Raw genomic sequence first — 60,948 nt, forward strand, 5'->3', positions numbered from 1 at the left:
CCCTCTTCATCACAACTTGGCCAAGCGTGTAGTTTAAAAAGTGATTTTAAAAAGAAAATTATTTTTTTTTTACGTTCACATATGTGTATTTTTATTAAAATTCCAACTGCCACAACTCCCTGTTATGTAAAGCATTTCTGAAACTGAGGGACGGGTGGGTGAATGAATGGATGACTTAACCACTTACCTTGATGGTCCTTGATGAATGGAAGTTCAGCTCTAGTGTTTCGTGCTTTGATGGAAACGGCAAAAATCTTTGTTCAGTGATGAGCTACGAGTCAATGAGAACTGTAACCGTGAAGCATGCGACAGGCTGCGTTTTCAGGGGATGAAAAGGTGAGCTTAAGCAAGCCTGCAAAGCTAGTCATAGATAATCAAGCCAGTCTAACGCTATCGACTTATTGATGCGTTAATTAAGACTGTGTCACCAGCAGGGTTGGACTGGTCTTCTGGCGTGCTGGACATTTTCCCGGTAGGCCGATGGGTTTGTGGGTTGGCAAAATTTGCCGAAATTGGCCAAGTACATGTCGCTGTATCATCGAATGCATCTGACGTGCAGTTTGATGCGAAGCCTGGTGCTGCCTTTGATAGGTAATGCGCATTATGTCTACGCGTCTCTCTGTTATCCGCCGTGCAGGTGAGAGGTCTCGAGAGACGCTCATTTAATACGCTCACTAAAGCGCTGAAGACCTACTCGGAAAGCATTAAAACATTTATCAAAGCGAGAGAGGGAAAACCTATTTAAATCCCAGATCATGGCAGCGTAGAGGCCGTGATGCCATCACCCCCTCTGCGGTAAAATCCCAGGGTCAGCTCCAGCTTCCAAACATGCATGACAATCGGGGTAGTTTTTTTTTCTCCTCATCTGCGTTCATCAGGTGCTTTCGTATCCCACGGCCTTAGCTAGCAGGAAGGGTGACCTTCTCACTAGAGCAGACCGCTGCCTTGGCTCCGCTGTGTCGGAGCCATTAACCACAAAAGCATCTGCTTCAGTTCTGTTCCTCCCCATGGCATGCTGGGAAAATTATGCACCAGCTCCAGGGCAAAAAAAAAAAATAAAATAAAGAAAACTAGCCGACAGCTGGCAGACTTTGTTCGCTTGTGAAGTGGCTTGCATCAAACCGGCAAACGGTCTTAATGCACCCATTGCCACTCCTTCATCTGTCCTTTTGTCTGTTTCAGAATATACTGTAAATAACTATGTCCATTATCCTTTTTCCAGTGTTGTGTATAAACTCATAAGAAGATGCTCACATACACCTGGTTGACCTTTATTTTTTCCCCCCCTCGTATATTACAGATAGCCCCACAACCCTGATAAGGAGAAGCGGTTAGAAAATGGATAGATTATAGACAGCTTGTGGTGTGTTAGCAAAGCGATGGTGAAGGACTGGGTTAGCACTAGCCTAGTGCTAACATGAAGGTCAGGCAATTACTCCCAGCTGCCCCTTATTAGACAGCTACAGCTACGCTATGTTGCAAATAGGGTCAGCAGGCCGCGTGATGTGTGCCATCCCATTTAGGGTTTGTTTTCAATCAGCAAATTATGTTGTTACGAAATGGATCCTCATCCCTATTTTTTTTCAGTTTTTCTACAAAAAACAAAACCAAAACACAATCCTTTCCTCCCATCCAGCCTTGCATTTGCTTGCCACAATGTACTTGGCTGTTTGTGTCCGAGTCACGGTGTCATTCAGAGCCTGCTATTTTTATTTTTAATGTATTCATTCTCTCATGTGTAAACTGAATTGGTGGTAATGTCCTTGCACCACAACAGAGAAGGTATTTCTACATGTATAATTAAAAGTGTTGCTCCCCCCCCCCATTAAAATGATCCCAGAAAGTACCCCCAAGTGCAGCCATGCATGTGCGTCTTAACACAAGGTGACATTTATACCAAAGCCTACTTGGGACTGAAGTTATTCGTTTAGCAACGCTATGATATTTGAATGATTCATCTTTTGAGCCTCTAAGTCTGGGAAAGTGGTGCCAAACTGGGGGTGTTTTGCCTCCAGTTTTTTGGCTGTGTCATAAAGGACAGCAGTAGTTGGACGACGTTCTCTGTCCTGTTTTTCAGACTGACGAGTGAAAGTCTCCTCCGCTCCAGTTGCGAAGAGCAGCGGCTGTGCGGCTGGACCCGGCCTTGCCGTCCGCTGAGGAGACGAGCCGTACCTAGTAGGTCTTTCTGAAGATGAGATCCATTAGGCCATGTCATGACCTGCTTTGCTATGTGCATTACTGTGCATAATTACTAACTTTTAGTTGTGTGTCAGGTTTCGTGAGGCATTCATATATACTTCACAGTTCTCATTTACCCCCCACTTCCAGCCTTAAGGATGAGAATTAAAATCCAATTTCTTAAGTATCAACACTGAAAACCCCCCAGGCTAAATTCTGCCCTTCCAGGTCGTCACCAGTGGTACCAATCATTTCGTCCAGCACCCCTTTGGCCTTCTGATTTTGCTTTTTTTTCTCCCCGTCAACCCTTTCCCTTCCGTTTATGAACCAGCTGAACACCTTGACCTACTGCCACACTCGGAAAATTAATTTCACCACTGCCAAACGTGTGTCACGTGCAGTGCCATAACGACAGAGCGGAGGTTCAGGCGTTCGGGGCCGTTATCAAACCTCTCAGAGTTGAGCCTCACCGACACACTAATATATCAAATATTTGAAGGACATGCTATTGTCTGAAGGCGCAATGTTCCGTCACGCGACAAGCGTTTAAATCACCGTACGTGTCTGAGGCCTCATTGCCCATGTGAACTAATAACAAAGTCAAACAGGCAGATCGGCATCTATTCTGACAGACGGGGAACTGTCGTCAGACATTACCAGTAGCACACAGAGACACAAAGTGCCCTTACTGTGACGTCCAAGACCCGAGTGATCAAGGAAGATCTGAGCAGGGGTGTTTAAATCACTGTCACAGGCGGATAAGTCACAGGCGGATCAGTTATAGGCAGATAAGTTAATGAAGCTGCTATAAACAAAATGGTAGCTCAAATATATTGGTTACAAATGTGAGCTTGCAAATGAATGTTCACACAGTCACATAGCTCAGGAAAACTAGTGAAATGCACATTTACCAGCTACATGTGATGCTTCTCAGCCATGTATCTGCTAAGCTCTTCTTTGGATTCGTAGACATAGAGCGTAAACTAGGACAAGCCATGAACAGAATGTCAATACGCTGCATGGAGCTGAACAGCAATTGCTGTCTCACACTGAGACTCCAGCTTACCCCTAACGGCATGGAAACCCTTCAGACCAACACCATTTATACCTCCCCCCCCCGCACACTACGCGGGGGGTAAAACAGACCCCCACCTCAACTCCTGTACAAAGAACGATGCCTCAGAAAAACAGACGGATGCACTGTTTATTATGTCCATCGATCAGGCAGCCATACTGTGAAATTAATAATCGGTCCTTCACTGCTCCCTGCATGGGACACGGCTTCCTTATTCATGCATGTGTGTTGATTTGTGAGACTGCATTGATTTCCTCCACCAGCTTCCGCTAATTAGCCTTATCAAAAACCGCAAGCTGGTAAGTGATCGCGGCGGCTAATCAGCCGCGCGACTCACCGCCAGCAGTTGCCATTTAGTCAAATTAATTGATCCGAGCGCCGAGAAGGTGGCCGCTGACTCTGCAGGGCTGCTCCGGGGCTGGGAGGTGGAGAAAAGCGGCTTTGCTGAGGTTTAGTGCCGCAGACGGCGGGTGTGCCAGCGGACACGTACCGAAATCGCTACAGTGGGTGACCGAAGCAGCAGGCGGTAAAGTGGCTGAGAATAGGGAGTGATCTTGCCGGTTTAGTTCCTGAAGGAAGCTACTCTTATTCACTTGATGGAGGCAATTCAACATGGACCGGTCCAGACTGGTGATAATCGATGGATGGTAATAAAGGGGCGCCTTAAAATGGGGGACAGTTGGGATGATTTCAAGGGCCACTGAGTGACAGGGGCCCTAAAAAAAATGTGGATTGATCTGCATTGGGGGGCCCAATATGATATGCTTTTATGGGGCCCGAAATCTCCAGCAGTACCTCTGTGTAATGCAAAAATGTCCCTGTAAACTGCACCCCCCCCCCCCCCCGCCTACATAGTTGTAGAAGGAATCTGAACTCTGCAATAGTTATACCCCCCGCCAAGGGGATCACTTTGCATTGGGGGGGGGGGGGGGGTTGAGGTCTTCACGCATTTAGGGGGGCCCAGGGGGTTGTATTGGCTGTTTTTGATTATTGGGGGGCTTACAACCCCCCATTCCCCCATGACTTATGCCTCTGCTCCACACTGGCTCAAATTACCCAAATGATGACCATAAATGCAGGAGAAACACATGCTGTTCAAGTTGTAGTTTCTTTTGCCATAAGAAAGATTCCTTGTCCTGGGCCTGTGTGATGCGTTACGATATGGGTGCAGGCAGCCCATGCGTTTGGACCGCGGCTGTCATTTGCACCCCTGATTACGCTGCCATTTCTGCTCAGAGCAATAAGTAAACAAAGGTGGGAAAAGAAAGTCCCAGCTGCTCCGTTATTGCCGTCTTATTGCATCCAAAACCCTTTACAAAAGAAAGAAAATAAGCCGACACATTTCTCTGGTAATTCGACAATCACGCTTTGTTTACTGCACACGATAATTATTTCCAGATTGGTTTTTGTAGTCCGAGTTGTGCTCCGAATCTGTTGATTTCCTTTATTTCTGAAGAGAGGAACCTTCTAAAATAATTCAGGTGAAACTCTTGGTCGTCAGCACGAATTATTCCTGCGAACCAAATTATATACACACACACGTGTCTTGATTAGCAAATGCATCTCGGCGAGCATGTCAGAGGGACACGGGGAGGAGGCTTAACACTTAGCTTTAGCGTCTCTCCAGATTCTCCCGCCCTCAGTGGCCGCCGCCGTTTAGTCATTACCATCGCCCCTGTTGTCTTTAGTGGATCATTAGCACTGCAGCCAGCACACGGACTCGCGTACCCTCGAGGGTCGGGGGGGTGCGTTTCCACATGCAGGATGCAGCGGGGGCCAAGGAGGAGGCTTTTCATGTCGTTGGTTCCAGTTTTAGCAAACTCGTAAGTGGAGGGAAAATATATGTTTACGTCAAATTAAAGCTACATATTCTGATTGGCCATCCCACCCACTGGTAAAACGGTGGAGAGCGGACATAGCGATTTCTATATTTAATTTTTTTTTAAAGGGAAAAATGAAAAGTCGAAGAGTGTGGGAAGGTGGCAGGAATTCTGATGTCAGCTTTGGAGTACGTTAGAGCTGCAAGGAGCAGCCCCCGGGAATCCCGAGGCACTGTACGGGAAGGGTGTCACTCTCTAGCGAGACTCGGTGCCATATGACAGGCGTCGGTCACTCGCTCAAGTTGCTGGGGAAGGAGGGGGGGGTAGTATAGAGGAACTGAAGTGAGACTGACAGGATGATGTCACCCCCACAGTTCACTCACGTTCCTTATGGGAGTTTATCTCAGGGAGCTGATCTGATCTCTGGCCAGGAGCTGGGAAGAGCCCACGACCGCTTCGGATGCCGGCCCGCTCATTTGTTTGTTATTCGTGAGTAGATTCCCAGGGAAACAGTCGTTGATGGTTACTTCAATAACGTCACTGCCCAAAGGTTTCCTGTTTGCACGAGGGGTTTATAGAGAAGTGCGGCCTTCTTCGGCGATGCCAAAAACACGCCTGTCCACGAACCTGATGGAGGGCGAGCTGGTGTGTGGGACCTCCTGCAGACTCCCAAAGGGTCACTCAAAGCTGGTCCATGAACACCAAGATCTGGAGATGTTCCTGCTGAACCAGCCCTCATCCCACTTTCCAAAGGTGGCAGGATGTTGGTTTTCATCCCCAGGGAGAGTGAGGGTATCCATTGCTATCCCACTTTCCTGCTTCGCTGCTGCCATTATGACTACAAGAATTTTCTTGAGGTGATGAACATCTATTAAAAACCGACCATTTTGAACTTGGCATTAAAAGTTTTAAAAGTTAGTTTTGAAGTATTGCCACTCCTCTTCGTTTTTGGACCTCCATTTCCTTAGATTTCGACGAGGCCAAAGAAAAAGTATTTCTTTCTAAATTGCAAGCAAAAAAAGTACTTTTAATGTGATTGACCCACAAAAATAAAACTAGTCAGCTTAAGAGTGAGAGAACATGCTGAATGATTCAGTCTGCATATATTTTTTTTAATGAAAAGAAGCCAATGATACAGAGCCGTAATGCCTCATGAATCCAGCCTTGCCTATCAACCCTCAGAGACCAAACGGAAAATGGCGTAACACGCGTTTGCCCTGATGATTCTTGTGGTGTCTGAGTAATCATTACAGAGCTTTTGGCACCGGAACAGCGAGGCTTTCAGCGTTTTTAGACCCCAACACCAGGCTTTGTGTCGGCCATCAACATTTTCTATCTTCGTGAATCTGAAACTTCTGGGCGACGTGGTGGCGGAACGCGCTTAGAGGATGGATGGATGTTACAGATGGTTATTGAATAATATTGAATAATAATTTCAGTATTCATTCAAGTATTCATTCATCTAAATGTCAGGGTCCTATCTCTGGGGGTCTGGGTCTCTGGCAGCATGGGATACACCTTTGATGGGATGCCAGTCTATTAAAAGGAGCACATTCTCACAAGCTATGGGCAGTTCGAGGCCCCTGTTAGCCTAGCTGCATGACTGCGGCCTGCAGGAGATCCGCACGACACGACGAGAACATGCTAACTCCACACACTCACGCAGACCTGGTTTGTTTAGGGTTTTTTTTTTATTATTGCAACAACATCTTATTTAGGTCTGATATGTGTCACGTAACATGAGCACTAGCAGTATTCTGAATTCCAGTCAGTTCTTTTTGTTCAACTGCGGGTCCGTCTAGTTCTTATTTTTAATTTTTTTTTTTTTTTTGAAAAATCACAGAGAAGCCTAGTTGAGTGCTCAGCAGTGAGTCCGTGCGGCCATTTCGCACACGCTTTCCAGAAAGTTTTCATAAGGGAACGCATCCAGATATGGGAAATGGTTTCCCCCGACAGTGCCGGCTTCCTAAGACGGGATTTCAGGAACCAAGCTTCTCCGGGAATCTCACTTGGTTGTAATGCTGGAAAGACACGATGCAATTCTGAGCGTGTAGGAAACCTGAGTTGAAAGTGCATGAAATTGTTGTGTAGGGCTGTGTGTATAATCACCAAAAATATTTAAAAAAAGGGGAAACTGGGTGCCCCCCAGTCCTGATCAAATGAATCAGGGCTGATTGGCAGGCTGCTGTGTGCTTTGTTTAGAGACCCAACAATGACTCTGGTGTCCGTCCATGGAGACCGTTACACATTCCCACTGGGGGGGGGGAGGGAGGAGCAGGATCGTGAGAAACAACGCGGATGTGGTAGTGGGTCATTTTTTTTTTTTCTTTCTGTAAACGCCCACGTACAAGCCTCTCCCCCCCCCCCCCCGCAATACAACAGAGACAGAAAAGTAGAGAAACAGTAGCTGTGAACTAATGGCTGACACAACAGCATTAGCCACGTTGCACTGGCCCTGCAGGCCAGCCTGCTGGAGATGCCATTAAATCCATTCCCAGCAGGTGCCTGGGTGAGTGATTTACTTAAAGCAAACACTGCGAGATTAATGGAGCGAAACGGCGCCGAGACCAAGCCTGCGTATAAACCGGATTAATGGCCGATTCGCCCGCGGCCATATTATTAATGCATATCAAATACCGCGTTTACGTCCACCCAAGCGGCGTTTCATCAAGGCAAAAATTAAAAAGCCATCGAGGTATTTTCCAGGTGGTGTCAAACAAATGTGCCGTGGAAGCGTCTTTGAAAATCAAAGTGCCACTTTACTGAGTTTCGTAGCTTTCTGAGGCGGCACGCCAGATGCGCTTGTGATTAATAAAACTTTTAGCATGATTTATCGTGGTTCGAATCCGTGCGAGTGAACTTTGAGACTGTGTGAGGGGCTCTGCACGTACTCTGTACTGCGTGTCCCAATTCTGAGTGCCTATTCAGCCTTGACCTTCAGTATTATTCGTGTATTTACAGTTGTTCATTTAGATTTGTACAAACAAACTATTAATAGTCCTGTATTCATATTGCTGATTGTTTGTTTTATGGCAGGAGGGTCAAGTACATTTACTTAAATGTCCTGTGAGGAAAGTCCGCCCTCAATCAAAGCCTCAAAGCATTCTACTAAAATCCTGGTTATTGCAGAAAATTTAGTAAGGGTGTTACAGGACTGGTCTGGCTGGCTGTTACTCGATATGGTTTGCAGATGCGGACATGGTGTGATTGCTCGCTTTGCCCGAGAGCCACCGTCAACACAGATGAAGTACATCTCGCTCTAGACCAGCGGCTGCGCAAACGTTACATTGTTTGTTTGTTTTTTCTGCATGCGATGCGCCGCGGAACGTCGGAAAACGCGTCAGCTGGAGGCCGGACTGGCTGTGCTTCCTGGTCGTACTTTTTCGCGGTGACGGGTTTGACCCTCATAGGCACGCAATCGCGTCATAAAGTGCTTCCGAAACCAGCCCTTCAAAGGAAAGCTAACTCCCAAGCAAGCGCGTTCACCCAGCTCGTTATAATCTCCTCGCGTCGCTGTATTTTTGTGTACAGAACATCCCATACCCACTCTGGCACACAGACGACGTATGTTTGCTCTCACGTTGTTTATCAAATGGGGAAGAGGGCGCATATTATCGCTACTAAACGAGGCATAATTAGTCTAAATCAATCTGATTTATGGCAGGCCGATGTTAATTCCGTGTGCTGCTTGTACAGTGTGCGGTCGATAGAAGAGTGAGACATGTACTCTCTTCATGGAAATTAGCAATACAACCAGGGCCACATTCCTGGGGTTCAGATAAGTCCAGAAGATCCGGAACATCCAGAACCAATGGTCTCTGGGCCTCCTCTTTCCCGAGTGGTAATATTTCAAAGTTAAAAAGCTCTGATTGGGATGTAACTCAGTAACTCATCACTGAGATGGAGATGTCAGTTACAATGGGCTCCAGGTGCTAATGACACAATATAGATAAAACACAATGTTTCACCACACTTCTCATCTCACATGGTCATTGTCCATGAGAAGCATCTGGTGTGGTCCCAGGCGAACCAGAGGCACAACGACAGTGACAATATCCCCTCAGCATAATTTATGTTTAACTAAAAGTGACCATTCATTGTAGATCATTACAGTACATTAAATTTCATGTGGGGCATTGCAGCCCTAATGGGTACATTTTTAAAAAGCCATAAAACTTTGTGGGATTAGATTTCTGTGTATTTCTTTACGAGGGAGAAAGTCTCCGGATGGACTGGAAATGGGAGAGTTTGCATTGCATGTCTGCTCTCTCACACACATTCACCCAGTAGGGAGAACGCAAATTGTGGGGAATTCCATGTGTACGTGGGAGAATACGGCAGTTCCACACTGGCCATATTTAATGTCTCATTTCCCAAAGGCTGTGCAGGTAAACAGGCATTAACCGCGGAAATTAATCACACACGATGGTTCGCATTTTTTCCAGTCTGCTAAATGCTTGCAAAATATACAGCAGTGCTATATATAATCTTGCTTTTTTTTTCCTGAAGCAAAACAAAGTAGGTAAACAAAACGCCAGTGTGATTTAGTTCTTCAATTAGAAGCCTTATAGTAAAAAACTAAATTAAAATAATTTACAAATAGCGTCCCAATGTACTGGGTCTCTAGCTACCTCTCTTATCGACAAGTCGTCCTCCCTGAAGTCAACCCCACCAACGACATTTACATACTTCAACCTTTTCGACACACATCTGTCCTCCTCGCCGCATGGATGCCGCCGGAATCGATAGGATAACATCGTTCCAAGGCAGTCGAGGGAAGGAGCCGGTCGGAATAACGCGAGGCCGGCCTCTCAGCTGACATAGAATTCCTGCAAATCCACATGTTAATGGCGTCTTGTAAGACAAACCTGTTCGCTGATGTAAATCCACCTCGGATGCTGTTTGAATCCTAATGACAAGGAAAGATGCCTGACACTCACACGAGTCTCTGTCAGGCTGCAGACCTGTTTTAACCACAGCCATGTCGCACATGAAGGCTTCCAAAAACTACCTCAGTAACAGAAAGCACATACTGTACCATTTGTCCTCTGAGTCAGAAGTTGGCAAACAAAAAAAATCTATATATATATACATATATTCTATAATATATAAAGATCTGTATATCATCATCTCTATATTTTAAGTTTAGTATTATGTTGATAAAAATATTTCCCCTCCTGTTTTAGAGTGAAGAATATTAGTGGTAAGCCTTTTGGGAGGAAAAAACATGTAAAATCGAGTCTTTAAAGTGCTTCCCAAGAAGGACAGCCGAACAGCCAATGTGAAGATTAAAATTTAGAGGATTTCTGTGAGGGAGAAAGATTCTTAATGCTGAAAAGGATTTTTCTTTGCCGAAATGGATGTTTTCTTATTAGTGTACAGTTGTTAGTGTACATTTACTGCCGCTCTGACACCTCCCAGTAAAACCAATACTGGCAGCCCAGTAGCTATTTGCTAACAGAATTAGACGGTGCTGTAAGTCACCATCTGCGGACTGACCTGCTCTTTCTTCACATATGCTGTTTCCTAGTTTTGTAAACAAAAGAAAATCTCTACATGAACTTAGTTCAGGTTCCCAGGAGGCAGTAAATTCTGCTCTTTCAACGTGAGGAAATGCAGCAGAAATGTTCATGTCTGGCCACAAGGTGACAGCACCCCTTGGAGCCAATGCAGTCTCTCTGGTTTCCCCAAAACTAGTGATCAGGGTCCTTAAATTGTGGCAGTGCAGATTCTGGCCATGCAAGGACCCGCACTTGCTGGATGTGGGGGGGGTGGGGGGGGGGATCAGGATGAGTTCATTTTATGTTCACCCATCTGAAGGATCCCCCTTGACATTGCAGACTGCACAAACTAACCGTACAGTCAGAGCAGAGACTGATTGCTGATTCCAGGGGTGTGAGGCAACAGTGCGAACCACTGCGGCGCTACGCCATGCACACTGCACACTGTAGCTAAATACAAACTTACGAATAGCTAATTTTTGCAGTGAACGTAAAATGCGTCACACCTCTGCTCCTCTTTGCATGTTTGGCGGTTTCTGTTGTTTTCAGACGGCTGTTCCGGACTGTTTGTTCTCGGGCCCGAGGCCCAGCGGGAAAGTCGACCTTCGCTGCCGCATTGGATGTCCTTAGAGCTGGTGCAGAGCCAGCATCCCTTCAAAGAGCAACTCGCGCCACTCTGAGATGCAGCAGAACGCCATGCTCGGAACACGTTAGCCGCATTAATAACACCAGTCACATGCATTAAAACCTGCGCCAGTATTTATGGCTGATAAAATGTTGCTCCAAATAAAATAGTGATTTTATATGATACATTTTTATTGTCATAATAATCATAATCTTGCCCCATTTCTTTATTTTCTTGGGCATATTAGCCACCGTCGGCTGGGCTTCCTACCCAATGTGGTAGCAGGTTGCTAACTTACATCAGAGACATTTCGCTGTCTTGTACTGTCGCAGTGGTGCTCAGAAAGTCCTGTTCCTCTCCTGAGTGCCGTACATTGTTAGAGGACCTTGTGGCCACGACTCAGTACACAGAATGAACTCGCTCCGCTGTTTAAGCTTCCCTCCCCCGATTATCTGATAATCCAGTCTGAAAGCCGTCGTGGTTTATTAGTGTCTTAAGGCTGCTGTCGACGAAGCAAGAATATTAGGATGGCTTGATAAGCGTAGGTGTAGCCTGGAAATCTCATTTATGGAATCTCATTTTCAAGAGACTGTGCCCTTACTCTGAGCTGATTCACACTGTGAATCTCCTTTTATTCAATAGTGCCCGTTTTTGTGGCTGCACCGGCTTTATTGGTGGGAATCGGGCATTACTGGCAGACTGTGAGGTAGGCAGAGCCGCCCAAAGCCCTGCTTTCCCAGCATGCACCCCGGTAAATTGGCGTCATCTTGGGGCTCGACGTTCCAGTTGTCCAATAGACGCCGTTTAGCAATCCCTAGGGCTTGTTTTTAGCAGTATTAGATTTCACTGTGATTCACTATAGTTACAGTAGACTCCCTGCGTTCCCATTACAGAATCCCTGCTCGTTAAAGTGCAATTTCGATGTAGCTGCGGGTGAATGACTATTACAGTGTTAGGGATATGAGATTGTAGCTATAATGACCTGTGAACCAGGACAGTCCCTGGGATGTCTTCTAAGCAAATCCTCACTGTAGTTCCCTCTTCATAACCAACACCCAACTTTATTTAAATTGTCTTCATTTTGGGGGGGAAGGGGGTGTTGTGCCCCCCCTCTTCATTTACCCCCGAAGTCTTCTACAGCTGATGATGTTTACGGCACATCAATGTTTGATCAAAGCCCCTTTAAAGCACGGTGGAAATGAAAAGCCTTTTTTTTTTGAGAGTAAAGATTCCAAAGGTTAGTATTTGGCTACTTCGGTCAAGAGGTGAGGAGAATGGGGGAAAAACATGAAATTTAAGTGGGTCTTTGGGTCTATATAACTAATCTCAAACAGAGAAAGTCATGATGGTGCTATTATAATATCAACCGTCAACACTCTCCTCGTCCACTGGCTGTAGAGTTCCTGTTTCCATGTAATCATGTGACCTGACTCTAGCCTTTGGCATTATGGGAAATAAGGATGCATAAGCAACTGTGGCCCCAGCTTCCTGTCTGCCTACAACAGTCGTGGTTCATGGCGGAGCCCCCCAGCTCTCATTGGACCCACTTATGTTGGCAGAAATCACATTATTTCAAAGTTACTGTCCCTGAAGTTTTCATATTTTTTGTTTACTGCTTGTTATCACTCAAAATATTTATTATGGGCAGTGTTTTAAAGGGTCTGGATTCCTTGAGAGCCCTGAAATTCCCACATCAATAGAAAAGGTTCAGCAGAAGCGCTGGTTGAGCGTCATTTACTAAGAGCTGAAGCACCATCTGCGTGGGGATTTTGGTCCAGGTGCCTGTCTTCACCCCGTTGTCTCTCGTTCCGTCAGATCGGCTTTGGCTCCGATGCCCTGACTGCATTCTCCCAGTGTGCAACTCAGTGTGAGTTCACACTCTCTGCACTAATGAACATTGGGTGAGGAGGGTAATGAATCATTTTCTGGGCTAGAAACGATAATATAATGTCCTAATGGGGTCCGAATGGGATGTGGTTCGCTAGGGCCAGTCCATTTACCCAGGGAGGGTGCTGGCGTGGGGTTCTGGGAATCTCAATGCTGCTCTGTGCTGCTTCGGCCCTATTTTAGACCGGCGGGTCCGACTGTTTCGGAACCGGTTCTGCACTTAGTGTGCATGATCAGCAATGCGGGAGCCCTGTTACCGAGACCCGGCTGCTCCACGTTCTGAGAACCACATCGCACAAAGGTCTAAAAAAGCACAAATGAAATGTTCCCAGGAGTTTCCACACCAGTGTCACACGGCTGCCTGTGTTCAAATTGGACCATAATCGGTGTTCCGGTTCAGTTCCAGATTACTGACTAAATGTGTGACCAAACATATGGGTATCTAACACTACAAATGTTGATGTACGTGTGAGCAGAATGGCCATTACAGAGATTACTCCAGAAAGTCCATTCAATAAGCCCAAATCTATTGATAAAATGTATCAAGGCACTCAGCTCGGCAATTTCTGGGTGCAGTCTGAAAGCATAATCAAGGCAAAGAACTGTTTTCATAGCAAAAGCATTCCAGTGTTAGCCAGATTCGTCACAGAGGTTTTTGGTTTCCATGGTTATTTTCAGTAATGACTGGAATGATTGGTTCTCTTATTCCTGAGCCATGGGATGCTATGCACAAGGAAAAAAATGCCATAAATATAGAGAAAATTATTATTATTATTATTCATAGGATTTCCCTTAGTGTATGGAACCTTACTGGTTACTCACACCACATTTTTGTGTATCATCATTTTGACTTCAAACTCTTACTCACAGAGGGTTAAATGGCCCATAAAGTAGTTATGCAAATCTTTAGCATGTATTTATTATAATTACGTAGCATTTTAGCATGCAAGAATTTAGCCTTTGCTCTTTTGAGTCATGGTTTGGTTTACATGCGATTCAAGATGCGAGAGTCGAGACTTATTTCTCAGTCTACAGTAAGTAACTAGTGTGATGGAGTCGGTTCTACTTTCAAAATTCAGCCAGCTCAGTCCTCTTGGTACTAAACATCGCTGGAGGCCACGTTACATCACTCACACTGATGGAGGGTCACCGACTACTGTGAACCATCGCTGTGTTTTTTGTCTTTTCATAACACACTTGCTGCAAAGATTAATGAAACTTCTCCTGCTCGCTATAGCTCATCCGTCTGCCGGGTGTCAGGGAAAAAACCCGAAGCTGCTCCTTCTTCTGCTCTTTATGTTCCAGAATGATTTAATGATTCATGTTAAGATGTTATGTAACTTGTTTTTTCATATTAATATCTCATAGATTTCCCCCCCCCCCCCCTATGCTGTAGTGTGTCTGAAGTCAGTGGGCCGGAGAACTCGATAACCCAAATAAACAAAACAAGGCCACTCCAAACAGGTGACTAATGACAAACGATTACTGCTAAACGGATGCAAAGGCATTGAAATATAAAAATGTTCTCGCCTCCACTAGAATGAAAAGGCCTGGTCATTGGTTTGCGGACATTGACGATCTCTTTAGTTAGTTGACACTCCTTGGGCTTTGAGGCTCTTTCTAACTGATTTACTTTCAGACATATTGTAACCTCTCGAGGTAAACTGTTGTTACCGTGTTGCCAAACAGGACCAGTCTTGCCTTATAATTCAAATATGTTGTTTGGGGGGGGGGGGGGTGTTTTCGATCGTTTGTCATCACCATAGAGGATGCCCATCAGCCCACAAGTGGATAAATTGTTTTGAAATTGCTAATGGTTGAAACACAGGAAACCAACAAAGCATTCATTCATTTTATGCGTTTGTTCATTTCACTTCTAGTCCTTGTACAAGATTATGTGAGCTTATAAATGAAAATGGGCAAAGCAGGCAGAGACCCCTGCATACGCACTGAATATATTTCTAAAGCATGTAGTACTTTTTGTAACATATCTCCCGGAATTCTTTTTTTTTTTTTTTTTTTTTTTTTTAAATCAATAAACTGAATTTTGAGACACATTTTGACCCGGGGGGGATGTGAGGAATGCTAAGACGAAACTATCACATTTCCTTTTGAATGATAGAATTTTCTGTTTTTCTCCCCAAAATAAATGTGGTTTTTACAGATTTGCTTCTGGCTGTCTGTTTTCCACCAGACAAAAGCATGACATGTCTTTGAGGTTTCCAGTCCTACATACACCCAGATAATAATCATGTCACCCTGCTAATGCGATAATTAGACTGTTACACAACTGAAAGTCGCTTTATTGCTCATCGTGTGTAGCTGTTGGCAAGAGTCACAACTGGAAATGTTTGAAAATGTCGTCAGTTTCTTCACCAAAGCCAAGCTCCACCCTTTCCTCTTCCACCCGCTGTCTTGGACGGGGTTACTGAAGGAGCCTCTGCCTGTTCTACACCAAAAACACAAACATTAACCCTAACCCAATACCCATTACTATCGACTACTTCAGTTTATGAGAGTAGTTCTTCACAGAATGTTCCGGTATATTTAATGTGTATTCAGTGGTTATATCTGAGACGAGGGAAGGGATATGAAAACAAATCCTTTGGCATTAATCAGCATGGTGAGGCTGAGCATAAGAGTGATGGTGGACAGGCTGTGATGAGAGAGGACTGCTAAGAGCATCTTGTGCCAGAACATAATCAGAACATAATTTCACACAGCTGGATAAAAAAGAGCTTTCCAGTTGCAACAGAGCAATTGCAGACCTGCCTGGAGAGACAATCATGATAGCCATAAAACCCAGTGCTCCCAGACAGAATGAGACTCTGGTGCCAGCAGCCTGATCAATATTTTGTTCGTATTCAAGTATCTACAGAGTGAGAGTGAGAGTGAGAGTGAGAGTGAGAGTGAGTGAGGGAGGGAGGCCATTTGGACTTTTGGGCAAAGTTAGAATTTCTGCTCATTTGTGATAAGCTTTGGAGAACAGCTATATAATCAGTCTGAACATTTATCCTCAAGGTGGCTTTTTCTGGTTGGTATTCTTTCGGTCTCTTTCAACTTTCTGATCTTCAGCATGGATTTGTTTTAAAATGCAAACTGCTTCTCTTAAGCCCCATGCGATGGGACTCAATAAATGAAAAACATACGGTTTATTTTCCCTTTGTGCTCCTCGGCTGCTTCACTTAGGATGCCGGGTGGACCAATGGGAACAGGCGGGCTGATGTTATGAATGTTTTAAGAAGATCGCTTCCTTTGGGCTGTAATTTAAATTCCCACATTTTCACCTTAAGCTGCGTGAAACCTGTCTGGTGTATCGCAAAGCCGCACAACAACACCGATCAGAATGTAGCACTAAACGACGGCAGGTGCGTCGTTTTCCACATGGAACCGCAGAAATTGGTTCACTGCTTTTGCGCTGGTCGTGTGTCCCGGTTGCCTTGGATACCACCTATCCAATATACTTCTAAGTCAACTATAGCTGACCATGTCCTTCACAGTCTCAACAAGCAACCCAGGAATATAGATCAGATGTTATTCCATGAGAATAGCTCACTGATGGAGAGTTATCTTGGATTTTGTTATTGTGTTGTTAGACTGAGTTCTGCTAAAGCCCTCTGTGACCCAAAATCTGCTTTGTGACCGTCTGGAGCTGACATTTGATGTCTGGCGTGTTCCAGGGCAGCCGAAAATAACCTTTGACCCACAAGTGCTTCCATTTGGCTGGTGTCCCATTACAGCCTGCCTGATGCAATTTTTTTTGTGTCTTTGCCACAATCGCGTTCGTTCCTGGTGACACGCCCCTTTGTGTGTAAGCGCAGTATCAACAGCAGGGAGCTTCTGTCCTCCTCCAGTGCTGCCCCTACTGGCCGTGAGGAGGGGGTGTCACTATGGCCGTGCCTTGTGCTGTTTTGCATTTCCCATGAACTGGGACATGCGAAAGACCTCTGTTTGTTTTGGCACCAGAACGCCAGACTGCCTGTTTGGTCACCTACTATCAGGGCCACGGTCACGCTCCGTGTTTTCCATAACGCAACTTTTCCCCGTGACTGTCGTATTGTCTTCTGTTTATATTTTAACCAGTTTACATTTGGCACTTTATTCGCGCATGGATTTTAAGGACAGTATAAGTATTAGGTAATGCCTTACATTAACCGCACCTTCATAATGCATGCATATAACATTCATAAGCAGCTTGTAAGTATACTTTAACACCCTAACATACATTAACAGCTTTAATATACATTAATAACAAACATTATGTGCTAATAATAGATATCATAATTGTATAATCACTGTCATGGTATGTCATGGTATGTTAGGTATACTTACATCCTGCTTTTGAATGTTCTATGAATGCATCATGAACACATTACGAAGGTGCTGTGAATGTAAAGCATTACCAGATATGATCTATCTATCCATCCATCCTCAAACCACTTCACCAGGTGAGAAGCACAGTGGCAATTTGCCTGGCAGGTCAGACCAGACCTCTCTATCCAAGGCCACAGACCCGAGTGTCCCCAAGTGTCCCCAAATGAGTGGGATGGTTTAACAATGATGAGGTTTTTTTTTTCACGTCCCTGACCCTCGAGTCAGAGGTCATGTTGCAGTGCACCACCAAACCGTAATTTGCTTGACCCCTAAATGATATGACAGTAGCAGTTTTAGCCCCTTGTACCTGATTTAAGGTGGTTCGTAGGCGTTGTGCAGATCTGGCCAATGCCGACGCCAGAATTTGTACTTGTGCACTGGTGTGTCTGTGTCGCTCTGCAATTACACCAGCCGGAAACACATAGGAGGAAGTGTGATACCGCCAAGCGGACTAATCAGTTGTTGCGGTCTGTGTCACTGTGACATGTAGTCACATTTCTGGGAAGATGCAAGTCAGACTATGGCATCGGGTTCGCAGCTACACTGTACCTACATTGTACTGCTGGCATCAATTCTATCTACAACCATAAATTACGTTTTAGTGTGCTAGCAAATTCAGCCTATAGCAGTGCTAGTCCTAGACCAGCTCAGCTTACATTGGTCTCAGTCCAAAAGGCACGTTAATACCAGACTAAGTTACAGTGTCATGATTAGTGTGGCGTCTCAGTGCTGTAAGAGCAATGAAATAGGTGCATCTGTATGAATAAAAATTTTGTTTTATTAGTTTTGTGGATGTTAAAAATATATTTAGGTTATTTTGTTGATCGTTTAAAACTTGATTAAACAATTGACAGAGCTTTTATTTTGCCTGGTTTAACTTGTGTCGAGGCAGCATTTTATTTTTTTCAGCACTTAACCTGGTCGCTAAGGCGGCATTTGGAAACGCTGGGATGGCTGGAGTCACGGTCAGAGTTTATCCCGTCACTCAGTCACGTCCGAAAAAGCGTTCAACTGTAAGAGAAACTGGAACGACAGCCTACTGCCATATGTCGTCTCTGGGAGTCCGTACGTGATGCCGTGCACCGGCGGCCTCATGCAGGATAAACGGTTTATAGCGGTGATACACAGAAATGCAGGCCTGCCAATTTCCCCGAGCGTCTCAGCCTGTTCTGTTTGGCCGGATGTCGTCACTGCAGCCAGGCAGGAGAGCCGCTGGCCAGCGCAACACGTGTCCAAAACTTTTGCCCTTTTTAAAAAATAATAATAAATCAGAGGCTACAGTTTTTCTGTGGAAAACAATTTATTTCTCCCAGTGGTTTTGTAGGCCTCGGTCCTGGCTTAGAGATCGTACAGTAATGACACTCAGGAGAATCCTGTTAGCTTTGTCTTTGCGCAACTCAAAGGGTTTCCTACAGACACAAGAAAAAAATTCAAACCCGTGCTAGTGGAGATTCAGCTGGTTTCTCTCATGTGCCCAAGCCATTAGCGAGCTGGGAACCAAAGGCAGCACTCGTGCCGGGGAAACGCTGTGTGTTTGTTCCCTCATCACTGTGGAGGCCTGCATCAAAAATCGCAGAAGTTACCTTTCAGTTCAGCTTCCACTTTTATTTTTTGTTGTTTCTCAAAAACTCCCAAAAAAACAAACAGAAATTAAAGGACAAGCAGCTTGTCGGGTGGGAACATTAGAATTTATTTTAGGTCCCCGCTATGACTGTTGGACCCACCTGGGGATGTAATGTCCCTCCCCGCCATTCTCTCCCAGCCAGTTTCGGAGATTTTTGTAATTGCAGGATTCTGCTCAGGAATTTTGAAATGACTAAGCTGTTATTCTAAAGAATTCTTCAAGCATGTCCTTTTGAATTTCGGTCGATTGTACTCTGCCTTTCATCCAAAGACCATAATTTCCTGATTTTTAAACAGCGGCCGTGCATTAAACCAAGCTGCTGTATTACAGACCCTGACTGTTAGCGCTGCTTCTTCTAGCAAATTATCAGCAAAGTCACAAATATTAACAGTAAAATAGGACCTTCCTTGAATATCTGTGTGGACCGTTGTATGCTGTCATACAAGCTAGTTTAATACAGTCATCCTCTGTTTTATTTCGCCCAAAACCAGGAGTATGTGATGATAAATTTATTCGGGTAAATGGCATTAGTACATGATGAGGACGTAACGTCCCAACAATGATTCCCATAAAATGAAGTTTGTATGCATAACACTTATATCACAATGCATGACTTTAAAGCTGTTTGTTCTAAAAGGTTAAATCTCAGTGCAGGAGCCACAGGAGAGAAGTGATACGATTTCCGTTCACAGACTGTTTTACTGCACACAGGAGAAGCCTTGCTTTTAATATGCGCTTTTTGCACCAGCGTCGATTGTTTTGGTTTTTCTTATTTTTATTTGGAGGACAAGCGGGAGTCAGTCCATAAACGTATAATCCATGAGAACTGCTTACAGAGCAGTAAATAATCTCCATTATCGGTTCATGCTACAGAGACACGAAAAGGGACACAAAAGCATTTCAAAGGGGAAATACAGACTGAAGCCTTGAAGCTCCGCATGGGTGACAGCCTGTTTCCTCCATCCATCCATCTATCCATTTTCTGTAACTGCTTGTCCTATTCAGAGTCATTATATGATATAACAGGTACAATTGCATAATCACTGTCAGAACAAACAACATGTAACAATAGAACAATAGGTAATAAATCAGTTAATCAAGTAGTGGGTGAAATGACCATGATACACACACAATTAGCAAGGGCATACAGTAGTTCACGAGAGTGCTGGACGCGCTATATGGGAACCAATAATGTTAAAGAGGACCTCGGAAGAGAGTGTTGAAAGAAAATACATAACAGTGCAGTTTTCCTTTGTTCAGGGTGCTAGCGGAGCATGCAGACGCGCTAATCATTCAGAGCTAAGGTATGCGGTGGTCGCTCAGTGAATTATTTCCTTCCATCGCGGGATTGCAGAGCCTATCCCCGCAACTTTTGTGTTGTATTTTATTAGTGTTCTCTGTTTTATTGTTTTGGTTTTAAGTTGTCGTGTGCTGTATGTTTCCGGAATACGTTTCTTTTAAGATTTGTCGTAAAGCACTTTTGTAGCTTCTGCTCAGAAAAGCGCTATTTAAATAAACTTTTACTTGCTTGCTATACTGATCCCAGAGGCTGTAGGCACAAAGCAGGGAACAAATCAGGATCCCATCACAAGGCACACTCACACACCAGTCACTCATACACCAGTCACTCACACCTACGGGCAATTTGGCAACTCCAGTTAACTCCTCAGCGTGGTTTTGGACTGGGGGAGGTGGGAAACTGGAGTACCTGGAGGAAACCCCACGACGACACGGGGAGAACATGCAAACTCCACACACATGGAACCCTGGAGAACCTGTCCGCTTCATGTCACCAGATACTCTCTGTCACTTCCGCTCTGCAGGCCACAATCCGACCTAAAACTGGGACTTTATTGCTTTTCGGTTATTGTTTAAATGCAGGTATAATTCAGTGCAGTTCCTATTCCGCAGAAAGATCGTTGTTACTTTACTAGAATAAATGGAAAGTATAACTAAACATCGAACTGGCTGTCTGACTGTTACCTTGAACAGAGTTTTATGCTTTATAATGATTTACAGCAAGGTTTTATCATATATTTGATTTAATTTATACCTTTGCTAGCAAGTCAGTGAGTAACTCTTATTAACATTGATCCTGATAAAACTGAAATTAGATGCAATTCTCCTATCTCTAAATACGTAGGATTAAAGTAAGCCCCTCTAGTTTTTGTTAAAGAGGAAGTGCCTGTACATTATCACTGGATAGTAAACCTCTATAGGCGATAAATTCACGTGCTCATGCCAAACCGCATAATAGATGTAAATCTGAAGGAGTCTCCGTGTAACTTAAAACTACTACATGGTTGCCATGGCAATAAGAAGTGGAGATTATACCCAGGGACGTACCTAGAAATTCTGGACCCCCTGACAAAATGGCACCTTTGCCCCCCACCCAATTTTGCATATAATTTAATATATTTCAAGGCCCCTGTCAAGTGCTGCCCCCCCTGAATATGCCAGGGTATCCATGCCCCTGCTGTGGCCCCTGTAAAGTGCTGGGCCCCCTGAATCTGCCAGGGTATCCATGCCACTACTGTGGCCCCTGTAAAGTGCTGGGCCCCCTGAATCTGCCAGGGTATCCATGCCCCTACTGTGGCCCCTGTAAAGTGCTGGGCCCCCTGAATCTGCCAGGGTATCCATGCCACTACTGTGGCCCCTGTAAAGTGCTGCCCCCCCCTGAATCTGCCAGGGTATCCATGCCCCTACTGTGGCCCCTGTAAAGTGCTGGGCCCCCTGAATCTGCCAGGGTATCCATGCCCTTACTGTGGCCCCTGTAAAGTGCTGGGCCCCCTTAATATGCCAGGGTATCCATGCCCCTGCTGTGGCCCCTGTACAGTGCTGGGCCCCCTGAATCTGCCAGGGTATCCATGCCCCTACTGTGGCCCCTGTACAGTGCTGGGCCCCCTGAATCTGCCAGGGTATCCATGCCCCTGCTGTGGCCCCTGTAAAGTGCTGGGCCCCCTTAATATGCCAGAGTATCCATGCCCCTACTGTGGCCCCTGTAAAGTGCTGCCCCCCCCCCTGAATCTGCCAGGGTATCCATGCCCCTACTGTGGCCCCTGTACAGTGCTGGGCCCCCTGTATCCTTGCCCCTCCAACACCCCTGATCATGCCGATTTCAGGATTTTTCTGCCTTGTTGCTGAGAAAAATGAAAATGAATCTTTGCTAACCCCTGTCCATTAGATTTGGGTGATGACAGAAATCTTGAAGGTCTGACAGAATAGCTCCAAAAATATCCCATTTTCAGAAATGCTCAGCTCTTCAACTCATACTTTAGTCCATAGCATGAAATCACTGTATTACAAATTATTGTTAGAAATATATCACAGTTCCTTTTATGCCTGAATTGCTTTGTTCAAGGGTACATGAGCACAAACCTGCCGGGGCGCCCCCATCTGCCTGTCTTTGGTAGTGCAGGTTTAGTGCTCACTCTCTACTCTGGCTTTGAAAACATTAATAATTAATAATATTACTTGTTTTCATCTCATTGTCAGTTAATTTTAATGAGATTGTGTCAAGCTGCACTGTTGTCGCCTGAAATATGAGCATAATACCATGTTGACAGTCACATTTCATTGTGTGTCATGTAACACTAATCAACTGTTGCTGTTAAATTGATTGAACTGTATTATCATTTGTTACATTTTGTGTTTTCGGAGGGGGGGGGGGGGCTCAGGAGACTCACACCTCCAGGACAGCCTGTTCCTGTGGTTACTCAGGTTTCCTCTTGAAGGCCAAAAACATGTGGTTCCAGTCTGATTTGGACCCAGTGCTAGATAAGCTGGCGGACTGACTGAATTTTTCCAAAAATTTGGAAGGAAAATCCTCTTCCATTAGTTAATATATGTCTCTTTTTCCATGCATATAAATGAGTTCTAAACTAGGTTATTGTGCAGTGAGCTCTAGTTCTGTTCTACATGAATGGAAGTTTCTTTTTCTCTTTGTGTTTACATTTCTATCACCCATGATTGAGACTAGCCAGACCTAGCAAGAGAAAAACATGACATGGTTGGTGGATCACCATACGGACAAAAGTACTGGGACACCTGGCCATTACACCCACAGGAACTTTTATGGCATCCCATTCTAAATCCATAGGCATCAATATGGAGTCGGTCCCCCCTTTGCAGCTGTAACAGCTGCCACTCTTCTGGGGAGGCTTTACACAGGATTTTGGAGAGTGTCTGTGGTTATTTTTGCCCATTAATCAAGAAGAGTACGTGTGAGGTCAGGCACTGATGCTGGATGTGAAGGTCTGTCTTGCAGTCTCTGTTCTAGTTCATCCCAAAGGTGTTTGATGGGGTTGAGGTCAGGGCTCTATGTGAGCCAGTCAAGTTCTTCCACACCAAACTCATTCAACCATGTCTTTAAGGACCTTGCTTTGTGCACTGGGGCACAGTCATGCTGGAACAGAAAAGGGCCTTCCCCAGACTGTTGCCACAAAGTTGGAAGGATAGAATTGTCCAGAAAGTCTTGGTATGCATGTTTATATCCTCCTGAGATCCAAGGAAAAAAGTGTCCTTCAGTTTTAGGTTAATTGTGATTTTCTATGTCTTTGGAGGAAATAAATTAATTTTTATTTTTAATTTCACAGCATGTCCTCTTTAGTGTACAACAGGAATAAATATGTTTCCTTACATCAGTGAAAAGATAGATTCAAAAACAAAATGTCCACTGCAATGGACATAAATGAATGGGTGGGGTCTCAGGAGGATATAGTGTGTTATTATGACTTAAGCATAGATTGGTTAACTGGTTGTATTGGGCAGTGTCTGACAGTGCACAGTAATCTCATTTTCTATTTCAGTGCCTAATGTCATGTGTGAGAACTGCAATTGTCCCACAGGTCATTGATATGAGAGTGCTCAGTAGTGAACTGGTGTCCTGACCATGGTGAGCTCTGCCTCGCACACTGTGCCTCCTGGGATTGACACAATCTGTGATAATGCTGTGGATGAGTTCAAAGCAGGTGCAGGTTGCCTTAAATGAGTCGTGGTGTTTTCACTGAAATGTAGGCCAGAAACATTTCAGCTAGATCACCTACCTTAACTCTTAATTTCAACTGAGAAATGTCTCGGCTCAAAACTCCATTGGGCACTCTGCATTGCTTAAAAAACAGCTGTAGAATAAATGTGTCTATGTGTCTCTCCAAGTGAGTGAAATGAAAAATATTATCCTGAACTGCATGCGGGTTTAAATGGTTCTCTCCGTGTTTTGCGTTCGTTAAAGTGAGACCTCGTTTGTTTGTGTTGGTGAGACGCCATTAAAACGTTTGACCTTTGCTGCTTTTCGAAAATTTTAAACCCCACTTAGCATTTCATACCCAAAAAATGCTTAGAGAAAAAAACTGTACAAAGTAACATAGCGTTCCCATGAAAATACTGCAGCTTGAACAAAACTAACCAAAACCAGGAGGTTTCTATAATGGGTTTCAGTGCAGAGGCTAAGATTAGATTTTATTGTCTTTTAATTCACCACTACCTAAAATTAAACATTTTGTTTATTTAGACAGTCAGTAGTAGGAAAATATTTTTATTAAACGTTTTCACGTTTGAATTGCTAATTAAGATGAGTTCCCTGGAATGGTTATGGTGTCCTTGATACCAGGCAAATTGGGTGGGGAAAAAAAGCTAAATATTTGGATGCATGTATACACATAAAAAATACCATAACCCTGACACTGAAAACTGCAATAATATATTGTTGTAAACCTGTTTTGAATGCCTTTACAATATAGGTTGGTGTTGACAAGAATGATTGTGTATATATGCCAACATCACTTTTCCACAATAGCCATCCTATCAATAATATTTACAACATTTCCTTCAGTTTGTCGCGCTTTACTGGCGGCAAAAACATGCGGAGCCAGCTTCAGTGTTTGGAGTGTTCAGCCAAGGCATGGTGTTCAGGTCTGACAGGTTCAAGTCTACATCCTTATTTGATCATCTGTAGTTTACCTTAATTTTTCACGCCATTCATTATTTGTTTGCGGTCTGGGCAAATATTAGTTTTGAGTGTTGGACAAAACATCAGATTGGCATAACATTTTCGTTGTCACTCCCATAATCCTCCCCTTCACCCATTAGCGCCGAATTAATTTTTGTTACTGGCGGGGAAAGCGCAAATAACGCAGTTTGTAATTATAGTGCCATGTTTGATTAATGGAGCAGAATATGCATAACATCCTCTCTAAAGCCTGTTCGTGATAAAAATCTTATTCTCCAAAATGTCCTCATGGTCACCACTTTCACCGCTTATACCAGTAGCTGAACCATGTGAACTCTCCCTGCTCCCTGCTCCTATCCAATACCGTGACAAGTTTCAGGCTGGGTGGGGGGGCGCCCCTTGAAACAAGTAGGCCAGAAGTCATAGATGCCCACATAATTACCCAGTCTACAAAATCACACTTGTTGAAATATTTATTTACCTTCAAGTGTCCCTGTTACAACAGAATATTCATATAAAACGAAACACCACACCAATAACAATTAAACCAAATGTATAAAAACTTATACCTAAAGGGATAACCATTTATAAGCAGAAATATATTTTAAACATTTTGATATACGTAAGTTGAGCCCGCAACATAGCACACAGCCATAAAACGCGCACATTATAAACGTACATTTAAAATTAACATTTTAGACACGTATGTATATAATTTATACAAACTCGCCTCGATTGTTAAACTGGCTTATTGCAAATAAAAAAAAATGACCTGTCAGTACATGTATGCGTACTATAAGACGGTACCTGACATAGTGCGTGAAATGCGTCACTCATAGCGAAATAAAACTAAGTTGCCGCAAAACGCGCGTATCAAACAATCCGCTTTTTCTCACCTTTACACAGAATCTTTTTAAAAGCCCTCCTAAAGTCGTTGTTAAATATGGTGTATATCATTGGGTTTAGTGAACTGTTGCAGTAGCCGAACCAAAAGAAGAATTTGAAGAGCTTCTCTGGAACGCAGCAGGTCGTACATATGGCGAGCATCGTGTATGTGAAAAAGAAGGGAAACCAGCAAATGACAAACACTCCCACCACCACCGCCAGCACAAACGTGAACCGTTTTTCTCGGTTTTGGCGTCCTTTCCACCTGCTGCCGTTGGTATTCTGCCGGTCGGCTTTTTTAATGATGGCATCTCCCGGTTTGATTCGGCTCAGTTTGTTTTTACCTTTTCCTTTCTTCACCGAACAGGTATTTTTAACGTCGTGGTCAGAAGACGACGACTCTTCCATGTCAATCCCGTTGACTTCACCCTTATTGTTTTTCTCGTCGCCCTCTGCTTCCTTTTCCCGGTGTAATTTTTCGTCTGCGTCGTCCTGCTTCTGGTCACTCTTTTTGCTTTTCCGTGGAGGGACTCTGGTTCTCTTTTTGGCAATCTGGTAAATGCGAATGTAAACCGGAACCATAATCATGCAAGGTACGAAGAATGAACCGATGCTGGAAGAGATCATGTACCACTTCTCCTGGCTGATATGACATTGCTCGCCGTCGACGCCGAACTCCTTGTGCATAATCAAAGCAGGCAAACTTATAATTACGGAGATTATCCAAACAATGAAAATTATACACTTTATCCGTCTGGGAGTACGCTTCAGGTTGTACTTAATGGCTTTGGTTATTGACCAGTACCTGTCCAGACTAATAGCGCAAAGGTGGGCGATAGACGCCGTGCAAAAGAGGACGTCCAGGGCCTGGTAAATTTTGCACCAAACTTTTCCAAAGTACCAGCTGCCCATGAGCTCATAAGCCAGCGAGAAGGGCATGACTAAAGTAGCCACCAGGATGTCAGCCGATGCGAGAGACACCAAAAACAAGTTCTGAGGAGCCCTTAAGGCCCGACTAGTAAATACTGCTATTATAACAAGAACATTGCCAAATAATGTCAAGAGAATAAGAATTCCCACGGATATTGTTAGGGGTACTGAAATATGGATGGGCAAAGTTGCGTTGGTGGAGTTCTCGCAGAACATCTGAAAGGTCTCTTCAGACTCCTGTGACGCCCCCATTTACGCGCTGGTGCACGTTGCATAGACACTGGAAACTAATTCTCGTACATTTCTTATGTCATTGTCCTCTTGTATTACGTACATTTACAGCAGTCTTGACCGGTCGATTCATCTAAGTGTGTAAGCAAGAGCACATACTTGACGTTAGAATCTTTTCTTTTTCCTATACAGATACTCTCCAATCAGCTATAACAACGGTATTTCATGCCATTAAAGTATTTTTGCTATCTGGCATAAAGAGAACTTCGATCTTACCTTGACTGACTTCTGCCATTCAAGTCCTTTGGAGAATAGTAATTTTCTTAAAAATATATATACATAGTGTGTATTTTGTACATTTATTGGGGAGAGACCGCAAGCTTGCACGTTTGCTAGCAGATTGTCTGGAGGCGTGGACCGACACGCAGTATACGGGCTCACCCCTCCCCGCAGAGTTAAAAACCGAATACCTGCTTCTCTCGCACTAACTCTATTACCGCAGATCTGCTCGCAGTGAAGAGTGGCTTTACAACTCCGCTCCTTTATAACATCGGGCTTGACAGCGTTGCTTAGCACCCAGCCCCGGAGCCCTAGACTGGGTCCAAGCCCACGTGGATGCCTATAAAAACTTAGTTGGTCAATATTGAATCTTATCTCTGCAGCGCTTCCCGGTCCCGCGCTCGCTTGTCTTTACAAGACACACATTTCCCACTCTTGGGCAGTTTCGCTGTCAAGACAATTTTTTTTTCCTGACAGAGAAACATATCAAAAATAAAATCTAATTTAATTAGCTAATTAACTCACTGTTTTTTAATTGTTTCCGGGTATTACATACATAGAACAGTATTGTGGAAAATGTACGAGTCGCACAGTTATAAAATGTTTTTTCACTGAAAATAGTATATGCTGAAATATTTTTTTATGATAATATGCGTGACCACGGAATGCAGGTCGAACCATAATTTGCTAAACACAATAGCCGTGTTTGTCCGTATGATTCTGTTCTATTCTAAGGGATACATTGCGCCGAATAGTAAAGGCACAGCGAGGATTTAGTGACACCTATTGACCGGTACAGGTAGCGCACCAATAATTCCTATTCTGCTTGAAAACATGTAGCGCATCTCCACAACCGATAATGCATAGTTCAGGTAAGTTTATACAATGTACTAAATAAGGGTTTCTGGAGTTTGACTTTTTGATTTACTCTTAAAGTCACGGTGCAAAAACCAGACAACTGTTTGTTTATATTAATTAAAAATGTTCTTTTCCCCAACATGACTATGATTCTATTGTCATTTGTTAACAATATAGGCTAAAGGGTGGCATTTTGCCGTGAAATAGTCATTTCAGTCACGTACAGTATATTCGTGACTCAGGTAAACTTGCCACAATTATATGTACTTGGACTTTGGTAATACTGAAACGGATGTGAGAAGGACAGACCAGATTGGACCCTGGTAAGTACAGACTGACTGTCTAAGCACAATAGCTGGTGTCAGTAGGTAGGCAACTACCACACAAGCTGGTGGGCAAGGTAGGTAGGCAACTACCACACAAGCTGGTGGGCAAGGTAGGTAGGCAAATACCACACAAGCTGGTGGGCAAGGTAGGTAGGCAAATACCACACAAGCTGGTGGGCAAGGTAGGTAGGCAACTACCACACAAGCTGGTGGGCAAGGTAGGTAGGCAACTACCACACAAGCTGGTGGGCAAGGTAGGTAGGCAAATACCACACAAGCTGGTGGGCAAGGTAGGTAGGCAACTACCACACAAGCTGGTGGGCAAGGTAGGTAGGCAAATACCACACAAGCTGGTGGGCAAGGTAGGTAGGCAACTACCACACAAGCTGGTGGGCAAGGTAGGTAGGCAACTACCACACAAGCTGGTGGGCAAGGTAGGTAGGCAAATACCACACAAGCTGGTGGGCAAGGTAGGTAGGCAAGTAGCTAGACAGACAAAAAGAGTAAGTACAGCTGGTAGGTAGGCAGTAGTAAACTTACTATTATCCCAAAATATTTTCAGTTATTTAGCCTAGAAGAATTACAGTCATTAACTCATAACATTCTCAACTTTTTATAATACTCTGTATATCTGAACTCTGATTCGAGCTACTGCAATCACAACACACACTCCGAACCGAGGTAACACAAGCGAAATAGAAATATTTCTGTTATCCGTAGATAAAAGAGATCGCTAGAATAATCAAGATTCAAACTCTGGTCCAAGCAGAGTTTGCGCTATTGTGAGACAACAACGCTAACCACTACACCACCGTCCAATTCCTTTCCGGTCTTACCCACAAACGGCTGCTGTGTATGCAGGTTTTCGCTGCAACTCCCTAATTAGATTATTAATTAGTAAAACGGATGTGACCTATAGCAGATAAGATGACCTATAGCGGATAAGATTGCCCACCCCTGCCTTAAATGTATGTGAGAACATATTGACCCTAAGGGAGGGGGACCCGGTGGCGTAGTTGTTATTAGTGCTGTTGCCTCGTACCAAAGCGAATCCCACCACTGGGACCAGGGTTCAAGTCCCATCATGGCAAGCAGGTAAGTAGGTCTCAGTAGGTGACCAGACCAGCAAGTACTGGTCTGGTGACAAGCTGGTGTAAGAAGGTAGGCAAATATCAGACGGACAGGTAGGTAGGCAGTAGTGAGTAACTTATCAAATTAAATTAAAAAATTTAGCCTCTTAATATTTTATATTATATTATTATTATATTATTTTATATTTTATATATTATTTTATATTCGGCAAGCAGGTAAGTAGGTCTCAGTAGGTGACCAGACCAGCAAGTACTGGTCTGGTGACAAGCTGGTGTAAGAAGGTAGGCAAATATCAGACGGACAGGTAGGTAGGCAGTAGTGAGTAACTTATCAAATTAAATTAAAAAATTTAGCCTCTTAATATTTTATAACGTATTAACTCGGATTCGAACCGGTTACTGCGCGAACCGGTTACAACGCGGAGTAATTGACTGGTATACAATCACAGCGAGCTACCACAGACCCAAAATAACACACCTGAAATAGTAGTGTTATCCATAGATAAAAGAGATCGCTGGAATAATCAAGATTCAAACCCTGGTACAAGCTGCAGCATTTACCATGCTGTGAGGCAACAGCGCTAACCACTACACCACCGCTCCGCCCTTTTTCCTAACACCTACCTTGGTTAAATCCCTTAAAATTTTAAAAAGATCAATTGGCGTCAATATGTTCTTGTATACGTTTCAATATAATACAATTCTATATCCATTACAAAATGGATAGACGTACGATAACACCTAAACAATTAGCTAGTATGTTGCAGGTATGAATGCAATTCGTTAAACACGGAAGTAGTGTACTGTTTATGGAAGTTGATTTTTATAGCTGAAAGCTTTCTGATTCTTATGTAGGAGCTGTCTTAATGTTCATAAAGACTGCAAAACCCACGTGAAGTACTAGTAAAGTTTATTTTTCTGTTTCTGCATGGGTTGGTATCTATAATCGCTTTTCAATTTGACCTATGACGATTTATAGGCGCATGGAAATTCAACATTCGGCATTAATGCAGGTATCAGCCATTCATATTTCAACTCAGTCAAAATGCATTCCAACATACACAGTAAATTTAGTAAAGTGTCTCTGGAGCCACAACGCAAACCAGCAATCAAAGGTGTGTAAATTCTACAAACTGGAGAGCAAGTGTACAGGAGTCCAAGCCCCCCCTCCTCCAAATCCTTAAGTGTTACGCCATTATAAATATTCAAGAAAACAGCTGTAATATGAAATGATTCAAGCTGCTTTAGTGAAAAAAAAATGCTAACTGCTGTAAAACTAGACACTCACATTTGCATTTTGCTGGAATGCGGAAACATTCTATGTAAACTAAATTTAAGATCAGATATGGCTGTGGTTACATAAAATGATTGTATGGTGGAGAGTATTTTTGACAATGAAGGCATCCATGAAAGATCACTTATAAAATCTGGACAAGGCAATTATCTTTTTATATTGAAGTAACACAAACTGAACATTACAATTAATTGGATTAAAAGTACAATTATACATTTCCAGAGCTTTTCAACATGTATCATTGTGGGATTAATCTCCAAAATAAAATTTTAAAAAAGCATTGTGCAGGCATGACAAGGGTACAAACATCAGAAATTTAAAATAAAGTTTACACTTTGACATCACTGCTAATCTGCTTTTTTTTGTCTAAGTACAAAAAAGAAACCAAAACTTCAGAGAACAGCCCAAGTCTGAACATATTAAAAGGCACGCCACTATGTTAGAAAACGGGGAAAGGAATTCAGTCGCTAGAGTTTTTTTTCTCTTTAAACTTCAAAAACAGCCCAGGAAGTTCTGTCAAAGGGTTACTGGCAGGTTGTGACTGAACACGCAAGATTCCATATTATCTGAATATTTATAGGAGGCCTCCAGTGGTCCGGGATGTGACTGGATTCAGGTAGGAGGAGGAGCCAAATCAAGGTGCATTTGAAAAATTTAGTGGGGTGGGGCTTTTAAATCCCCGGGGCCTGGATGTCCCTCAATGCATTTCATATGTGCAAATTGTTGCAAATTACTCGTATTCTAAGTCAAATCCTTGGCGAAATGTTGCTCCTGTATTTGTACAGTAAAAATTAAAGCAACACAACAAGATAAAAAAAAAAGAAAGAAAAACGATCTTAATGGAAGCAACAGACTGATATTTCATTATTTTCATTTTGCAGTACTGTTTGCTAAAAGTAAAGTCCGGAACACGATACAACATTTCACATAACTTAAAACTTAGTAAATATTTATAGTTTTATTACAATTAAAAGATTTTGTACACATGGATCATTGGCAAACACGACCATTTAATTTACTTGCAAAGCCAAAAACAAGAAATAACTGGGTTACCATGTGTCCGTGTGTATGTGTCTGTGTGCCTGTATGTCTGTGTTTCTTAGTATTTATTCATACAGGGCAGATTGAGTCCATAGTCTTGACATTCATCAATAAGTAAACATTTAAGAATTACCCCGTACATAATAAAGGCATGTTTTAAATGTCATCTTCATTTCATACTGGTGTTTAAAATTATTCACAATTTAATTTAATAGATATCTTACAGCTAAAAATAAAAAGCTTACGGAAAACAGCAATGCAGACCTGTGACGAGGTAGTCCTGCCTGCACTCCCATCTAAACCAGGAATTCCTGGATGTACGGAAACCTTGGGGCCTATGCATGTTATTTGTATATTGGACATCTGAAGTATTTGTTCATTTTATTAAAAAAAAAAAAAAAAAAAAAAAAAAAAGATAACCCAAGTTGTACTATGTGCATAAAGACCCATACAGAATTTCACTAGGGTGGCCTGCCTCTATTCTGGAAAAGTCATTTACTTCTGACTCATTACACGACTGCTCATTGATAGTTTTCCTGTCCATCTGTTTAAAAATAAAAAAAGGTACTAAGGTAAGCAAAAGTTATACAACAGAAATGCGATGTACATGAAACATAAGGCAATTGAATGTTCGTCAGAACCGCAGGATTCGCATCTAAGAAAGACTCACCATTCGTTTACGTTAGCTCACGTAAAAATGGACCAAGAGAAAGGAGAGATTACAGGTGGTGTCTAAATGGTACTGGAGTGAGTAAACCAAACAGAGACGGGATAAACGAAATGGTTTACCTTTAAGGCAGGTAGGCTCTGCACTGCTGAGCGAGGCATGATACTTTTAAAACATCAAAAGGAACATTTTGCAGATAGCAAATTGCAACACCTTCTCTTTTTTTAACGCCCTCTGACCGAAAACATCATGGTTTAAAAAAATTAAACATGCTCCTTTCCTATACAACATAGCAAGACAAGAGAGAACCAGACATTTCTACAGTAAAAAAAAATACCTTGATTCATAGACTAACATCCTAATGACCTAAAACAGACAATAGAAAAATAAACAATATTCTAAGCCCCCACTCATATGGATGCACCAGAACAATATAAAATCATAAAAAAAGCACATCAGATAAGAGTCAAAAATGACAGCCCTAGCAAAAAGGACTTAACATCTTTAAAAGCACATTTAAATTTACATTCCTGGTTTCTGATAAATGCTTTTTGCACCACCTTGCCAGTCGTTGTCCCACATCCGAATGGCACAGTTTTTTCCACGGGGCTTTTGCCGTAGACCAGATGCTCCACAGAGGCATTTCACATTATTTTCCCCATTAACAAGTGACACCAATCTCCAGTCTCAAAGCATTTATTTTAAACCAGGAATGCACCACTTCACTTATTGTCTGTGTACTGTTAAGCATGAACAGAGAAAAGCCCTTTTTAAAAACCATTTTAATTCTGACTGTAACTGTTAGGCTCAAGTGCACACCTTGTTTGTCCTGTAGGTGGAACCGGTTTGATCTGTGAGAACCACGGAACTCCATTTGTCTGTGGATCGTTACAGGGCGAGTCTCTCTCTCCGTCTGGGTCTGTGTTACAGCAATATTTCAAGAGTTTGTGAAGCAGCAACAACTTCTGCTGGTAGAATAGAGCAGCAATCCATCTTGCCTACACCCCCCCCCCCCCTCCGATCCACCCTTGCTACCCCCTCCCTCACCAGAGGGGGGCACTCTCGCACCTTTGTCACACCAAAAGACTGCCCACTGCCAGGTGGCACCCAAAATGTTAGCCACTGCCAAAAATTAGACTAAAAAAATTCAGATTAAAAAAAAAAATGATTGATAATCCTGAGACAGAACACACCTCAAGATGTACTAATCCCCCTTAGTTTGGGTCGGTAACCTGCGTTAACACTTGTATAGTCACCTGGTGTAATACTAACTGTAGACAAATCTCAGCTGGAGAGAAAAAAAAATCATTGATTTAAATTTGGCTCCTTCAAAACATCATGGGTCTGAACGGCACTACAACAATCTTGGACTGTGGTACTTTCAGTAAAATAAGGGTACTCCTGTTCATTTGGATGCATATTAACAATGTCATTTACAGAACTTAGTTTAAGCGTATCTGCTTGATGCAGGTTTGATAAGCTCACAGCCTATATATTTAAATTAGGCTTTGCGGAGAAAACATTTCATTAAAAAAATGAATGAAGTTGTTGCTCAAAAATACAATGGGGAAACTATAACTACTAAACTATAACCGGTAAAGAAATATTTTCTCAAAAGAAACTTCAAAGAGGATGCTATTACAATTAAAAAGTGCATAAAATCAGCAGCATCGTGGGACAGTGTTGGGTTTATAAAAAAAAATAATATACACCTAAAATTTCAAATCTGTTGATAGATAGATATTACACTGAGTAAAACTACTATAAATCTAAATGGAAACAATCAAAACGTATTTTACACTCCCTCTGTAGGGAAGCCGGAACCTCCAGGACTGTCAAAAACATCAAAAGCAGGTTTTTGGCATACCTTATTTTAAGAATAATAATAAAAACAAAACATGTTACCATCACGGTGACCTGGTATGCTTTATCCAATGTTTTCATCATAATGACTGACAGTAACAGAGCCCAACACTGATGATATAGCGAAACGTAAACATTGTGAAAACTGAATTGCACATAGGTAAACACGCATGTAGATGACTGCAGTTTTTTTCTCCTCCTATTATCAAATCAAAATATCACCACCACCATCCCCCACCACAAAAACACTCTAGACTCAATGCAATTAACCAGTAAAAACGTCACTGCCATTAAGTAAATAGGTAACCATCTGATTGAATAGGAAAACTGACCAGATTAAACTTGATTGCGATCTACCAGTTTACCGGTTTATGCTTGATTTTTATTTTTTTTTGCAGATTGTTTTTTGATAAATCATTTTCTTCTGCCTTTTTAAATTTTGCATTGTTATTTATTAATATATTACGTTTTAATAGAGTCCATTTCTGTTGTATAAACTCCGCATGAGAACAAAATTATTTAGCCAAAAAAATGAGAAATATGTATGACAAAAGTACAACAGCAGGGAAATAACAGGGCTTTTTAATAAATGCCTGAACCGTTTACTGATCAAGAACCACTAGGTTCTCTCTCCAAGGTGAGGCACTGAAATCACGTGCTTAAGAGCCTCCAAGCCGAGACTCGATCCAATGCACAGTATAAGACAGAGTAATCCCTAGTCAATGAGCGCCAAAGTAACTCAGGAATTTAAAAAAATGTAAAATTAACACACAAACATCAGGAAGGGGATTAAAAAAAGACCCAAAGGTTACGGAGGCGGCAGCAGCAGCAAAATGACCGTTTTAACTTTATTATTATTATTTTTTTTTTTGCATACGACTGTATTCTTGTTCTAAAAACCATCTTTAATTATGGTAACTGTTGGCAATGCCGATTATATATTAAAAGACTGCCAGGTCAGCTTGTGGTTATTTAACATACACCTATCAATTTTGGCAAAGGAGGTTTAGACAAATTTTCTTTTCACATGATTGGAGGGGTCTGGGGTCTAAATGGCTATGATTCCTCTATGAGCAGAAACATATAATGCAGTCTTAATAAAATTGCCTTTTTATCTCTGATAGATACTTTTAACAACAATAATGCATTTCATTAGTTTTCTTTATCTTTTTTTCTGTGTGGTTTTTTTTTTTTTTTTTTTTGCTTTTTTGTCTTTTTTTTGTTTTTTTTTTACAGTGTATGACACAGGATTGGACGTTCAGACCATGGCACGGTACGGCCCTTGCATCTTCAGGAACTGGATGATGAAGGAGGGGCCCCCAGCAACTATCTGTGGCGGCAGGTGGCTCAGGGGACAGTTCTCGATGCTCATGATCGACAGCTTGCTGCACAGGGCCAACTCAAAGGGCAGGCTGTGGAGGTTGGGGTTGTCATTCAGATACAGCTCCTCGAGGTTCTCCAGTGTACCTGTGGGTGACAACCAGGAAGGTCACGGTTACCACCACCTTTCTTCGAGTACCCATAATGCACCATGTTCAACTTTCACACCCTGACTGTTCTCTGCAGGCTGAACTTAATAAAACCTGATATAACCACTGAGAATGGTGACTAACTCCTTCATTTTAAAAGAACACAGGGAGATATCGTGCCAAAACTGAAAGCCAAACTTATGTGTGGACATATCAATAGAGGCATGAAACAGAGGTACTGGACTGAGTTTCCTTACCAATCTCCTCAGGAAGATGTTGCAAGAGGTTTTCGCCCAGGCCAAGGTGAGTTAAGTTGGTGAGGTGACCAATTCCCCTCGGCAAGGTGCTCAGCTGATTATTTGTCAGGACAAGTTTCTGGAGAAAACCAAAGTGTCACCTTGCATCAACAACAAACCAAACCCAACGAAAGATGTAAAACGTAGCATTATTGTGAAAAGAAACGTGGTCTTTCAGCGAGATCCTCTGCTGGGCTAGCAATTTTTGTTTTTGTGTCTTAACGTAAATACCTGTAAATCTTTAAGGTAGGCAATTTCGTTGGGGAGGGTTTCTAACTTGTTCTCTTCCAAGTCCAGCTCCCGCAGTTTTCGTAGGTTACCGATGCCATGGGGCAGCTTCTTGAGAAGATTATTTGACAAAATCAGGACCTGCGGGGGAAAAACACACGCTTTAAAGCAACATAAAATATCAAGGAAAAATCGCCAGTTTTGCTGATGACACTGCCAGAACATAGTAGTAAATCCGCTCACTACAAATCTTTCTGGTACTGTCTGACAGACATGACAGTAATAATGACAAGCATGAACTGCCTTGGCCTGCTATCCTGCCAAGCAGTGCATCACAACTCAAGAGAGCCGCACCTCAGTGAGATGCTGTAATCACTTCAAAGTCAGACCACTCCTATCGTTTTGTTGCTCTGCGGCCATTAGTTGCATTCCGTGTAGGAACAGCTTTGGCTAGCAGACATATCGGTATTGATCTGTTGATCTTTATTTACAGTAAAAGCAGGCTGAGATCTGACGAGCCGCACCTCCACATCCGCCCAAAGCTACTGGGCTCTCATGTTCACTTAGAAGATTGAAATCAACTGCAACACAATTAGAGCCAGAGAGACCAAGCAAATACCCTCATCAGACGACAGGACAAGCTTTGGTATTTGAAGCTGCTTGACTAGTTAGCAGAGAGACACACAGTCGAGGTCTTGGTAACTAAAAGGCAATGTGGTCGGTCAAGTCTGTCTCCTAAGAGACAAAAGTATCGCCAATTGGTTTCAACAAGTATCCTTGGACACTTTTCAGTTACAACACCAAGTGCTATTTTTGGAACGGGATACTTTCAGAAGACGATAACAATGACAAAAAACTTCCTTGTTTTTTTGGGGGGGTTTTTTGTACTGGCATCTGATCTGGCCAATGCAGACTCGGACTATGATGCTGAACAGGAGCAAAAGAGGAAGCGATCAAAAATAATAATAATAATAATAAAAAAAACATGGCTGCTCTTTTCAGGTTCAAAGTTAGGTCAGAGATACAATACCCACCTCAAGGGACACTAGGCCACAGATATCCTCAGGGATCTTTGTCAACTGGTTTGTGGCAAGATTGAGTTCTACCATGCTGACCCAGGTCCCGAAGTCAAGCGGGAGGGATGTTAACTGGTTGTCCTGGGGAACAAAGAATGAAAAGAATTTTTTGATTCAGGCTAGCATAGGAAACCCCCTTCACACACTGCTGGGATTTATACATCTAAATTATGCAGCCACCCATTTATCTCCCACGTTTAACACGTTTCTGGTTCACTGACAGGCTACTCTATTTGAAATGGTTATGGACACATAACCCAACAATCACCAGTTTCCCTTCCTCATTTGGCAAAAAAATACCAACAGTTCCCGGCCAGCAGGGGGCGGCCAGCCATCCATCCATCCATTGTCCAACCCGCTTATCCTACTGGGTCGCGGGGGGTCCGGAGCCTATCCCGGAAGCAACGGGCACGAGGCAGGGAACAACCCTGGACGGGGGGCCAGCCCATCGCAGGGCAATTTAGCAACGCCAATTAACCTCAGCATGTCTTTGGACTGTGGGGGGAAACCGGAGTACCTGGAGGAAACCCCACGACGACACGGGGAGAACATGCAAACTCCACACACATGTGACCCAGGCGGAGACTCGAACCCAGGTCCCAGAGGTGTGAGGCAACAGTGCAAACCACTGCACCACCATGCCGCCCCTGCGCTTGTATGTTTTTAATAAATGTTCGATCAACAGCTCACTGAAGAGTAATTAACATCAGCTGGGGAAAAACAAGCAAACAAGTCTTTCTCCAAACCATTGGCTCGTCAACATAAGAGGGGTAAAGCATGATCTCAGAGATCCTGATGTTCTCAGCTAGTTCACAGATGATGGCCACCACTCCGCCAATCCACCTGCAGAGAAAGTCGGCTCACCTTCATGTTGAGTTTGCTCAGCACTTTGGCCCGGGAGAAGATCCCGAAGGGAATCTTGTTGATGCGGTTGTGCTCCATGTTGAGCGAGTAGATGGTGGAGAACTGGGAGGGGCCCCCAACTGGGTAGGACTGAAAGCAGTTCCGCGCCAGAGTTAAACTGGTCAGGTTGACCAGGCTTGACAGGAGGCCCTGGGGACAAACAAAATGCCAGGTGACACCAGGCAAAGGTGACGTGTCACACGGCTCCATACGGATGTTCACTGCAAAGCTGCTGGACGTAAAGTTACTTCATCACTTACTGAACAGGGACCATGCAAGGCCTCTTGGGCTAGAATGGCCCAGCTCAAAGTGCGGAGATAAAGTAAGTGTCCTCGAGCATTACTTTGGGAAATTTCAAACCCGGAAAAGTATATCAGAAGCTTAACAGTCTGTGGTGTCACAGAGCCACCACTAAGCACTGTAGAAATTCACAGGATTATCACGAAAATCTACAGAAGGGAAACTGGAACACTGGAAAAACAACGGAAACTAGCATCAGCGCATAAGCAATGTGCATTTGTGTGACACTGCATTTAGAAAAGTATCCATCTTTGGTCAGTGAACTAGATGTTAAATTAGACATTTTATACCCCGACATGTAACTAGGCCATATAGGTCCTTCATGGCCGCATCTCACAACGATAACGTGTGAAATGCACAACTTCTCATAACAAAGGAGGCTGAGAAACATCGTCAAGTCTCACCGCTCTGGGAAACATGCATCTACTAACGTGTGCTTAGGTGGAAACCAAGATGGCCGCAGTGCATGAGGGTGTTTGCCGCTCACCTCAGGCAGCATAGAGATGTTGTTGTTCTCCAGGTTCAGCTCCTCCAGCTCCCGGCACTTGGCCAGCGATCGAGGGATTGCCGATAGCCTGTTGTAGCGCAGGCCGAGGCGGTTTATGCTGGCCAGGTTACCTGGAAAGGCGGCAGAGAGAGGGTACAGTGGTGATGCCCGGGAGGCCGGAACGCAGGACGCTGTGGTTGGGAATTCAACAGAGGGGGCAGAGAACCAGAGCACAGACATGTACACTGGGTGTGTCCAGTAGCCGTCACTACGCCCCCCTCGTTTTCTGTCTTAGAGGCTGCGGGATTTTTTTCGTTAAAAGGGATCCTTATTTATCTTTTTACATATATATATATATATAAACCAAAAAAAAAAACCTTTTGCTGTTCACATAAGCACTGTCCCTGAATGCTTATTTCTGGAAACATAATTTCATACTCAGTAACATGTTAATTATTGACAAAAAATAACCCGACTTTGTGAATTACGATTTCACTCTAATGTTCTGTTCCGTTCCGCTAAACCAAGCAAGACGTTCTGCTGCGTTTTGCGGATACCTGAAATACCACCTGAATCAGCGAGATTCGTCTCACATGTTTTTGGTCGATTTTACCAAGGCAAACTCAGCTATTCATTTGCGACTCGGTAGAGATGTGGCTGAGCTAAATGACGCACTCAGATGATAACTGGTTAGTGGGAGGATGAGCTGTCTGCGTGTCGGCCTAACCCTAACCCTAACCCATTCGCTCCACGGACACCTGCAGACGTTTAGAAAATCTGCTGATGAGGTTAGTTAGGAAGCCTCCAGCTCAACTGGCTGCACTTTGCAAATCCAGGCACAAATGCTCACACGCTTCAGCACTGTAGAACAGTCGGGGTAACATCACAGAGAGTCGGCATCATATACCTAACACCAACCATTACTATCGCTAATACCAATCACACTGCCATCAGAATCTTCAACACAGTGGTCTAAAAACGTCTAAAAACTCTTATGTAAAATGTGCAGAATATCATTCCTTACACGATGCCCAGCAAGACGCGCAGATGACTTAAAAAAAAAGCCCAGTAAGTGATAATACACTCTACTAGCTACATTGCCTAGGGAGTGTAACAATTTCTGGATTGGTCAACGCTTTATTTTATCTATCAGCTAACGACTCATCCTTACCCAGTTCCTCCCAAGAAACCATCAGATACAGATCAAGGCCTAAATCTGCCAGAGCTTCTCGTACCTCCACAAAAATGCTGCACAATGCACCACAGCACCCTCCCCGCGTCAAATGAGAATCAGAACTAATCAGAAGGTTAATGCAATGCAGCCACTGCATAACCGCACAGTCTGAGCAATCACGAGTCGCACTCGGATCGAGGCCGTAAACAGAGAGGGCTTTCAGGCCGAGGTCTTGCCATACGCCCCCCAGCACGGCTTTGCAGCCAGGCTAGATGATCGACAGCACTCTGCTCTGGCTCCGCTGCCACCTCCTCTACAGTCTCAGTCTGATTCGCAGCACAATACTGAAACCATGCCACTCACCTATAGTTTCGGGAAGGTCCAGAAGCTCATTGTGCTGTAAGTCGAGGTTGGTGATCTGCGTGCAGTTGCCGATTTCTTTCGGGAGATGTTCGAGCTGATTGTGGGCTACATCCAGGGTGATGAGATTACACAGCTCCCCTGAAAGGCCACACAAACACCGCAAAACGCTGCTAATTAACACTTGCTGCAGTTTATTTATAGTGGGGCGGGGGGGGTGGGGAGGGGTGGGCAGTAAATGGCTCAGGCTTGTAGCCTTCAGAGGATTTACATGCTGCAGTTAAGGTGACAAACTGAACAGTGTTACGACAACAGCAGTGAGTTTTATGAGACTTCTGGTCACTAACAGGTCCTCATAGTCTGTTATAAAAAAAAAGAGTCACATATTCATTTACAAATATACCAGCTTTACGCAGAGTGGAGAAGCATCATCACTAGTTAGTTCACACTCCTTTTTTTAAAGTGCCCACTTTAAACCAGATTCAAAGCAGCACTCTGCATGACATCACATTTTATAACATAGTTACAGCACTATAAAGGTTGTAATATTTGTGTGCCTGTATGAGATTCAATGTTTACAGCTGTGAGGTTTCTCTCATTCGCTCATTCATACATTCGCTCACTCCCCCATTCACTCATATTCACTACCTCATACATTCACTCATTCACTACCTCATACATTCACTCATTCACTACCTCATACATTCACTCATTTATTCACTGTCTCACACATTCACTCCCTCATGAATTCCCTCCCATGCACTCACACATTCTCTTCCTCCCAAATTCACTCACTCAGTATCTCACTCATTCACAGATATTCACTCCATTCCCTCACACTCACTCCGTCACTCACATATACACCCATTCACGCACGCAATACTCATTCACTCACTCGCTCACTCCAGTCCCGCACGCAATCAGTCATTCACCTATCTCAGCGGGCAGCTGCTTGATCTTGTTTTCCCGGATGCTCAGCATGGTCAGCTTGGACAGGTTCCTGATGTCCTTCTCCACGCTGGTGATGCGGTTGAAGCGCAGGTACAGCGTGGTCAGCGAGCTCAGCCTGTAGACCACCGGCGGGATCTCGCGTAGCTTGTTGTGCCGCAGGTCCAGCATGCGCAGTTTGCGCAGGCCGTCTAGCGAGTCGGGCAGGCTGGTCAGCGAGTTCTCGCTCAGCGCCAGCGTCACCAGCCCCGACAGGCAGCCCACCTCGGCCGGCAGGCTCTGTAACTTGTTGCTGTACAGGTAGAGCTCGGCCAGCTGCGTCAGCTCCTTGATGGAGGTGGGCAGGGCGTGGATTGAGCGCTTAGACAGGTCCAGCCGCATGGAGTTCTCCTCCCTGCACTTGTTCAGCTCCTTCACCACCTCGGCGTTGCTGGACTTCTTGCGCATGCCCGGCGCCGGGTTCGGGCGCTTTATCGTGTTGTCCACGGAGAAGGCGACGCCGGGCGGGGCGCCGCTCGTTTCCTTACGTCCTTCTTTGGCGTCTTTCCCTTTGGTCTTGCTGTCCTTGCCATCCTTGCCGAAGCCGCCCAACGGTTTGACCTCCTTTTCCCTTTCTTTCCCGGTGGGACCCTTGGGGTCTTTCTCTTTCGAGTCCTTGTCTTTGCCTAAAGTACTACTCATGTCGACGGTGCCCAGTCCAGTTCGCTCATGGACCCTGAGTCTCTGCAGTTCGCTTTACGGTAAAAAAAAAAAAAAAAAACAAACGAAAAAACAAAACAAAACGAGAGGCGCGGGGGCGGGAAAAAAGGGGACGCGCAGTCAGGCGTGCGCGTATGCACACATACCGGCGCGCACACACACACTCCCGCGCGCGTGACGGCAAAAGCCCCGGGATCCACAGGCTTTAAAACTCCATGGGACAGAAAGGCCTTTGAAGCAGAGGGAGAGGTGCGATGGCTCGCAGCCGCATACTGTTCAGGAGATGGCGGCCCCGTCTCTGGGTGGAGTCCCGTTCAGATGAGAAAGGTCACGAGGGCTCTCATCCTTCGGGTTTGCTGGTGAATAAAACAAAACAAAATTAAATAAAACAAGCAGAAACACACCTTAACCTCAGGCAGACAAACGAAACTGACACGAAATTTCTGATAAACTTCTTCTAAGGGGGAAAAGAAATCCCCCCCCAGGTGTGACATATTAATGGACACAGCAAAGGGCATTTCAGATGAACATGTGAGCATGGGAACCAGTGTACCCAGACAGCCACGGGAAGCAGCGAGGAACCCGAGACCAATCCATCTGGGGCAACTCCCAGCCACCATTTATTACTTCTGGAAAGCATTAAGCACTCGCATAAAAGATTCCTGATGAACCCATTTCTGCCACGCATTAAAAGCCAGCCGGAAATGGCTTTATCTAACGCGAAGATCGAGAAAGATGTCCAGCGAGATGCGGGCGAAAACTCAAAACGGACTCGGTTCAGAGGCGGGGCACGTCGAAGGACGGGGCATCTTCGAGGCAGGGAGGGTGGCAACAAAGGACAACGGTGAAATCCCAAACCGCCACAGCGGAAAGCAGCGACTAAGCGGCGAAGTAATATCGGAATCGCAGAGCCGAAAAAATACTTTCACCTTTGAAGAGACATCTTGCTGAAAGTCGAAACCACATTCATTCTGTTACTTTTTCTTTCAGTTTTATTACAAATCAACCCAAACCGTTATCAGTCTCATGCCATTTTAGAGATATTAATTGTCTGTTGGTCCGCAGTGTTGTGTTCCATGTAGTTTATTCTGTAGTTTAGAGCGTGGGGTTTTGCAATATGGAACCCCATAAAAATACGTCATATAAGCTAAATCATACCACCCCGACCGCTTGAGAGGTGCTTAGAAATGAATGCAACAAAGTAGGAGGCCAGAATTAGAAAGCTGAGGTCAAAAAGCTTATACACCGACTGTAAACAAAAGCCCCAATTTATTTAATCAACCAGCTAGAACATGATTACTCGTTTCATAAACTTCAATCACATCATGAAAATCAAAGTTGCATAGGAGAATGTGACCTGAACTGAGGAGTTTAGCTGCTTGAATTTTATGGGACCATTTAAACTAAACACAAATGAGATGTTAGCCATCCAGTCTATCAGAATATCTATCTATTACTGCATATACCAGACCATCATTTAACCCCTGAATATTTAACACTTACTTAAAGAGGTGAAAGTTCTCGAGATCTATTTTGCAACGATGTACTTCATAAGGCCAAGAACTGATGGGTAACCGGCTAACCTTCTCTGTGCAAAGGAGCCGTAGGGCCCTACAACTTCAGCCATGTACCGGAAATTCATGAAAGCCAGATACGGGAAAGGCCCGGGACACTGAGCTAACCAACACGAACAGCACTTACCCACAAGCACGTAATCGTGTAAATCTAAATAATTAGCAGGCACATAAATTACAGTAACTGCGACGCGACACAGCACGCATACCGGGAATTACGACTCCTAATTCACGTCACTGGTAAACAGAACAGGACAGGGATTCTTTGACCTGGCCCGTTAAGTGCGAGAGGCGGGTTGAAAGGAGAGCGCGTGGCTGCAGATCACAGCCACCAAAAGGTTAGAGCCGCTGACAGCGCGAGGCATCTTCAAAGCCCCGAGACTCCCTGCAGGCAGCGTGACCTTTACGGTGAAAGGGGCCGAACGGCGGATAAATGACAAAGCATTATTCAGTTTGTGCTCAAGTAGCAAGGCCCGAATTTGCCATATTAATCGCTGCGCGTGTGTGAGTGCACTTTGTTTTTCTCCTTTTTGAAATGAGAAACAATGTGGGGGGTGTTTTTTTTTCTTCTTATTGACACACTCCCCCCGTGGTTACGGTCGAGAGATACGCATGCAAGTGGCGCATTAAAAAGCACTTTAGGAGAAAACTATCTATTCTGTACTTGTACTTTTTCTGCATGCGCAACATACGCTGCTCAGCCAGCACTGATGTGGCATGTAAACATTACTTGAGTGAGAACTGAAAAAGAAATATTGTGAAATCCACTCATAATAACTAGCCTGATGACGTCATTTAAGTGGCTAATAACTGCATAGACATTACTTAAAGGAGCCCAACAATCACGTTTATAGGAAACCTCACTTACAGATTGGTAGGCTGACTATCTGATTCCTAGATGCACATATAAAACTGACCTTTTGCGAACACTCTCTCTGATTGGCTGACATAGTGGTGCCCAAGCTACATCACTTCCTATTAGTTACCAACAACTGGCTAACATTTCCCAGTACAAGCTTCAGAGGCATGCTAAAGCAAAAATGCCCGGGTTGATTTTTATGCCACGGCCCAAGCTAACCAGACTCATCTGTTAGAGCCAACAGCCAGCTATCAACACAGAACTGCTTCAGACTGCGAGCTGGAATATGAGAACCAGTCTGACTGGGATCATTAATAGACACAAAGGCTCAGAAGAGTTGCCATGCTTTTGGCAATTAAGCTAAACTCCTGAGTGACTGATTACTTGATTATTCAGGCTGATTGTTAAATTTACAACCAAGATAAATGTTACACTGCGTGATAACACACCTCTATATGCAGTGTACAACATTACAGTTCATCTTGTACATCAGGTAACAGCTTAAGACAGTCCAAACTTCTAAATCCATCATCAGATACCTCCAGTTAAGTTTCTAAGAGGGGACATTACTACTGTACCCTTGACAGGGACAGTTGAATAAGTGACCTGCCTCAGCGAAACATTTCACAGAAGGGAAACAAGCATGTAATTATTTGTTATATATGTTTCTAGATATAAAAACGTCTTTTGAGCAATTACATGTAAAACTGCATCCACCAGAGGATAACAGTAATCTGCGCACTACAAAATATCTGCCAGTTACCAAGTGACAGGCCTTAAACAAATAAAAACACAGTAATCAAGGAATCAAAAAAAATCTTGCATGCGAGATCAGACTGACTGGGAACCTATGTTATCATCACACCAAGTTAATATTAACTACCACTACGGTGCGGTCACAAGCTGAAACCGAGACCATAACTGAAGAAAACCAATCCAACCAGCATTGATTCCACGGTCGAATGTGAAAATGATATATTTCTGAATAACGTCAGATTTTAGAACGAGATAAACGGAAGATACTGACAAACATTATGCAACTGAGCCTGTAGGGAGAAAGAGAGAGAAGACGAGTCTACATCAGGGTCAATGGATGACCGGTATCACATTGCTTAATTTTCCATAACTGATGCAACGATCCTGTATCCCAGCACCCTCCGTCCTCACTCCTCCAGAATATCTCCTGGAATTATTGGGAGGGGGAGGGGGGGGGTGTTGAAATGAGATCAGCTTTTCGTCCATTTGTTAACACACAGATTCTGGCTTGTTCCTTTAAATCGCACAACAGCTTGCACGACATTCTACAACATGTGGGTGTGCATTTCTGTTCCTCTGTCAAACGCTGTGGAATCAGCTCGAGAGGATTACAGTCAAGTGCACCGTTTCTGCGCTCATCAGCCGTCAATCGCAAACTGTCACCTTGCACTATTCCTTCTGGAACCTGCCTTTAATTAATCTCACATATTTATCATCACCATCATACCTCGCAGTGGTTTATTTTTAAAAATTAACCAGTCATGCCTTCTGGTGGCATAAGCTGGTAAGTAGGGTATACACTTGATATGTAGAGTAAATGTGCAGGGGAATGAACTTACACTTAGAAATTGCTCAGCTGGTTCACACAATGCAATTTTTAGTTCTCACACCGATTTCAATGTTTAACCCAAATCAGTGGCTGTGGGCAGGAGGCTTAGGAAGTAAAACCCAAGGTGTTGAGGATCATGGAGCCATAAAAGATATACTGTAGTGAGGCAATGCCCACACCCAATTTGACAGATCACCTAAAGGTCACCCCAGAAAGGGGCAACTCATTAACAATTATTTCAAAAACACTTTTTTTCCCCAACATGCACTCGGATCGCATGGATGTACCAGCTTCATCGGCTAGTAAATAACATGCAATTACCGCATGCAGGGGATTAATAATGAGCAGATTTCGGCATCGATTGCCGTGTGAGGCCAGCTGAAGCATGGGGGGTGAGCAACTATCCTATTTAAAAATGGTGTTTTCCTTGTTTGTATGTTCCATCGATACAGAATACAAACCACTGTTAAATCATTTTAGAGGATGAGTTGTCACTTATCAGCTTTTGGGGGGTGGGAGGTTAGCAAGCAAAGCTGTCAATAGAAGTTGGTGTCTGCCAGCGATCTGGGGGACAAATATTGAAATAAAAAATAAGCACAAAACCACGACAACTACATCTCCACAGTAATGCTGCCGTTAATGTGGCAGCTAGCAGGAGATACCCCATTACATGCAGCGGGGGTAGAAATTAGCCATTACCGGCTAGTGGGATGTGTGCATATTACTGGCGTAATCATAACACTGTCCGTCCCAATAATCAGGGGCTAACAAACGAGAAACGGGCATTTACACCCCGCTGCAACGGGGCGTCTTCGCGCGACTGCATCTCCTTTTGATTTGTTTTTTTTTTCTCCCCTTTTTCCTTAACTCACGTTTAAAAAATTGTATCAATTCCACCAAGTCGCTGGCTAACCGCCACGCCACACCCGGAACTGGCTCCCCGGTTCCTCGTAGGCCGCTCCGCAGGCTGCTGTCACCCGCGAAACGACGTCGGCATCCCGACAAGCCCGAGCCGGGTGGAAAGGAGCCGCGGCGTAAAGCGGCAAACGCTCCGTGGCCGCTGGCGCTGGCGCTGCCGCCAGACCGACACCAGCCCGCCCGGGAGCGCCCCGCTCGGCCCGGCCCCTCTCGCTATTTCGATCCGCTCTGGCGCCCGGGGCGCCCGACGCAAAAATTTCGCCACCTTGACACAAATTCGCCGCGGCTCTTTGTCTGTGGGGAAAATTCGCGTATGTACGCGTGTGTCTCCCTTTTATTAGACATAAAGAGGAAAAAGGCACACAGAGTCGCTCCACACAGCGGCCATTCCGAAGCTGAACAAAAGAGAGCATTTTCTCTCCTTGCAAAACAGGGACAAAATCGACATGACCCGCCGAGACAAAGGGGGACGGCAGCAGAGGGGGGACCCTCATCACCCCCGGCGTCAAAATCGCACTCGATCGCAAGCAGATGGCGAATATGTGCGTAGTAATAGAGCCGTTTTACCTTCAGAGGTGTGACTCGGCCATCCTCGCTTCCTCCTCCTTTTTCTACACTGCCTGCTGCTCTATCCCCCCCCTTCCTCCCACCCCCCTCCCTGCTCGCGGACCTGCGTCACACGCACGCACGCGCTACCGCTCTATCACGAGACTTTCTTGGACGGCGGCGCGGCGCCCCGTCTGGACGGTCAAGCGAGTCTGACCGGGGCTCGGGGGGCTCGGGGTACCCGGGGTGGGGAGGCGTGGGAAGCGAGAGCCAGCCAGCTACACAGCAGAGCATTGCAAAGCCCCCCCCCGCCCCACTTCGGCGAGCTGCCGGACGAGCGTCGGCGCGGCGGCGCACAAGTACGACAAAGTTAGTGTGCGCTCCCGTGTTCATGAAACAGTGTGTTTATTAATCCAAGCCCATGTTAGTGAGAAGCATGTCTATTTGTGGAGGGAGGCTGAAATCGAGCGATGATCTAACTGAGCATTCCAATGCATTCTGGCAGACATCTATAGTTATACAGCTGCGAGTGTAAACACGAGTGCGACTGGACAAATATAATAAAGTTAGTCAGTGCATGCTATTTTTTTAATGGCAATGCTTCAGTTATAAAGTTGACTTTAGTCGCGTGTGTAAAAGCAGGGGTGGATACAGAAAACGCCTTTGTTTGCGGCTACTTTTAGCTCGCTGAACAGTTAAAAATGATGATGATGTAATTGTTATTCACAACAAGACATTATTGATGTAACCCGCTGAGCCTAGCATACTACAATTCCCGACAAGCACTGCAAAGCTACTTCCGGTTTTCGGCGTTATAGCCTATAAGTAGCTAGCTAGGCTAGCTAGTGAGTGAGAGCTCCGTTCTGTTTACCTAGGCGACCAAAATAGTCAAGCATTGTGGAAATTTATCCTAGCACCGAGCGACAATCGACGGGTACCAGTTGCGTCTTTTTTGTATGTTTACATATCATGGGTTTTGGAGTAGGCTCGATGATTACCTCGTTAAGTACTTAGCTAGTTATATTATGTGCATGATTAGCTGTTAGCAAGCTTATGGTGAAGTTTAGTGAATAAACTTAACGTGCCCATTCCACGGCAGGCGTTATACACCGTTATAAACGTAGCAGCTGGCAGTTTGTTATCGGGCACGGAGGGTTACGTGGTTAGTTAATACTTGACAGATTAGAGCCATCAGTCTGATCTGTTTGACTAAATAGGTGATGTCTAACTCTCTATTTTGATTTTATGAGCACCCGCTGGGCAACCTCTTTTATGTAGTTACTCGTCACCGATTGAATGGCTAGCTGACGTCTATATAAAATAACTGCCCGATTAAAACTGCGTACTTACTGGTTGGTGTGCTGGTCGACCAACGGAGAATGGCGTGTTTATGTTTCCGACAGATCCTCTTAGTGACATGCCCGAAGTCAAGCCCATGTTCCGAGAAGTCCTTCCCAAACAAGGTAAGCCGGGCAGCCAGGGGAAAGGGGGAATACTCTGTTTACATTCCCGCCTCTTCTAGTTAATAAATCCATGCCTGGGGCAAATCAATTTTCAGATAAGGTCCGCCCAGATAAAGACACACACCAGTACGCCGCATTCCTGCTGCTTGTCTACAACATGCCTGGAGTCCATCCATTCACGCTAGTTATCATGTATATCTAAATGTCTATTTAATACTTCACTTTAGAAATGTCTGACAGGTTTCATAAATGGCTGATACTATCTAGAGGAAAATGTTCTTTCATGGTACACTTATTCTTATTTACAGTAGCTGTCTTGTCGTAAATATGTCCAGCCGACTTGGCAACACAAGCCGTCACATATAAGATGCATTGAAACTGCTGTTAAAATCGTAGAAATGACAGTGGCGCGTCATCATGTTCAGGGCGACTCTCCATGGACGATGTGCCCACTATGGTCCTCTGCAAGCCTAAACTTCTGCCGCTGAAGTCTGTCACCCTGGAGAAACTGGAGAAGATGCAGCAGGAGGCACAAGAAATCATTCGGCAGCAGGAGGCTGCACTGAAAGAGCAGAGACAACAGGAGCAAGCCCAGTCTCAGTAGGGACTGGGGGTGTAATAACAACATCTGCCATTTGGGGGCGCAGTATGGTCACAACCTAATAATATCCTAACATATCACAGTAGCTAGGGTGAACTTCCCCAGTGTACCCACTGAATACATTCTAGCATAGAATAGTAAGTATGGTGTAGCGCTTTGTGTGCTTCTGGTTGATTGTGAGTGCTCTTAACCACCACTAAGAGGGTGTTTACCCGTTTCATGTATTTAGGAGCTCTAGGGAGATTGTCATGGTAACAAGTTAATCCCTCGAAGTAGTTCACTGGACTTTCATGTAGCCTGTTTAGTTTATATTTCAATATTGGACTACTGCACTCAATGGGTAGATGGCATATTTCAATTTCAACTATTTAATCTTTACTTTTAATATTTAATCTCAACTTACCTTGGGAGCAAGTTGTGTGGGTAGCATGTTTCATAAGAGTGGATAAGTTTAGGCTTTTTTTGAGAATCATCAGTGACCTTTAAAAATTGTGCAAAACTAGACGTAGCGGAACTTTCCACTGTCTGATCTAGTGCAGGAACGCATGCTTGGTATCCTCTGTGTCACATTAGCTGCCTGTAATGCAGAATGCAAATTGGTTGGGTTCCTTTGGGTAGTTGCTATGTCTCATTTAGCTCTGCAGTGTCACCTACTCTCAGCCAGGGCAGCTACACTGTTGTGGGCAATAGGCTCTTAAAACCACGGGTTGCCTTAAAGTACACAGTGATTCTAGTGGAAACCGTGTGAGCTCACCATGCACTGAGAGGAGAGACCTTTGAGAGATGATGTAAAATATGGGTGGAGGGCATTACACCAAGATCAGGATTTACTGCTGGCCAGGGATCTGTATAAAGACTTAAGCTTCTCATTTGCAGCAGAAACAGAAACTTCCATATTGAAACCATCAGTAATCACAAGAGTGACTGAAAAGATTTTTTTCTTTGCAGTTTATTGTAAACATGAACAGCGAGCAAGACTGGGCACATTTCACTTACCAGTGTTCTTAAATATAAAAATAAACATTCTAGACACCATTTTGTGAAATTTTCTAAATACTCAACTTTGCTCTGCATTCTGTTCTTCATAACCTTCAATTTCGCGTCTGCGAAAGGGGAAAAAAAAAGAGACTTTTTTTTTTTTTTTTTTTAAGCACAGCAAAGAAATAGCAGCCAACAGGGGCGTAGCTGCTGACCCCATACCGGCTTCCTTTTTAAAGCTGGATGCACAAACCCGCGACTTTTGTACGAACACTGCTGTCAGGGAAACCATGGCAGTGACATCGGAACTCAAAAGAAAAGAAAATGGAATGACAGTGTCATTGAAAGGTGTGGCACTTTGAGACCAAGCTAGCTTATTTCTACACCGCCATCCATGCACGTCTCGGGTGAATCTTAAAGTGCCACTGCACCCGTTAACCCCCCCCACCCCACCCCACCCCCTTTTTTTTTTTTATTATTAAATATACATTCTTTACAGCCGACTGAAGCAATTGGTACCTAAACCGTTAAATATACAAAAAAGGAAAGCTGGAGAATTCGGCTAGGATCTGGCACAAGAGAGGCTCCCAAGTTCTTTAGTAGCTCTCTGGTTTAAGGCGTCCGCCGTCCCCCTCACTGACGAAGCGCTTGCGCCCTCTGTAGGGGGAAAAAGGAAAAATCATCACAGTGGTTCATTTTTTTTTTTCTTCCAAGAACTAAAGTGCAAAAATTTTGATGCGAACTACTTTAAAATGTTTCACGATTCAGAAAATTTCACACATGGGGCCACCAGTGTCCTTCCTACCCCTGTATGCTGATGCACGGAGGCCTTAACCTACAAACGGCTCTGAAACCAGCTCGAGTCTCAGAAAAACCTAAAGGACAGCACTGATGCAGGTAGACCTGGTCTGACCAGACTGACCATGAAGCAGCTGCACCATAACCCACCGATAAGGACACAGGTCCTTCACGCTTTTGTCAATGATCCCAGCGCTGAAGCTCTTCTCAACAAACTGCTCCAGCGCAGAATAGGCACTTGGCACATCAATGTTAATCTCCGCGATGTCACTGTAAACTCTCTCAAATCCCTGGAAAATGATGATGATAAAATAAAATAAAAAACAAAAAATAAGCTGTGCGACGCAACGATTTAAAATGTGTTTGATCCTAGAAGCACCAGGGGGCACCATTACCCTTCTTGTTTGGTCCACAGTGATAATGGAGGACTCACAGAGGAATTTCAGCAACTGCAGCACCATTTTAAATGTCTTTTCCCCTTTGGACTCCAGAACCATGACTATTGCCTAATTTTAAAGACAGGCAGTATGAAAACTGTGTTAATCATCTTTGATATTTATATTCATGAGAATAAAGCACAGTTACAGACAACACAGTCATTGCTTTGCTACCAGCATAAAAGTTATCATTCATCAGCTCAGAGCGGACAAAGCACAGAAATGTCTGCCGTACCTCATAGACAAACTCATGGTGGAAGTGTGGCACCTCCAGCTCTCTGAGACATCGCTCTGCCTCCACCACGTCACCCGACAACACGTACTCCTTCAGCAGGAGGTTAACCTGCGACAGGACCAGGCAGAATGAAACCGCAACGGCTCACAAAACCGCTCAGCGCAACACAGAGGACTGATAAACGACACTCGGCTTTTGAGTGCGTGTCACGTAAACAACACGGGGACTAAATCAGCTGCCATTTATCTGCTGACTATTAATTTTGGTCTGGATCAGCACTGGGCACAAGCTTGGGTACACCCTGGATGGGATGCCAGTCCATCGCAGGGCACACAAATGCAATAAAACTACAGGCAATTTAGAAAGGCCTAATGGCATTTTTTTGGATCTTGCAAGGAAACTGCAGTACCTGGAAGAAATCTGGGTTATATTTCCCAAAAGGTCCCAGAGTTGGAACCGTTTAGGTGCCTGGTTACAGTTATGTACATTTTTAACATTGTTAGCAACTATGCTTTTTGAGAAACGCACCCCTGTATGAGGAGGAGAATATGCAAGCTTCACGCTGACCTGAATCCAAACCCCTAACATTTAAGTAGCGAGGGAACAGCATTTCTCACCAAGCTGCCCTTTTATCGATTAGCAATACGCTCAAATCATTGGGGAATCGTGTCCTCACCTCCCTGACGAGCTGCGTGACGGGACGTTGGCCCCCACCGCTCCCCCACAGGTTCTCTATGCGTCGGCCTCCCCTGTTCATTTTGAGCAACACAGCTGCCCTGTCCAGCGCCGCTCTGTCAATCAATCAGCCAATCAGAGATTGGCCACGCCCCCAGCGATCATGTGACTGACCCCACAAACGAGCAACGGTGGATAACACGACATTCAGTATCCCCACAACCAACACGATACAAGAACCTGTCAGTGAAGGGTTACAAAACTAGATCCAAAGAGCCTTTGAATATGAGATATTCCCAAATACGAGATACCTGGCGTGTTCACAGTCCACTTTGCCTTTGTAACTGTCAATGTAGCTCTTGGACAGGATTTGGTCCCTGACGGCTCGAGCGATGAACTGGCCCACAAGCTGCAAAAGAAGGAAAAGAGCTGGTAAACAGTATTCATTTACACACCAGGGTTACCTTGAAATGCAAACAGTCATACAAACACCGGCCCGTGACTGAATTCAGGGAGTACCACTCCACACCGATGGGATGCTCAAATTTTAAATCAGAGAGAGAATACAGTAGCGCTGCAGTGACATTTCATGCACTCTCCATAAAATGCGAAAGGGAGGGAGGTGTTTAGACAGCCCTTTCACAGATGGTGTGACATGGCGTGCGCGTTTGTTTGCATGGCTATTCTCCCGCTACAATCCAGGCAGGAGGAGGCTGCCCTCGTGCTCCTGTGAGGAACAAAGCCGGCCCTCAGCCGCCTTTGTCTGTGCGCAGAGTCTGAAAGCGCCACAGCACTTTTCATCGCCTGGGGACTCGGCTAGCCGCGTTGAGCTAGCTGACTGATGACGCACGGACAATGGTGGCAGCTCTTGTGTCGCTACGGGTGAAAGGGAATCGCTGAGAACTCGTCTCTGACCAGGGTGCCGGGCGTCAACGGGGAGATGGCTGACCGTTGGCGGGTCCCGCGCGTCTCATCTCCATAGCCACAGGCGCTAACTACCAGCTCCTCTGCCCCCCCCCCAGCAAGAAAACCCTCCCCCACGCCTCTCACCCTCAAGCCCTTCCCTTCCCCCAGCCGCTGACCTGCGGGGCGTCCGGCGTGTCCAGCACGAGGTCGGGCAGCTCCCTGAGCAGCCCGTCGAAGGCGTGCTCCACGTCGGCGAGCGTCAACACGCGGCCGCACAGTGCCGCCAGCAGTTGGGACGTCAGCTCGCGGTGGCTGGCCTTGGCTTCCAGCGCCAGGGACACGGCCAGTGTGGGCACGCCGCTCCGCATCGGGCCCAGGTTCAACTCACCCAGCAGCTCCTGGGGGACGGGGCCACAAAGGTCAGTCAGCTACCGGCCCTGGCTCTGGCTCTACTGTTGACAAGGCCCTTGAAGCAGCCAACTAGACAGCAGCTAAACCCCGGTCAAGACTATCGAGATCTGGATACTCATTAGAATGTTCTACCTGGTGGAAAACAGACTTCACAACCTAACACAGTCAACCACTCAACCCTTCAGGAAGCTTAGGGCGTGAAGAGGTTTTGTATCTTTTGTTGCATTTATTTCCCTTTTTGTGCTACTGGACAAAAGTTCCTTCTTATCTTAGAGGGATGAGGGGTAATTAAATTCAGCAGTGATTATGCTATAAAGATACACCCGCCTGTCAACTCCTGCCGTTCGGTGTAGCAAGGTCGAGGTCGGCGGGAAACTCACCGCGACTTCGTTCGTGTCCCCGTGCTCAAAGTACTCCTGCATGATGGGGGTGACAGTCTTCTCGAAGTCCCGCTCGTCCAACGGGAGGACCACGGTCTCATAGACACAGTTCTCCTGCAGAGGATGTGTCACAGGGTCACAGGAGCCACCGCTGACGGTTTGGTAACGTTGCGGCAGCATTTGCATCCAAACAGATTAAGCCGCCATATAACGTTCAAGTGATTTTCTCAGCAGGCCTCCTTCGCTGTTCCTCATAACCCACATCAAATTACCATCAATGTTCCACCCTAAGCCCTCAAGCTCCCCCGAGCTACAGGCTGCTTTCATTCCATCTCGGTGCACAAGTACTAATCCTGAAAGCTTCAGCGTTAGAAGCAGGGAGCAAGATGCACACGTACGTCTGAAACTAACGGTGACACCCCTCCTCCGAAATGCACGCAATACCTGATCTTCATCGTAATTGGGGTCCTTGACATCGACTTCTTCATAATCGTACACCTCCCCAGGAGGTCCCCAAACTCCCTTTCCCCCGGCACCACCTGTGGACAGCACACAGAGACTCAGCCCTTCAGTCTCCCAGTGAGGACTCCGCCAGAACAGCCGCACCCCTCCCACCCGACGGCCCATGGCCGAAATTGGCTCTGGGGTTTGGATTTTGCATTTTCTGGTACTTTGTCATGCTCAGCCAGTCTTGCGTGTCTCCTTCTAAAAATATACACGTGCACTAAATATTACATGTGAATCTATGACAGTTTTGGTGGCTTTCAGAGGAGACGATTAGACCTCCTTTTGAAGATCGTTTCAGAGCGGAACTGGAAAAAATAAAAAGTCTAGACCGATGTATTAATTGGGTTCTTGGACACTACGGACAACATTTCTCTATCTCCTAGTTTAGCGAGCATAAAGACAAACACAAAAAACAGGATTTTTTTCTACACCTTCACAGTGCCACTGCCTGATCCCTTAAACCCATTAATAGCAGGATGAAGTGGTTAGCTGTGTTCATGGGAACCAATCGCTGAACAGCAGCTAAACTCTAGAACCTCAAACCAGAAAGCTCATTTGTCTGTAAAATGTTCAGTGTGTGTCTGACAGCAAAAAGAACCTATCAAATGTTAGAACAAGGAAATCCATCACAGCCACCTTCAAGGTAAACAAAATCACCAGCTATCAGAAAACTCCCATTGCGACAAGCCAGTATTTAGTTCATACATCACACACAGAAGTCTGTATACTAAAATAATCAAACAATTCATTTATTCTGTCAAGTCCCACCTGCAGGAAAAGAAAACTCACTTTACTGGTCTGTACTTACACAACAAGAGTTAGGAAACCCATCAGATAAGCAAACTTCAGCCAAAAGCAGCTCTGGAGGACCCAACAGTACTTTACGCTGTGGATGCACGGTGCACTTTGTTTATGAAGCGCCTCCCTCAAGCAGGTCGCTAAACAGACATTAGGCTGGAGCACCGATCATGCGATTTTCTGTATTTCAGTCCTGTCAGGGCTGCAGCTTTCAGGGCTGATTGTCCATTTGCTGCCTTGGTAGTGCCCGCCCCCCATCATCCAGACATACCTGCACCACAGGCTAATCTGCACCACAGAAAAAAACCAACCGCCACTGGCACAAAGTCCAGGGAGTGTTATTAAAGCGCCTCTTACATAAGCAGTGAGTTTCATAGCCTAGGAATGAAAGCAAAGTGCCCAGGATAACCAGCTCCCAGCTCCACACCTCAGCTGCTGCGGTTTAGGGTGTCATTAGAGACCCAGTAACATCACGAGAACCTCAGGCGGAACAATTCCGACCGCAAAGAAACATCTCACCTCCTAAACTCAAACCACAATGTGATGGAGCTGCCCGTGTTCACACCTTACTGCATTACAATCACAACCCCCTTTCCAAAAAAAAAAAAAAAGTTAGGACGCTGCGTAAAATGTGAATAAAAACAGAATGCAATGATTTACTAATCATATAAACCCACAAATAAACTGCAAATAGAACAAAGAGAACATATCAAATGTTAAGACTGAAATATTATTGTTTAATGATAATTATATGCTCAATTTGAATCACTGGATTCTGCTGTATTTACATTTTAGACAGTGTCCCAACTTTTCTGGAAACAGGGCTGTAATCACACAATACGGTTCTTTATGACGTAAAAGTTACCCTTCAGTTCACACACTGCAATGTACGTTAGAGGTGGAGACTGATATGCATGAAGGGCTCGGGTTCCATTCACAGCTTATTTGTGTCAAATCACTTAGCAACAGTGCCAATGTCAGCTGGACCACATGTAAACAAATAACAGGCATCACTGACATCAGCAGCATGTTGCTGATGTGACAGAATCTAAGTGGGCCCCGTGTGAATGACGGAGCTTGATTTGACAGGAGGCGGAGCCGAAAGCCTTTCCAACCACCGACAAGTACAGATAAAAAGCACGAACCCTTTTTTGGCAGGCCCCTCCCTTTGCCCAGTCGAGACTTCCTGTCCAGCAGCTTGCTCTTGGGGCTGGTGGGGGGGGCCTGGAGACCACGGATGCTGTCGCCATTGTCGCTCAGGGAATCGCCCCGGCCAGAGTCCCTGGACGAGTTCTTCCTCAGCCGTCGCTTGGCCTTGGCTTTCACCCTGACCTCATGGATGCTGGGCGCAGAAATCCAGTTGCCATTGACCTCATTGTCCACAGGCCTGGATCCCGCCTTCTCCTCATCCCCAGACAGGAAGGAGTCGCTCAAATTGTCTACCTCTATGGCGGAGGGGGTCAAAATGAAACGGAGCCCCACAATTTTACAAGAGCAGACAAAAATCCCCCAATATCCCCTAAAGAATGATACAATTCCTAGGCCAGCTTGTTAGCAATAAAGATGGAGAGGACCTTTATCAACTGATAATACTGGACTGACAAACAAGCAGTAAAATGACTTGACTGGCCTTGAATAAAGCTGAAATAACACCATGTTACAATTTTTTATAAAAGTTTTGCTTAGATTTTATTTCTAATGTCTATATAGAGTTGGACATTGTATCAATGATGCTCATTAAAAACTAAAAAAATAAAATAAATACATATATACAGACAACATATACACACTAGCTGCATTAATCCGTCATTACAGATTTGTAAAATGTACGTGATACATACACAATACCGAAGAAGCAACAACAATTTAACATAACAGTAACATGAACAAAACTGAGCTGACCAGAATTTTATTTTTGCTTAAATACTGAATTATTTATTGACAATAACAAAATACGTCATAATTACTTTCAAGTTTTCAGATTAAACCTTTTATGGTTTTTGAAAAAATAATTTTACCGCGTGGGAGAGGGGGGGAAAGAAAAGGAATTGTCCTTTTCAATGAGGTACCATCGCATCCCGTTCCTCATGTCTACCCTAAGCCTCCCTTTCCTTAATGACTCCCATCATTAGGTGGACATGTGTTCCTGAATTTCACACCATGTGCAGTGGACCACCTCGCAGACATTAGTAAATTAAATAGAATAAAATGAAAAACCTGCGACTCACACGGCCGATCCGTTAACTTACCCACGGGGTTAGAGTTAAGCCATGCCTCGCATTCGGTTGCCATGGTTTTTATTCGGCTGAGAAAAGCGTGCAATGTAGAAAATTAAAAAAATATATATATCCCGTGACCTATCAAACACAAAAGTAGGATTTCAGGAAATTGCCAAACTTCATCCAAATGAAACAGAGTCAACAACGGCAAAGCGAAAACTTCAATAACATGCCTGTACATGCCAAGCAAGGCCCCCACACCGCGCATCCCGCCCCCTCCGAACTCGCCTTTAACTACTTATTTGAATTTCTATTTTTAAATACGGCCAGACAGAAAGCTTGCTGCGTGCATTGTATCCTCTTCATACAAAAGTATTTTGAAGAAAAAAAAAAAGTATGTATATTTAAAGCTCAGAAAACGCATGTTAATAACGTGGACGTTAAATAATATATGCAGAAACTTCGATCATTAGCATGTTAGCCATTTAACTAATCAAAAGCCAGTTTCATAGCTAAAGTTAGCCTGCAATCTGCGATCGATACTGCAGCCTAAAGCCATATTATTCATTAATATCCTACGTAGATAAAACAATATTCTGCGCTATTTTTAATGTACTTAAACACATAAAACCCGTTCGCTTTAAAGATGCGCAATTAAACTACCTTTGAATCAATCCCACACAGAAACCACCAACCTGACAACTTCTAGTGCAAACTGCGGAGTTAAAGGGTCGCTGTTGTTGTTTTTGTATTCTCTGCCCAGCAACACTGTCACATGGCACCATTGACGCCATTTCTTATTGGCCGAACGTCTGGAGGCGGATGAGCGGAGAAGCCAATGGGCAAGACCGTATAAGTTTCCATATATTGTCCTGGAGATATATTGCGATGTGAGAAATTCTGCCATCTATGTTGGAGGTTGTGCAACTGCAACATTACGTAATGGGAAACGCTACTGAGAAAAAGTCCGCAGTGTGAATGTTTGGGGTCGTTAAAGAGGCAATGTATTACAACAGAATTAGTTGTAGACTAGCCAAATGACTTTTGAACGGCACTCAAAAGTAGTTATAAATGCAGGTATGACTAGGTAATTTGGATACTCAAAATTTGAATTTTAACTGGAGGATTTAAAAAGACGGATAATATATCGGAATGCTGCCGGATATTCACGCAACAAATGATAACTGTACAGTCTACTATTTGGAAACAGCAGTCCCCTCTGAGATATAAGCTAATGTTTACATTCCTTTTCAGTGTGCGATGACATTCACTGAGTGTCAATGGATACGGCATCATTTCCTATAAGCCAATCAAAATGCAAAACCATGCAAGCTGACAGCGACTGTAGTCTTATTATGTTAAATTGACTTTATAAATATTTTCGTCATGACTCTTAATTAATTAAATAATATATTACATTCACATGATTGCATTCATTGTTATCAACTAAACCAGCATCTTTTCATTATGGAGTGAGGTATTATCAAAACTGGAAAACCGCATCAGACTTCATTGTACTACGTAAACATGACTATTAAAGAAAACCTTGAACATTGCCACCATTTAATCTTCAGAAGACCCAGCTGTTGTAATTCCCAAAATGGAGACATTAGAAAGCTCTAGTGACAAAGAAAAGATAATACAAGCAGAATATAATGGCAAATAAACAAATAAGCAAGATGATTTCAATGTGTGCCACAAGGGGATGTTAATAATTATAATCCTTTTTCCTGCGGCAGAGATGAAAATCGTCATTCTTTTTAGTGAATCCATTCATCTGAGTTTGTTCATTGATTGGTTCACTTCACAGATACCCTCGAATATTTTTTCGCTCTGAGGGCGCACATTTAATTTGTGATATTTGATGTAAATCCAATAATATTATGCACACCGACTCTTTCAGACAGCCGTACTTCAGTCCACCAGCAGGTGGCGAACGCGGATGGTGAACGGAAATGAATGACGAATCTCTCATTGAACAGGTGAGTGCAGTGGCCTAGATCATTGCGCTGATTGAAAAGATTGGACCTATTTTGTACTGCGGTTTGGGTCGTAGTCAGCTATGCTACTTTTCTTACTATTATATATATATATACTATATATATATACTATATATACTTTATATATATTATAAATTTATATATATATACTATTCTATTTTTAACTATTCTTATTATATATATTGTATTTCTTATTTCTTAGATATATATATATCTATTTCTTATATTGTATGTATGTCTCTCTTACTGCACTGAGCATGTGTATGACAAAAGAATTTCCCTCGGGATAAATAAAGTTCTTCTTATCTTATCTTATCTTATCTTATATTGTCGAGCTTTATAATTGAACTCTTACTAGTAAGAACTCCTATTGTAGATATCTGCAAATATATTTTTGAGTAGTGAGAATTCCAGGCCCACACATCCATAATTGAGTTTTTACTAGTAAAACACAGTGTAGTGGATAGTGCAGGCAGCTGAGAAGGTCATCAGGGTGCCTCTACTGTACCTCCTCTGAGGGACATTTACCACAACTGCTGCTCTCGCAGTGCCAGTGACATCACAGGAGACCAATTCTACCCACTACATGGACTTTTCGTTTGCCGTCTGGTTATTAGTATCG

The 60,948-nt window shown here is 44.1% G+C and overlaps 4 protein-coding genes and 1 long non-coding RNA gene across 12 annotated transcripts in view; 2 read left to right on the top strand and 3 right to left on the bottom strand.

Annotated features, from left to right (window-relative positions):
• LOC111848530 (uncharacterized) overlaps positions 1–5,809 on the top strand; it is a 9,895-nt gene extending 4,086 nt beyond the window's left edge. The window contains exons 2-4 of the long non-coding RNA XR_002839332.2: positions 2,078–2,175; positions 5,448–5,562; positions 5,652–5,809. This is a non-coding gene — a long non-coding RNA (uncharacterized lncRNA). The remainder of the gene's footprint in view (positions 1–2,077; positions 2,176–5,447; positions 5,563–5,651) is intronic.
• Positions 5,810–25,486: 19,677 nt separating this feature from the next.
• On the bottom strand, positions 25,487–27,670 carry adra2a (adrenoceptor alpha 2A). Its single transcript, XM_023820274.2, has 2 exons — positions 27,354–27,670; positions 25,487–27,210 (listed from the first exon to the last, which is right to left on the bottom strand). Exon 2 carries the CDS (start codon positions 27,096–27,098, stop codon positions 25,905–25,907), a length of 1,194 nt encoding a protein of 397 aa, XP_023676042.2. The 5' UTR covers positions 27,099–27,210; positions 27,354–27,670; the 3' UTR covers positions 25,487–25,904.
• Positions 27,671–34,540: 6,870 nt separating this feature from the next.
• On the bottom strand, positions 34,541–49,406 carry shoc2 (SHOC2 leucine rich repeat scaffold protein). 2 transcript variants are annotated; one of them, XM_023820577.2, is made up of 9 exons: positions 49,269–49,406; positions 41,722–42,792; positions 40,793–40,930; positions 39,256–39,386; positions 38,430–38,618; positions 37,524–37,646; positions 36,493–36,630; positions 36,223–36,340; positions 34,541–35,963 (listed from the first exon to the last, which is right to left on the bottom strand). In XM_023820577.2, the coding sequence occupies exons 2-9, from the start codon at positions 42,416–42,418 to the stop codon at positions 35,755–35,757; spliced, it is 1,743 nt and encodes a 580-aa protein (XP_023676345.1). In that variant the 5' UTR covers positions 42,419–42,792; positions 49,269–49,406; the 3' UTR covers positions 34,541–35,754. The 2 variants fall into 2 exon arrangements, with proteins under 2 accessions (XP_023676345.1, XP_023676344.1); XM_023820576.2 differs by lacking the exon at positions 49,269–49,406 and adding an exon at positions 47,940–48,023.
• bbip1 (BBSome interacting protein 1) lies at positions 48,103–51,017 on the top strand. 6 transcript variants are annotated; one of them, XM_072703779.1, is made up of 3 exons: positions 48,103–48,317; positions 49,322–49,381; positions 49,807–51,017. In XM_072703779.1, the coding sequence occupies exons 2-3, from the start codon at positions 49,336–49,338 to the stop codon at positions 49,983–49,985; spliced, it is 225 nt and encodes a 74-aa protein (XP_072559880.1). In that variant the 5' UTR covers positions 48,103–48,317; positions 49,322–49,335; the 3' UTR covers positions 49,986–51,017. The 6 variants fall into 6 exon arrangements, with proteins under 6 accessions (XP_072559880.1, XP_023676348.2, XP_023676349.1 ...); XM_023820580.2 differs by having other exon boundaries at positions 48,103–48,277; XM_023820581.2 differs by having other exon boundaries at positions 48,104–48,287.
• Positions 51,018–51,110: 93 nt separating this feature from the next.
• pdcd4b (programmed cell death 4b) lies at positions 51,111–59,115 on the bottom strand. Of its 2 annotated transcripts, none has more exons than XM_023820579.2 (12): positions 59,022–59,115; positions 58,357–58,464; positions 57,253–57,552; positions 55,247–55,341; positions 54,803–54,916; positions 54,188–54,409; positions 53,417–53,514; positions 53,107–53,221; positions 52,431–52,538; positions 52,154–52,264; positions 51,909–52,048; positions 51,111–51,617 (listed from the first exon to the last, which is right to left on the bottom strand). In XM_023820579.2, the coding sequence occupies exons 2-12, from the start codon at positions 58,397–58,399 to the stop codon at positions 51,557–51,559; spliced, it is 1,407 nt and encodes a 468-aa protein (XP_023676347.2). In that variant the 5' UTR covers positions 58,400–58,464; positions 59,022–59,115; the 3' UTR covers positions 51,111–51,556. The 2 variants fall into 2 exon arrangements, with proteins under 2 accessions (XP_023676347.2, XP_023676346.2); XM_023820578.2 differs by having other exon boundaries at positions 58,990–59,067.
• Positions 59,116–60,948: the final 1,833 nt, after the last annotated feature.

The sequence above is a fragment of the Paramormyrops kingsleyae genome, chromosome 20 (assembly GCF_048594095.1).
Source record: "Paramormyrops kingsleyae isolate MSU_618 chromosome 20, PKINGS_0.4, whole genome shotgun sequence".
In the NCBI taxonomy this organism is placed as follows: domain Eukaryota; kingdom Metazoa; phylum Chordata; class Actinopteri; order Osteoglossiformes; family Mormyridae; genus Paramormyrops; species Paramormyrops kingsleyae.

What these genes read in the sequence shown, in the direction of transcription:
- shoc2 (XM_023820577.2), bottom strand. Translation starts at nt 42,418, where the DNA reads ATGAGTAGTACTTTAGGCAAAGACAAGGACTCGAAAGAGAAAGACCCC. An exon ending in TGAGCAAACTCAACATGAAG is followed by an intron (nt 37,647 to 38,429) that starts GTGAGCCGACTT and finishes TTTGTTCCCCAG; the next exon opens with GACAACCAGTTAACATCCCT. An exon ending in ACATCTTCCTGAGGAGATTG is followed by an intron (nt 35,964 to 36,222) that starts GTAAGGAAACTC and finishes TGTCACCCACAG; the next exon opens with GTACACTGGAGAACCTCGAG.
- bbip1 (XM_072703779.1), top strand. Translation starts at nt 49,336, where the DNA reads ATGCCCGAAGTCAAGCCCATGTTCCGAGAAGTCCTTCCCAAACAAG. An exon ending in AGAAGTCCTTCCCAAACAAG is followed by an intron (nt 49,382 to 49,806) that starts GTAAGCCGGGCA and finishes CATCATGTTCAG; the next exon opens with GGCGACTCTCCATGGACGAT.
- adra2a (XM_023820274.2), bottom strand. Translation starts at nt 27,098, where the DNA reads ATGGGGGCGTCACAGGAGTCTGAAGAGACCTTTCAGATGTTCTGCGAG.
- pdcd4b (XM_023820579.2), bottom strand. Translation starts at nt 58,399, where the DNA reads ATGGCAACCGAATGCGAGGCATGGCTTAACTCTAACCCCGTGG. An exon ending in CCAATTACGATGAAGATCAG is followed by an intron (nt 54,917 to 55,246) that starts GTATTGCGTGCA and finishes CATCCTCTGCAG; the next exon opens with GAGAACTGTGTCTATGAGAC. An exon ending in AAGGACCTGTGTCCTTATCG is followed by an intron (nt 51,618 to 51,908) that starts GTGGGTTATGGT and finishes TTCCCCCTACAG; the next exon opens with AGGGCGCAAGCGCTTCGTCA.